Here is a 72,089-nt window from a genome sequence, read left to right as displayed (position 1 = left end):
TGTGTACCTTAGGTGCATTATCCAGTTGGGACTGGGCCACCTTATCAGACCCTGTAACTCCGGGCATAGGTGTACCCAGGGCCTACCAGGGGCTGAAGCATGTATTATGCCACCCCTGGATGGCCATCTAAATCTGACACAACTGGCTGCACGACAGCTGAGGCAAGGTGGTGTAATCACCCTTTGCTTTAGATATAGTATACCTATATCTAACCCTAAAAATGGACACACAGATTCCTATCAGTCACTCCTATGGTAGGCCTTGACAATCCTGAAGGCAGAGTGCTTGGAATCGTGTGAAATGGTGCTCTGGCATGAGCTGAGCCTGTTTGCAGCTTGCGGAACCAAGTCCTAATAGCTGTTCCATGATAACGCATACCATATACTCTTAAGTGCATTATAATCCTCGCGGTTAAATGCTATCTCTGGTATTGCTTTATCAAAACATGTCGAGTAAGGTGTCATACGAATTGGAATACTAACCCCTCGCCAATTCTGGTGACGGGGTTAGCATTCCACCCTTCTAGAGGGACACGACATGTATGTAACTGTGAACCCCGGTTAAAGTTAAACGAAGCCTCAGCTCCACAAAATGGATGCTGCCACCACAGACACGAGTCTGACCTCCTGCTACTGGGAGTCCTTCCAGCGAGGAGAGCTTGGACAAAGGGTTTCCTGTCAGGGGCGGTGCTAGCACCATCCCAGACAGGGTTTTGTGTTTCCTGGGTAGGCAGGGCTTTACAGGAAGGTGACTGCAGAGTGGCACCCCGGTGCTCACTACGCATCTGCCTGCTAGAACCAGTTCCAGGGGCACACCAGCCCCTGGCCTGGGGAAAGTCCGGCATGGGAGAGGGGTGTAACCACCCCCCTTCCTGGTCCCACCCCTAGGGCAGGACCTAGTCGCGTACCCACCCCTTTCTTTAGGATAAAGGCAGGAGCGGGGACCCTTCCAAATTAGATCATCTTTGAATCAAGAAACTACTTTCTACGAAAGGAACTCTCGACTTCTTCTCAAGATTTCTCCCTTGTGGCTAAGGAGTAGTCACCCTGCATCCGCAGGCACCATCTAAGAACTCTGCGGTTTGCTGCACGTCCTTCCTCAGTAATCCGACCGACCAGCACGACGAGACCCGGCTTCCCTGGCACCGCTGACCTCTACCTACCTCTACAGCTAAGCTGAGAACCGTAGGTGCGACAAGACCTCGAGGGACCGGCCATCATCAGAACTGCACGACTTCTATCCAGCACGACCGCCGAGGGATCCTCTGGTGAGTGCTTTGGGGTCCGAGAAGCCCCGACCCTGAGCAGCTCCAGCACCGAAGTCCAGCCTCCCAGCATCTCCACGATCTGCGTGGGGCCCTTCTGCTTTTTGCTGCTCACCGTGTTGTTTGGCTACTAGCCCGCTGGCTTGTGGCCTTCTTAACGATGCCCGACGACATCACTGCTGCTGGTCTGGTTGCTCCAGACTGGCCCTTGCTCCCTTCCAAAAGAGGAGCACCCCGGACCCTCCTGGTCCACTCCAGACGCCATTTTGAGTCCACCGCGTGGACTTGAATTTGCCAAGACTTGTTGCCCCAATCCTGGGTCCAGCGACGCCGACAGCATCATCCATCGTGGGACAGCTCGCACCTCCATCCTGGTCGCCGACAACGCCTCCTGGTCCGTGAGACTGCAGAGCCTAGCGTCGCCCACTCACCTAGTCGAGGTGACTACCATCCGGTGCCCTCCTGGTGTCACCTGACTACTGGCTAGTAGTCACGAACTTGGTCTCTTCTGCTTTCAGGTGTCATCCATCTTCGATCCAGGCTGGGACCACTCGAACTATCTCCACTGGTCGCCTGCCAGCCACTTCTTTTCTTCAGGCTCCTGGTTCGTCTACGAGGATTCCCGACGTCTTTTGAGACATATGCAGCTGCAGCCCCTGGGCTAGGTAACTTCGGCATTTCGGTGCCCCAGCATAGCCTCACTATCCAAGGGTCAGGATCCACTGTCGTTTTCGATCTACCTTATCAGGTTCGCCCGAGAACACTAACTTTGTCTTTACTAGCTCCCCATAGACTTTGTCCCGCATCCCGCGTGAGAGTGCACACTCTGCACCCGAGTCCCCTAGGCCTCCTACTAGTAATCTGAAGGTTCAGTAACGTAGTCCTAGCGATTCCAAAGCCTATTAGTACAGTATTTACCTGCTAGTAATTTCGCATTCCACTTCCATAGTATATGGTTTTTCGTGCCCCTCGGGCATTTGTGTAAATTGTGCAACTTGAAGTATTTTTATAAGAGTTTTGTTGTGTGCTTAGTACCCTGTCCTCATAAAGAGTACAGGGCTGTTGTGATTCTAATAAATACACTGTTTATTTTCATAACACTTGTGTGGTGTCCTTTCACTTGGTGTTCAAGGGGTATATGTGATGGTATAACAGCTGGCTTAACACGCCCTCTAGAGTTTAGCCCGAAGACTGCTCGTATCCACGCTACTAGGATAGCTTGTCTAAGGTTTACTTACAACCAATCACCATAAGGGTCGTTTGGACTGATGCATAGTGATCACTAGAATAGTGAGCACTGCATATCAGGCCAACTTCTCACATTGGTGAGCAGCGGTTGGGATTTGAGCTTGCTGTTGTTTTACCACACGTATCCTAAGAATATCTTGTGAAAGATCACATAAGTACTTCAGGTACATATAACTTAGCTTAGAATACTCTGAGTTCTACTGAACCAGCTGTTGTAGCTCCTCAAGGCTTAGCACACCTTGGCTACAACTCTTAGCAAGGGATCAGTAGGCAAACATATAGTGTAGGTAGGTGCATCACTTACACCACACTAGAATCAGCATGTCAGACAAAGGAGGAAACTTTGAGTCTCCAGTTGTGTCAGTGGACCCTCCACAGGTCACTTCCAGATATGCTGCTCTTAGCTTCCAGGAGATGAGACAAGTGTGTACCTCCAGGAAACTAAGACAGGGGTCTAACCCCACAATCCCATTTCTGATTGGTCTCTTAGAGACTTATGATGCTAGGAGGGCTGGTAACACAGAACCTTCTCATCCAGATGGGAACATGCCTCCCCTAGAGGGAACCACAGGTGACCCTGACCTTATCCATCTCTCTGCAGAAGGTGAAGAGGAGGATGAGGATCTAGAGCCATCTGAGAATGAGGCAGACAAAGGTCCAGAAGTAGTTAGTCAGCTAACTAGGGACAACTTAAGCAGGCATGAGAATGGTACTAGGAGACCCCTGGGGCCCCTCTCAGGCCAGCTTAACATTGGGAATGGACGAGTTAGGTCTCTATCAAGAGGCTCTAACAGATCCATTCGAACCAATGGCTCTCAGGCCTCTTCTCACAGAGGGATGACATCCCCTCAGAGGAGAGTATATGAAGCCAGAGTAATGGAAGTCAATCTGAGGATTGAAAAGGAAGAACTTGCCCTGGCCAAAGAAAGACTTGCCTTTGCTAGAGAGCAAGAATTGAGTGGGACAAATCCCACTGCTGGCAGCATTCCCCCAAGGGAAAACAGGAGTTTAGACACTAGACACCTGAGTAAGATAGTGGCCCCCTTTAAACAAGGGGATGATATCCACAAATGGATTACTGCTTTGGAGAGGGCCTGCACTGTACAGTGTGTCCCCCAGAGTCAGTGGGCAGCTATCTTTTGGCTCTCCTTTGAAGGTAAAGGTAGAGATAAGCTCCTCACTACTAGAGTTGAGGATGCTAACAATTACCAGGTCCTGAAGAATACACTGATTGATGGGTTTGGCCTAACCACTGAGCAGTACAGGTTGCTGTTCAGGGATGCCCAGAAAACTCAGTCTCAGGATTGGTCTGATTTTGTAGATTGTGCCACTAAGGCTTTGGAGGGCTGGTTGCTGGGCAGTAAGGTTACTGATTACACAGGATTGTATAATTTAATCATGAGAGAACAGATTTTAAACAATTGTCAGAACCAGTTGTTGCATCAGCATCTTGTTGACTCAGATCTGACCTCTCCCCAAGAATTGGGAAAGAAGGCAGACAGATGGGTCAGAACAAGAGTTAAGCAAAACCAGGGTCAGAACCAGGGTGGTCAGAAGAAAGCAGACCAGAAGGGTAAAGATTCTAAGGGTGAACAAAATGACCAGAAGTCTTCGACAGGTCCCCAACAACCCAAAGAAGGGGGGTCAGGCTTCCCAGAAAAAGAAGAATCAAGAAGGCCAATCAAAAAGGTGGTGCCAATACTGTAAAAGTAAAACTCACTGGTTTAGTGAGTGCACCAAGAAAGGAGGGCAGACTCCTGCTACTGCAGCCCCTAAGGCACCTGTGCCCCCTAGTACAGCCAGCAGTAGTAGTGCACCTCCCAAGGGATTAGTTGGGTTAACCTTGGGTCCTGAGGGGTATGACAACTTAGTTGGCACACTCACTCAAGCTGTCCTTGTCTGTACAGGGGATATGGATATATCCCCTGATGTCAGTCCCAATACTTTGGGCAAATACAGGCAGACACCTTTAATAAATGGGAGAATGGCTCAGGCCTATAGGGACACTTGTGCCAGTGTCACAATGGTGACACCTAACTTTGTGGACCCTGGACAGATCATGCCAGGTACAGATTTCCTGGTGACCAATGCAAGCAATGTCACTACCAGTCATAGTATGGCAATTGTTGCTTTCTCCTGGGGAGGGGTAAATGGCCAAAAGAAGGTTGTAGTTAGCTCAGACCTCCCAGTGGATTGTTTGTTGGGCAATGATTTGGAGTCATCACAATGGTCAGAAGTGGAGCAGAGGACTCACATGGAGATGTTAGGCTTGCCAGCACATGTGCTTGCTGTGACTAGGTCACAGGCCAGAAGATGCCCCACTGAGCAGGTGCTGGATCCTGGAACAATGGACCAGCCACCTTCCAAGAAGAAGAGCAGTAGGGTTAAGGCATTGCCTTCCCCCCTTGCCCCAGGTTGAGGATCAAGTCTCAGAGGAGGCTGGCCTACAGGAATTGAGGGAAACTGAGCCTAAAGAATTTGAACTTGATCAAGTTGAATTTCTGGGCTCAGGGGGACCCTCAAGAGAAGACCTGGGGAAGGAACAGTTAGACTGCCCTTCCCTTGAACCCCTCAGACAGCAGGCTGCTGCTGAGGCTGCTGGGAATGCCACAGGTACCCACAAGGTATACTGGGAGGATGGACTCCTGTACACTGAGGCAAGAGACCCCAAGCCTGGCATGACCAGGAGGCTGGTTATCCCCTTGACTCAGAGAGGGTTCCTTCTTACCTTGGCCCATGAGATTCCCTTAGCAGGTCACTTAGGCCAGACAAAGACTTGGGACAGGCTTGTCTCACACTTTCACTGGCCTCACATGAATGAGGATACCAAGGAGTTTTGTCGCTCCTGTGTCACTTGCCAAGCCAGTGGTAAGTCAGGTGGCACAACCAAGGCCCCCCTTATACCAATGCCTGTGGTGGGGGTGCCCTTTGAAAGAGTGGGGATTGACATTGTTGGTCCAATGGAACCCCAGACAGCATCAGGGCACAAGTTTATACTGGTGGTAGTGGATCATGCCACCAGGTATCCTGAAGCTATTCCCCTTAGGACCACTACAGCACCTGTTGTGGCAAGAGCCCTAGTTGGAGTGTTCTCCAGAGTGGGCTTCCCTAAGGAGGTTGTCTCTGACAGAGGTGCATACTTCATGTCAAGCTACTTAACTGCTATGTGGAAGGAATGTGGTGTCAACTACAAGTTCACTACACCCTATCATCCACAATGCAATGGGCTTTTTGAAAGGTTCAACAGGACCCTAAAAGGGATGATTCATGGACTACCTGAAAAGCTCAGGCGTAGATGGGATGTCCTGATACCCTGCCTTCTGTTTGCTTACAGAGAGTTCCCACAAAAGGGGGTTGGCTACAGCCCTTTTGAACTTGTGTATGGGCATCCTGTAAGAGGCCCCCTGTGTTTGGTGAAGGAAGGATGGGATAGACCTCTCAAAAAGCCTGCAACCAACATAGTGGACTATGTACTTGGTCTCCGCTCCAGGATGGCTGAGTATATGGAGAAGGCATCTGAAAACCTTAAGGCCAGCCAAGAACTCCAAAAAGCTTGGCATGACCAAAAGGCTGTCCTGACTGTGTATCAGCCTGGACAGAAGGTGTGGGTGTTGGAGCCAGTGGCCCCAGCAGCACTCAAAGACAAATGGTCTGGGCCCCACACAATTCTTGAGCAAAAGGGAGAGGTCACCTACCTGGTGGACCTTGGAACTCCCAGAAGCCACCACAGGGTGCTTCATGTAAACAGGCTCAAAGCATATGTCGACAGGAAGGACATGAGCTTGCTCATGGCCATAGATGAGGGACAGGAGGAAGAGAGTGACCCTCTCCCAGACCTGCTCACTCAGAATCCTGATGATGGATCAGTAGATGGTGTTGTCTTTTGTGGCAGCCTCTCTGAACATCAACAGAAGGATTGCAAACAAGTTCTTCAATCCTTCAGGCATATGTTCTCTCTAACACCCAGTCAGACCAATTGGTGTACCCATGAGGTTGACACTGGTGACAGCTTGCCAGTCAAGAGTAAAATCTACAGGCAGCCTGATCATGTTAGAGACTGCATCAAAACAGAAGTGCAGAAAATGTTGGAGTTGGGAGTCATTGAACCCTCAGATAGCCCTTGGGCTAGTCCAGTAGTTCTAGTGCCAAAGCCTCACACCCAGGGTGGTAAGAAAGAGATGAGGTTTGGCGTAGACTACAGAGGTCTCAATGCAGTCACTAAGACTGATGCCCACCCAGTACCAAGGGCAGATGAACTTATAGATAGATTGGCTTCTGCCAACTACTTAAGTACATTTGACCTGACAGCTGGGTATTGGCAAATCAGGTTAGCTGAGGGATGCCAAGCCCAAGACAGCATTTTCAATCAATCAATCAAAGACATTTATAGAGCGCGCTACCTACCCGTAGAGTCTCGAGGCGCTGGTGGGCATTATCAATTTGTGGTAATGCCCTTTGGTTTGAAAAATGCACCTGCCACCTTCCAAAGGTTGGTGAATCATGTTCTCACTGGGCTGGATGACTTCTGTGCAGCATATCTTGATGATATTGCTGTCTTTAGCTCCACCTGGGAGGATCACCTGGTCCACCTGAGGAAAGTGTTGGAGGCACTGCAAGCAGCAGGTCTCACTATCAAGGCCACCAAGTGCCAGATAGGGCAGATACAGGTTGTATACTTGGGCCACCTTGTAGGTGGAGGCCAAGTTCAACCACTGGAGAGCAAGCTACAGTCAATCAGGGACTGGGCTCCTCCAACCACCCAGACTCAGGTTCGAGCTTTCTTGGGCCTGACTGGTTACTACAGAAAGTTTGTCAGGAATTATGGATCAATTGTGACTCCACTTAATGAACTGACAAGTAAGAAAATGCCCAAAAAGGTTGAGTGGACAGCAGGCTGTCAAAAAGCATTTGATGACCTAAAGCAGGCCATGTGCACAGCACCTATCCTCAAGAGTCCAGACTACTCCAAACCATTCATTGTCCAAACAGATGCTTCTGAGTTGGGTGTGGGGGCTGTTCTATCTCAACTGAATTTTGATGGTCAAGACCAGCCCATTGCTTTCATAAGCAGAAGGCTGACCCCCAGAGAGAAAAATTGGTCAGCTATTGAGAGGGAGGCCTTTGCTGTGGTTTGGGCCCTGAAGAAACTGAGGCCCTACTTGTTTGGCACTCATTTCAAGATTCAGACCGACCATAAGCCCCTCTTGTGGCTAAATCAGATGAAGGGTGAAAACCCCAAACTGCTTAGGTGGTCCATTTCCCTACAGGGGATGGATTTTACAGTGGAGCATAGACCTGGCACTGATCATGGCAATGCAGATGGGCTCTCCAGGTATTTCCACTTAGAGCAAAAAGACTCACCTGGTCAAGGTTAGTTTATTGTCCCAAAGTTTGGGGGGGGGGGTCATGTAGGAGAGTAGGGTCTGCAATCCTATGATCACCCAGATTTTTTGCTTTTGTTTCACTGGTTTACGACTTTCTCTGGATGTGGGCCTGCCAATCAGACCCACAGCCTAGCTGTTCTCTCACTAAATTGACATGTGTACCTTAGGTGCATTATACAATTGGGACTGGGCCACCTTATCAGACCCTGTAACTCCGGGCATAGGTGTACCCAGGGCCTACCAGGGGCTGAAGCATGTATTATGCCACCCCTGGATGGCCATCTAAATCTGACACAACTGGCTGCACGACAGCTGAGGCAAGGTGGTGTAATCACCCTTTGCTTTAGATATAGTATACCTATATCTAACCCTAAAAATGGACACACAGATTCCTATCAGTCACTCCTATGGCAGGCCTTGACAATCCTGAAGGCAGAGTGCTTGGAATCGTGTGAAATGGTGCTCCGGCATGAGCTGAGCCTGTTTGCAGCTTGCGGAACCAAGTCCTAATACCTGTTCCATGATAACGCATACCATATACTCTTAAGTGCATTATAATCCTCGCGGTTAAATGCTATCTCTGGTATTGCTTTATCAAAACATGTCGAGTAAGGTGTCATACGAATTGGAATACTAACCCCTCGCCAATTCTGGCGACGGGGTTAGTATTCCACCCTTCTAGAGGGACACGACATGTATGTAACTGTGAACCCCGGTTAAAGTTAAACGAAGCCTCAGCTCCACAAAATGGATGCTGCCACCACAGACACGAGTCTGACCTCCTGCTGCTGGGAGTCCTTCCAGTGAGGAGAGCTTGGATAAAGGGTTTCCTGTCAGGGGCGGTGCTAGCACCATCCCAGACAGGGTTTTGTGTATCCTGGGTAGGCAGGGCTTTACAGGAAGGTGACTGCAGAGTGGCACCCCGGTGCTCACTACGCATCTGCCGGCTAGAACCAGTTCCAGGGGCACACCATCCCCTGGCCTGGGGAAAGTCCGGCATGGGAGAGGGGTGTAACCAGCCCCCTTCCTGGTCCTACCCCTAGGGCAGGACCTAGTCGCGTACCCCCCCTTTCTTTAGGATAAAGGCAGGAGCGGGGACCCTTCCAAATTAGATCATCTTTGAATCAAGAAACTACTTTCTACGAAAGGAACTCTCTACTTCTTCTCAAGATTTCTCCCTTGTGGCTAAGGAGTAGTCACCCTGCATCCGCAGGCACCATCTAAGAACTCTGCGGTTTGCTGCACGTCCTTCCTCATGAATCCGACCGACCAGCACGACGAGACCCGGCTTCCCTAGCACCTCTGACCTCTACCTACCTCTACAGCTAAGCTGAGAACCGTAGGTGCGACGAGACCTCGAGGGACCGGCCATCATCAGAACTGCACGACTTCTATCCAGCACGACCGCCAAGGGATCCTCTGGTGAGTGCTTTGGGGTCCGAGAAGCCCCGACCCTGAGCAGCTCCAGCACCGAAGTCCAGCCTCCCAGCATCTCCACGATCTGCGTGGGGCCCTTCTGCTTTTTGCTGCTCACCGCGTTGTTTGGCTACTAGCCCGCTGGCTTGTGGCCTTCTTAACGACGCCCGACGACATCACTGCTGCTGGTCTGGTTGCTCCAGACTGGCCCTTGCTCCCTTCCAAAAGAGGAGCACCCCGGACCCTCCTGGTCCACTCCAGACGTCATTTTGAGTCCACCGCGTGGGCTTGAATTTGCCAAGACTTGTTGCCCCAATCCTGGGTCCAGCGACGTCGACAGCATCATCCATCGTGGGACAGCTCGCACCTCCATCCTGGTCGCCGACAACACCTCCTGGTCCGTGAGACTGCAGAGCCCAGCGTCGCCCACTCACCTAGTCGAGGTGACTACCATCCGGTGCCCTCCTGGTGCCACCTGACTACTGACTAGTAGTCACGAACTTGGTCTCCTCTGCTTTCAGGTGTCATCCATCTTCGATCCAGGCTTGGACCACTCGAACTATCTCCACTGGTTGCCTGCCAGCCACTTCTTTTCTTCAGGCTCCTGGTTCGTCTACGAGGATTCCCGACGTCTTTTGAGACATATGCAGCTGCAGACCCTGGGCTAGGTAACTTCGGCATTTCGGTGCCCCAGCATAGCCTCACTATCCAAGGGTCAGGATCCACTGTCGTTTTCGATCTACCTTATCGGTTCGCCCGAGAACACTAACTTTGTCTTTACTAGCTCCCCATAGACTTTGTCCCGCATCCCGCGTGAGAGTACACACTCTGCACCCGAGTTCCCTAGGCCTCCTACTAGTAATCTGAAGGTTCAGTAACGTAGTCCTAGCTATTCCAAAGCCTATTAGTACAGTATTTACCTGCTAGTAATTTCGCATTCCACTTCCATAGTATATGGTTTTTCGTGCCCCTCGGGCATTTGTGTAAATTGTGCAACTTGAAGTATTTTTATAAGAGTTTTGTTGTGTGCTTAGTACCCTGTCCTCATAAAGAGTACAGGGCTGTTGTGATTCTAATAAATACACTGTTTATTTTCATAACACTTGTGTGGTGTCCTTTCACTTGGTGTTCAAGGGGTATATGTGATGGTATAACAGCTGACTTAACACGCCCTCTAGAGTTTAGCCCGAAGACTGCTCGTATCCACGCTACTAGGATAGCTGGTCTAAGGTTGACTTACAACCAATCACCATAAGGGTCGTTTGGACTGATGCATAGTGATCACTAGAATAGTGAGCACTGCATATCAGGCCAACTTCTCACCTTGGTGAACAGCGGTTGGGATTTGAGCTTGCTGTTGTTTTACCACACGTATCCTAAGAATATCTTGTGAAAGATCACATAAGTACTTCAGGTACATATAACTTAGCTTAGAATACTCTGAGTTCTACTGAACCAGCTGTTGTAGCTCCTCAAGGCTTAGCACACCTTGGCTACAACTCTTAGCAAGGGATCAGTAGGCAAACATATAGTGTAGGTAGGTGCATCACTTACACCACACTAGAATCAGCATGTCAGACAAAGGAGGAAACTCTGAGTCTCCCCTTGTGTCAGTGGACCCTCCACAGGTCACTTCCAGATATGCTGCTCTTAGCTTCCAGGAGATGAGACAAGTGTGTACCTCCAGGAAACTAAGACAGGGGTCTAACCCCACAATCCCATTTCTGATTGGTCTCTTAGAGACTTATGATGCTAGGAGGGCTGGTAACACAGAACCTTCTCATCCAGATGGTAACATGCCTCCCCTAGAGGGAACCACAGGTGACCCTGACCTTATCCATCTCTCTGCAGAAGGTGAAGAGGAGGATGAGGATCTAGAGCCATCTGAGGATGAGGCAGACAAAGGTACAGAAGTAGTTAGTCAGCTAACTAGGGACAACTTAAGCAGGCATGAGAATGGTACTAGGAGAACCCTGGGGCCCCTCTCAGGCCAGCTTAACATTGGGTATGGACGAGTTAGGTCTCTATCAAGAGGCTCTAACAGATCCATTCGAACCAATGGCTCTCAGGCCTCTTCTCACAGAGGGATGACATCCCCTCAGAGGAGAGTATATGAAGCCAAAGTAAGGGAAGTCAATCTGAGGATTGAAAGGGAAGAACTTGCCCTGGCCAAAGAAAGACTTGCCTTTGCTAGAGAGCAAGAATTGAGTGAGACAAATCCCACTGGTGGCAGCATTCCCCCAAGGGAAAACAGGAGTTTAGACACTAGACACCTGAGTAAGATAGTGGCCCCTTTAAACAAGGGGATGATATCCACAAATGGATTACTGCTTTGGAGAGGGCCTGCACTGTACAGTGTGTCCCCCAGAGTCAGTGGGCAGCTATCTTGTGGCTCTCCTTTGAAGGTAAAGGTAGAGATAAGCTCCTCACTACTAGAGTTGAGGATGCTAACAATTACCAGGTCCCCTCGGGCATTTGTGTAAATTGTGCAACTTGAAGTATTTTTATAAGAGTTTTGTTGCGTGCTTAGTACCCTGTCCTCATAAAGAGTACAGGGCTGTTGTGATTCTAATAAATACACTGTTTATTTTCATAACATCAAGCTATTAGGATCTTCCCAGAATTGTGACAGTCCAATTCTATTTATCCATATAAGCACGTGTTTTAACCATGCATTAGAATTATGCAGATCCAGTCCCATTATTTCTTGGAGACCGTCTCTGTAGTCAACAAGCTCTGGTGTACATCAGAGTCTTACCCAGAATGATAAAGGGCGTAAAATTGCATAGTGGTCTGTACACCTCATGTTTAGATCTAGCATTAACGGTATTAATGGAGTTCGCTTAGGTAGCTTCAAGAGGCTTCTATAAAAATTATTTTCACTATAAACAGCTCGCATACCATCAGTCCGCAAAAATAATCCCGCATGTACTATTAGTCCGCAAATTAAAAGAACGAAAACTTTTAGAACGAATATGCCTTTAGCACGCACGCCTTTACAACGTAAAGGCATGCATGTTAAAGGTATACTCATTGTAAAAGTCGTACCCCCAGCATGACCCTACACTACACAAACACTACAACACTACCCTAACCCCTATTACACATTTCCCCAGCACGACCCTACACTAAACAACCACCACAACTCTACACTACACTAACACAACACTACACTACACAATCACTACCCCAGCACGACCCCCACCCTTAAAAATTAACCCAAACCCCCTTACCTCTCTCGTCATTGTTTATAACGCAAATGAATTTACCATACATGCCTTTACAACGTATTTCGTTGTAAAGGCATGCGTGATAAAAGCACATGCGTTGTAAAAAAATGCGGGATGATGGTATGCGGGATGAATGACATTGCGGATTAATAGTATGCGGCCTGAAAGTCCGCGGGAAAAAAAATGCTGGATAAAGGTTGATTACCATTTTCTTCCATCCATAAATTCATACGTGTTAAAATATGCCTAGAGTACACTTTTTGTAAAATATCCATTAAACTGATCGGGCGATAGTTAGATGGATCATACCTATCGCCCTTTTTAAAGATTAAAACGATTTCCGCACCCTTCCAACTGTCTGGAAAATCTGCACCAACTGCCAATATGTTACACAAGTGATTAATATAGGGCACCCATACATTGATCTCATGTTTGTATAGGTCACCTGGAACGTTATCTAACCTGGTGCCTTGCCATTTTTTACTGCATTAATAGCTAGCTCAGTTTCCCCCATAGCAAACTCTAGCGGGCAATTGCAGACGGTTTGCCAAGGTAAATCCTTTTCCCGTACCCCCGTGACCTCTGGAGCTTTATATAAATTTAAAAAATGTTTGACCCAAGTCTGTTGGTCAAGGAACACATCCTTGGCCACTCTCCCTGTGTGGTTACCATTAGCCACCAGTCTCCAGAACCCTACTTAATCCATGTTTTTCGCTGCCGTTAACAGGTACGACCAACTTTCCACATCCCAATTCAATCTTCAAAAAGGTATTTTGTTAACATGCTGAAGCATTTCACTTTAATATATGAGATTGTTTGTGTGTAGCCTACACCCTGAGCTCAAATACTGAAAGGTGATCTGATATGTTACACCCCAAAAAAGGAGGCTTTGAAAAATAAAATATTTGCCTACGATCACACAATTTGATCCATTGAGGAAACCAGGACTGGGCCCAGTTTCGGTTTTACACTAGGGAATTTACACACTATATGACTTCCGCTTTCTCTCGTTTTTTAGCATCAAAGGTTAATGCTTTGTTTTTCATTCTTGATGCATGACGGTAGAGTGGGGGGGTGGCTGGCAGAAGCCACATTAAAGCTCGGCTCGTTTTAGACTTGAGGGTCCTAGAGGGCCTCGAGCTGAGCCAAAGCCAGCCTTCTGGCTCAAGCCTGGCTTGAGCCTTAACTGCCTCTCCCATCTCTCGATGGGTGCCATCGATATAAGTGATGATGCTGAGCCAGTGTGCGCGGATGATGTTGAAAAACGGTCATTTAGATGTTGAATAGCACAGGGCTGAGCGAGGAGCCTTGAGGGACATCCCAGTTCGGGTTGGAGGCAGTAGACCAACCAGGGGCTAAGTTTACTTTTTGGATGCATCCTGACAGGAAGGAGCTGATTCATCGGCGTGCTGGCCCAGAGATTCCGGCGAAGATGCGGTGGGAGACGGTGTTGAATGCAGCCAAAGGGTCAAATGGGATCAGTGCCACTGTGCTCTCCTTCTCCATCATTAGGTGGACATGGACACACTGTTACTTGGAAGTAGGGTGACTATGGACACTGTCCCTAGGCCTGAACTGTTCGCCTACAAATCATTTTAGGTGTGTTCGTCTAATTAGGGTTAATGGAAGCAACAGAAAACTACTACACCCAGAATGCATCAGGCCATCACAGAAAAGTCCATGTCTGGCAGCAGTCCTTCATAGCCTGGGGAAGATGGTTACCTTCATTGAAAGTCATCCTTATTGTGCTTGTATTTTAGGAAGGTGGTGGGTTTTTCTGCGCCTCGAGACCGATAAACCCAGCTCAGCTGAAGGAGGGAGGCGTAGTCCTGGCGGGGCGTGTACTCGCTCGTCTCCAGCTGCAGAAGGCGGGTAGAGAAATGGGGAAGTGCAACAAGCCGCTGCCTTCCACCCCCAGAGGGCCGGGCCAGGGGCCGGGCCTACGATAGACACATCACCCTGGTGAAAGGCTGAGCGCCTCAGTGGAGCAGATGATGCGGGCCGCTCCAGGATGGCACAACGCCGGCACCCAAGACTGAGAGCCCTGGACCTTCTCTTCGTCTGCCTCCTGAGCGCAGGACGAGGTAAGACGCCGGGCGCGTGCTGTTCAGTATATCCGGAACAATAACTCTGCACAGAAAGAACATAGCACAGCGGGCTAATGCACCTGCTACATAGATACTGGTGTTCATTTTTGGTCTGTGCTAAGTGGCACCCAGTAATTGTTTACTGTAAGCTGTCCTGTGAGGCTGGCACTGTATTACTGTAAACTGTCCTGTGAGACTGGCACTGTATTACTGTAAGCTGTCCTGTGAGACTGGCACTGTATTACTGTAAGCTGTCCTGTGAGGCTGGCACTGTGTTACTGTAGACTATCCTGTGAGGCTGACACTATTACTGTAGGCTATCCTGTGGGGCTGACATTGTAGTACTGTGGGCTATCCTGTGGGGCTGACACTATTACTGTGGGATATCACTGTAGGATATCTTGTGAGGCTGACACCGTATTACTGTAGGCTATCCTGTGGGCTGATACTGTAGTACTGTAGGCTATCCCGTGGGGCTGACACCGTAGTACTGTAGGCTATCCTGTGAGGCTGACACTGTATTACTGTGGGATATTCTATGGGGCTGACACTGTATTACTGTATGCTATCCTGTGGGGCTGACCCTGTAATACTGTAGGATGGGTGTGCGTCTGACACCTTATTACTGTAGGCTATCCTGGGGGGCTGACACTATATTACTGTAGGATGTCCTGTGAGGCTGACACTGCAGGATGTCCTGTGGGGCTGACACTGTATTACTGTAGGATGTCCTGTGAGGCTGGCACTGTATTACCACAGGTCATCCTGTGAGGCTGGCACTGTATTACTGTAGGATATTGGTGGAGAAGTGTGGCTCAGGGGTTAGAGGCGGCAGACCCGGAATCTGAGATCGGTCCTGGACCAGGGTTCAATTCCCCGCTCCGGCGGGTCTTGGGCTAAAAATTCCACGGACTCGATAATTCTCGTCCCGGTGCCTCCTCGACTCACGGGTTCACACTCTGCGACTCTGGGCAATAGCTTGCTTAATCTCCACAACGGCCCCTCGCGGCGGGATGCCTGACTTTCACCCTGTGGACACCCTGTCAGGGCTTCTCACAGGGGAATACCAGGACGGGTTCCCTAGGCAAGCGCCAGGATGCCCTTTGTGGTGACAGGTTGCGCTATATAAGTATACCTACATTTACATTTACATATTCTGTGAGGCTGGAACTGTATTTCTGTAGGATGTCCTGTGAGGCTGGCACTGTATTACTGTAGGATATTCTGTGAGGCTGGAACTGTATTTCTGTAGGATATTCTGTGAGGCTGGAACTGTATTTCTGTAGGATGTCCCGTGAGGCTGGTACTGCATTACACTAGGACTAGGTCATCCTGTGAGACTGATAATGTATCACATAGAGCCATCCTAAAAAAGTGACTCTGTGGGTCGCCCTGTGAAGCCTGCCCTGTATTGCTGCAGGTCACCCTGTAATGGCGATACTCCTGCTGCATGGCTATCCTATGATGGGGACAGTGCTGTACTACGATACTGAGGGCGAACGCTGTTTCTTAGTGAAATGTTTTCTGGTCTGGAGAAATCTCTTACAGGCAGAAGGGCCGCCCGCTCTGTTAGGACCTATACAGGGTTTGCCTCGGTCTAGAGTAAGCTTTGCTCAATTAAAAGGGATGACATTGGAGGGTCTCCTTTTAGGCCTGGTCTAGTAAGATCTTTACTACAGGGCCGGCTTTAGGGCAGTGTGACTGGTGCGACAGCACTGGGTGCTGACCTGTAAAAGGGGGGGCTGCCCTCAGGGGAGAACGCTGTGTTTATCAATAACTTACGATTTAAAAGCAGCTGATGCAGAGTTCCTTGGGCTCCAGCTTTCAGGCTGCACTGCACATGTCAAGAAAAATCTTGTGATTAAAGTTCCTGCTTGAGAGAGAGAGAGAGATCTAGTTTTGTCTCGTGCCAGTTTTGACTTTCCATAAAGCAGCACAGAGGTTTAATATTCCTGCTGCAAAGAACAGATCTGTATTTAAAGAAGATAGCTGAGTGGATTAGTAAAGCAAGCCTTTACCAGCGCTTTAAATCAAATGAAATGTATGTGAGAGATGGGCTATGGAGAGATGAGGGCACTGTTTTTGGGCGGTAGTCAGGGAATCTGAGGAGGAGGTCATATGGGTGAGAGTGGGGTGGTCCCAAGAAAGGTGGTCGCACCTGGCGCCACCAGCGCTAAAGCCGGTCCTGCTTTAATTGATTTGCCATCCCATGTCTTCACAATATTTCATACATAAAATACATGCATCGATACATAGAAAGGTTTCGGGCCGGGCCTCTTCATCCATTGGTCTGTTCAACTGTCATTCACATTTGCTTCTGTCCACCACTACCTACACCATGTTGCAATGTGTCAGCCCACTTCGGTTTCAGAGTGACAGCAGTTTTTCTCATCACGTGCTATTTGTCTTTAAAAAAAAAGTGGACTTCATTCAGTTCCAGGGCTGGTGGGCCAATCTCTCTCTTCAGTTTTAGTTTTATTGACTTCTTTTTTTTTTTACTATTAAACTTTCATTTCCACTGCATCTGCTTGCAACAAAAAAAAAAATACCTTGCTCCTTTGGAGACTGGACCTCCAGGCTTTGCCGATGCTTTTTGTAAATTGCTTTAGTTCCCAAACATCTGCCCCTACTGCTCAAAGTCAGTCTATCATGTGTGCATTAAAATACCATGTATATGTACTTCCTGTTCTTTCTTTCATGTCTTTGTCCTCTGTCCTCTAGGCCTTTATCTATTCCAAAATGTCCACTAGTGCATTGAATCAGTCCTTAATACCAGTTTTCGATGATTGAGACGGACAAATCAAGATAGAAGCTGGAGTTCGTGCTGGCTTAAAGACCAAGCACAACAAGCACTGGCAAATCCAATTGATCTGTAGCTGTTTGCCCGTCCTTAGTTTTGTTTAATGGTTGTTGGTTTGTCATGGTTTTAGAAAAATTATTTTTGAGTAGTTGCTAAGTCCTTGCCAATATAAAAAATAAACATTGGCTAAAGCGTAACTATTTTTCACCTTTCAAGCATACTTTGCCACTGAAGTCCCAGGTGCTAGAGGGAACTACTTTGTATGTAGAGGTGCTCCTGTGAAAGAGCATAATATGTCATTCACAGTTAGCCAATGGCTAAAGTGGACTGACCCACTGCTGTAAGTTCTAATGGGTGGAAGAAAAATGGGAACACAACAGCAGATCAATGAATGATGAGGGCTGGCTGAAAGCACCTATCAGTAAGATTATTATATAAATCATTTAAAAAAAAAGGCAAAAGGTTGCATCTAACACCAGACCTAAAAGCGCATGTTATTGACATATATGCATTTTGTTTATCATATAAACCATGGTTAAAGCATACAATTCATCTCAAATCCACGTATTAAATGTGTTAGCTGTTGGTCAAAAATATTCCTTTATTAGGTTTTGCCTCGCCAAAAAGATGCGCTCTGCGCATCTTTTTCGGCGCAGGCGAAAACCTGATGAGAACTGTAGTGTGCTTTGGGTCGGCCCTCGTCATTCATTGGCTGGCTCCGTAAATGGAGCCTTGCCATTGGACGAGGGGCCTGTCCGTCAATGCGGGACCAGACACGGGGGCGTTCCCGACATTCTTTGGCTTTTGCCGACGTCACGCGACGCCGGGAACGCCCACGAGTCTGGTCCGGCATTGCCGGCACCTGCCTTCCTGTTAGCAATAAACACGGGTCATATCAATTACAAGACACTTAGGGTTGAGGGCAAAGGTGTGCTTTACAAACACTCACTACGCTGCTATGTTATTCGCTGTTCTAGCTATTGAAATTAAATCGTGTTTGTCACAAACGACTTTACAGTAACAACGCAGGGATTATTTGCCCACAACCCTCCTAATCATGGTTTCAGATTGGTTTTCCGCAGTAGACTGTATAGATACATTTGAGCCCAGTTTTAATGGACCGGTAAAGTTTTCAATGCTCTCGCTGCACACTTTAAAGTGGATTTAAACGTGCGGTGAGCAGGCTCAGGGCTCGGCTTGTACTTTCCCCTGCAGCAGCAGACACACCCTGGTCGGAAACTGTTAGAGGAACCCATGCAAAAGTTCACTCTAGCGCGCGCACACATACCCCGAAGAACCAGCGAGCAAGCTTCAGCGTGTGAAAGGCTCCAGGAAAAATGCACCGCAGCCTGTGCGAGGTGCGGGTTCAGTTGCAAGAACGGGCCCCTTCTGTAACCCATGTGAAGGTAAAAAGAGAGACTTGTGCCCGCGCTGGTCTAAAACTGGAATTGTCTCTCTGTCAGCAACTCCCTCCATCCAAGAAATCCGTGCGATTCGAATCCCGACACCCTGACCGCACCTTTCATCCTTCCAGGGCAGATAAGAGTGTGAATGGGCTTGGTACTCGCAACTGTTTGTCAAGATCCAAACTAAGTTGAGTCTATTGTTGAACCTTATAAAAGCTGTTAATATATAACGAGAGTGCGACGGTGCTGCAGAAAACCAGGCAGAGACAGGCAAAGGCCAGCCTCGGGGCCCATAAAAAGACCTGCTGCAGTGTGAGCCTTTCTTTCGCGAGTCCAGACAGTTTGAGCGTGGAGAGTGAAGAAGAAATGCCAACAGCAGCACACGCTGCATTCACAGAGCTGGATGACTGGAGTTAGATGCACTTCTCCGGTTCTCGCAGGACCGCACGTACGCAAAAACACACACGCGTGCTATCGCAGCATTTACAAGGCGTTTACTATCCATAAGCGGGGCTTCCATACACAGTCACGTGCATGGGCCACTTCAGCTGTGACAGGCCAGGGGCCCAGCCTTCCTGGGCTCAAACAGATGTCTGCTCTGAGCCGGATTAGCCAAAAGGGAAATCGGAGATTTCCAGACAGGCCTGAGCTTCTGAAAGGCCAGAAGGGCTGAGGTTAAATCAGTCGATTGCCACTCGCACTTGGCTTGCAGAGACTTTAATCCAGCCATACAGAGGTTTCAGGGGGAGGGGCTTGTGCAGAAATATGTTCAAACATGCCGGCCAGCCTTCCCTTAAGGGGGCCGCAGCCGTGATATGTACACATGAAGAAGTGGCAGGTGTTTCGGACCCTCGGATAGAGGGGCTGGCTCTCACGAGGGAGTCTCAGACCCTCGGCTAGAGGGGCTGGCTCTCACGAGGGTGTCTCAGACCCTCGGATAAAGGGGCTGGCTCTCACGAGGGAGTCTCAGACTCACGGATAGAGGGGCTGGCTCTCACGAGGGAGTCTCAGACCCACGGATAGAGGGGCTGGCTCTCACGACCCGCCCAAGCATGCTTGTCCACCGCACTGGAAACTGAAGGTTTGGCCGCCAATATACTAAGAAATGAACCTCCACACAGCCTTGAACAGTCGGTCTCCCTGCACTGCGTGGCCGGGCAGAGGTCAAAGGACTCTATCGGGGGCAGCTGCGTGGCCCTCCAAACTTCATACTCAAGCGCCTCAATCTAGCGCCAGAGGCGCTATGCACGAACTCACCGCTGATGGTCGCTCACACAGCTCCCCATGAGCGCGACTTCTCGCAGAGCCCTCTTGAGCCGGACGATCATGCTTCGGGGGTCCTCGGCGCCATGGATCCGGCGCAGCCTCTTGGAGGGCGGCGGGGAGCAGGCCTGAACTGTGCTCCCTGAGCTCACCTGCGCCAAAGTGTTTACCTTCGGGGATGGGGCTGGGGGTGTGCCAGGTGGCCTCGGGGAAGTGGAGCAGGCAGGCGGCCCAGCCCGTTTAACTCCTTCTGCGCCGGGGTTCCTGTTTTTCTTCCCTGACTGCAAGGCACACCCCGCCCCGGTGTACCCTCCGCAGGCGCGCTCCGCCAGCCGCTCTTATCAATGGACATCCATTCACCTTTGGTGCGCCTCGCAGTCTCAGCTCCAACTGCTTCTCCATAACTTCAACTTGGTTAATGCCGTCACATGAATTAAAATAATCCTAAACAAAACACATGTAGGTATATATATATATATATAAAATAGCTCTGCTATTGGGTCTGTAACCTCGATTCAGATCTCCGACCCCCGTATCCCCCCTCCGTCCTTTTCAACAGCTTTAGACACACACTTATGCTCGACTTGCCAAGTCCCATCTTTCTCTGTCGTAATACGTAAAATCCCAAAGCGCTCCCGTTCGTGATGACATCAAAATCCAGGTGATAGCCCCCTCGTCCCAAAGCACTTTCGCTTTGCCCTCGTTTTCTCTGTGTCTCGCCCTTCTGTACAACAGAACTGTGATAACACATCACCCCTCTCTCCTCGTGTCACTGCCCCCCCCCCCTGCCATCAGCACCCTCCACAGTGACAGTTTCACATCGCCCACTCCCAAGTGCCAACAACGACCACAGAAATTCTGGATACGATTGGCAGCCACAGATGTGGGCGTGGTTTAGGTCGCTCTGAAGCACCCTAAGTGATTTCCACTTGTATTTCCTGTTTTACATCTTTCGTCAACAATATAAAATAGCTTTGGATGACTTTTCAATTGTCTTTCACAAGTCTTTAGGTAATCGTATAATTGCTTCTCTCTCTCCCTGGGGCGACTTTATAATGCCTCAGAAACACACAACAAAAAAGTATTTTGATAAATATGAAAGGTATGTTTGGAAGACCGTCACCAAGCGCGAGCGAGCTCTCCTCTTCACGGCTCCTGGTCCAAGGTCACTCCATGGTCTCTCCACCGTTGTCCTTCTTCTCCTCTTTGAAGCACACTCTTCTCTTTTCTACCGCCATGCCCTTATCTGACCAGTGCGCTCTTCACCCTTGCTCCGTTCTGAACCCCCTTGAACCCCATCCTGCTGCTGTCTGTTCACAGGCCACCCTGTTGACTCACCCCTCATCTTCTTCTGTTCTCAGGTAGTTCTCTTGTCTCCCCGGGTTTTTCATTTCCTTGTTCTCAGTTATTCTTGTCCCACTGTTCAGCTCTTTGTTTATGTTCTCAGGCCATGTCTTTTCCTCACCACTCTTCCATGATCAGGGCCACTGGAATTATGTGATTTGGCGGGTGCAGCGTTTTCTGCATAATTATGCATTTGCCCTATACGTGTATCAACTGCCGGCTGCATAATATCAAAAGCACGACACGTTACTAAACAAGATGCGGTGCCGCTCGTTGGAAGGCCCTTCGCAAAGGTTGACTGGTGACCTTTCTGGTGCTTTTTAGGTTTTGCCTGGCGAAAAGATGCGCTCTGCGCATCTTTCTCGCGCAGGCGAAAACCTAATGAGAACTGTAGTGTGGGTTTGGGTCGGCCCACGTCATTCATTGGCTGGCTCCATAAATGGAGCCTAGCCATTGGACGAGGGGCCTGTCCGTCAATGCCGGAAGAGACTCGGGGGCGTTCCCGAGATTCTTTGGCTTTTGCCGACGTCACGCGACGCCGGGAACGCCCCCGAATCTGGTCCGGCATTGCCGGCACCTGCCTTCCTGCTCTGCGTGTTTGTTCCCGCCCCCCCCTTCAGCTCTCCGCGCAACTGCCTTCCTGCTCTGCGTGTTTGTTCCCGCCCCTGCCCCCCCCGCCCCCCTCCCCCCTCCCGCTCTCCGTGTGTTCGTTCCCACCCTCCCCTCCCGCTCTCCGTGTGTTTGTTCCCACCCTCCCCTCCCGCTCTCCGTGTGTTTGTTCCCACCCTCCCCTCCCCTCCCCTCCCGCTCTCCGTGTGACCCACTGTTGACACTATGGAAAGAATGGAGGAAGTATCAAAGAAAGACAGGTGGAGCATAAGAACCGCGCTAGGGGATGCTCATCCATGAAAAAGGAGACTGCTGTTCTTTCCATGCCCTCAGAAAGTTCTCTTTAGGCCACAGCCCCCTAGATTTGAAATGGCTTGCTACCTACCATTTTCAGAACAAAGAAAGGGGTGTGGCAGTTATTTTGATGAGGAGAAAAGATAATGGGCCAGAAGGTGTGTGTGTGGGGGGGGCTCTGTGTGGGTGTGTGTGGGGGGCTTTGTGTGGCTGTGTGTGGGGGGGCTCTGTGTGGGTGTGTGTGTGGGGGGGTTTGTGTGTGTTGGGGGGGCTCTCTGTGGGTGTTGGTGTGTGTCATTTGCGAGAGATAAAGCTAGTGGCATTGTAAATGACAATGCCATTTATTTATGTTAAAAAAAAACATAAATAAAAATAATGTCAAGAGCAATGCCAATCGCTCTAACTTTAACAAAGGCAAAACCATTGCATTGTAAATGCTTGTGGTACTTTGCTATTTGCTCTACAGTGATTGAGACATTCAAAGTAAGTAAGAGAAGGTGTTAAAATGTGTGTTTCCCATTGGTTCAAATTGATATTTTGCTCAATACTAGCAGGAAATAATAGCAACAGTCAATGATAAATGATAGATTTCATAACATCTCCCTTTTTTTACAGACATGGCTATCTGAGCTCATCTTGCTAAAATAGAGTTAACATTTGCAGTTGTTATCCAACTAGTATTTTTTTCATAAAACCAGTGTAGTGGACTTTGCTATTCGCTGTTGCCCCAAAATGTCCCTGAACCTACCTCACACCTCTTGTCAACAGAGACAAGTAGGCTGACTTAGTTATAATGTTCGCTTCCCCAATGCAAAGGACTGTTGGAGCAAATAGGCTTAGGTGCAGTGACGTGCACTTCTCCAGCTCGGATGCATGTATTTGAACCTCAGCCAACACCTCTCCTAGAGATCATGCAAGAGCAAACATCTTCCCAACCATATATTCTAGAAGAATGTCCAGCAACCCCCAGCAAATAGGAGCTATTTGTGGCCTCATCAAAAGTATGAAGCACTGTACAATTCTGTACCAATAATCATATTATCTGGGTGGAGTAATGCAAGAGTCCCATAGCCAGGGATAGGCAGGACTAACAATGTCTCAGTCCGCAGAATAACTCAGCGAGATTCTGTAAGCGGCGGAATTTTTGTACATCGCAATGCTGGAGCTGATTTTGAGCGATGGGGGCTTTTTCCGCGGTGTTGAATCAGCGTGAATGGCACCACATGGCATGCCAGAGGGTACTGCTTCTTTGCTGCCGCTCGAGTAGATTTTCCACTCCAGCTTCCGCGTTCTCATCGTGAGAAGCTGCTTTCTCAATGTGAACGGTAGCGACCTGCCATGACCGCCCGCATTGAAAAATCTCGCCAGGAGCGGTGACCTACCAGAAGGCCACTTCTTCCGTGTCCCAGGGCCTGTGCAATTCACTGGCCACAAGTTCATGATGTTTCTTTTCACTAAAGGCCCCTTGGTGGGCGAGTGTTCTGTAGACCTTTTCCTATTTCTGTGCACGTTCCCCTTCTCTAGGCCCTATCGAGACAAAAATGATCAACTATTCGAATTTGGCCATCAATGGTCATAAATTAACATTACTCTTTTTTATTATATAATTTGTTATTATGTCTGGTTCTTTGTTGGTCCTTCAAGCAGACCTGCGTTGATACTTTTTGACTTAGTCAAAGTAAGCAGGAGACATTAAACATTTATCAAGGAGTGAAAGCCAAAGGAAAATACTTGATCATTTGTATGTCTTCTTAGGGCCCAGGGACAAGGCAAACCCTACTAAGGGGATACCACGGAGGGGAGGGGATTATGTTCTCAGCCAGATGAAAATTCTTGTGAAAGTTCTGTTTTTGATTGAAGCTCCCCAAATGAGGTGGCAAGTTTCACAATGTAAGTTCAGTGGAGACGCAAAGATTGCTTTGAAATTTCAGATTGTGTTCCTGTAAAAGGAGAAGTCCTACTAAAAGTGATCTCCAATTACTTCCTCCTTGGGCACAAATAAAGTCCCTGGACAGAAAGGGGGTAGTATTCTGAACGTCAAATCTTGCCATTGGGGTGGCTCCCGGGGGATCTCCCGCTACCCTCAGTTCCTTGGAGAAGGGGAGGGGCCGGGGACCTTGCCAGAAAATCAGCCCAGATGTAAAACCAGCAAAAAGTACTCTGTGTGTGCGTGTAAGTGGAGTTTTGGAGCAAGATATCCTGGATAGCTGATAGATAGATAGGATGTAAAGATAGCTGAGGGGGCTCAGCACCCTGCTGTGATGTGTATGACAGGGCCGTCTTAGAGTGAATTATTTTCAAAGTTAAAAACGTTCTGGTTCAGTAACTGTAAAAATACTTATTAAGCAGCAGGAAACGTCGTAACTTATTATGTGTGTTTTGTAACTGATACAGGTGGGCGAGACACTGAGAGCTCGAGCCTGGCTTTGGTTCAGCTCGAGGTACTTTTGGAACCTGGAGCCCCAAACAAGATGAGCTGTCAAGCATCATGTGCCTGCTACCCTCCCTTTACTCTGGATGTGGCGTTATGGTCAGAGCTGCAGCCTTTCAATTAGGGAACCAAGTTCGAGTCTTGGCGTTTGCTCAATTTCCTGTGATTTTTGGCCAAATCACTTTATCTTCATCTGCCTTTCAAAATGAATCAAACCTTGTCATGTAAAGCGCTCCAACGCCTTCTGATCGAGCTCGCGCTAAATAAAAAGTGCAGAAAAATGCAAAAAGTCAGCCCTGAAAGCCCAGAGAAATCGTGGCCTCCCTGCTTAAACTATGTGATCCTAGGCAGATATTTTTTTTACCATAACTCCTTTTTTTCATTATCCCATATGAAAGCCCTTTCGGATATTTTAGTTCAAAATATCAGATGTACAAAAATCATTTTTTATGCTTAAAAACTATCACTTTTAATAAGTACTTCTCAGTGCAATGCTATAATGTGATGCAATAATGTGAAAGCTGCCACATGCTAAAGCAATACATTTTTTGAATTTTGAAACTACGTTATCATATTTTACATGATGTTTGTTGTATGATTTACATAGAAAATATTTTCAGGCTCGGCTCGTGCACAGGCTCTAAGAGCTGAGTCAGACCATTGGCTCGGCTCTGATTCGGCTCTTCCTGTTAATTTGTTGGCTTGCCCACCTCTAGTAAGTGCACTCCGCGGCGTAGCAAGGGTGCCAGCATCCGGGGCAAGGCAAGTATTGTGCCCCATAACCCATGGACTGTTGGCGCTTCCTGGCGCAAAAGTTTAAACGATAGAAAAATGAGTGCAAATTTTCTTTTTTTTACAATTTGCGCCCCCTAAGAATTTTGCGCCCGGGGCAACCGCCCCAGTGCCCCGCACCACGCTATGCCATTGGTGACACTTACCGTAAATAATAAGTGTCTTCATTCTGCGCTTTCATCTTTCTGTGGCTAACCATCAGTTTCAGATTGTTAAACTCCGGAGAAAACCTAAACAAAAACACTTCTGTGCGAAATCAAAAAATACTCAAAAACTGAAAGTTGTTGAGATCAAAGTTTGCAACTTTCAGAAGACAGTCACATAAGTTGAAATGATGATTTGACGAGATGAAGTTAAAAATAGCTCTGTTGTTCCGGATATTATAGAGAGAAACAGCCAACGGAAGTCAAAGAAAATCTTCCAAAGCAAACTTCAACAAAGTGTTTACATTTTCCATGTTTGCGATATTAAGAAGTAGCCTGTCACACAGCGAAATTGTAAATGTCATTTTGAAACTAGAATCCGTCCGTACATCAATAGGTTTCTTTCCATGCGACGTTAAACATAGACTGAAAAACATGTTTTGCCAGACTATTTACGTTTTTTAAAATCTCCCTTCTAAATTTCTTACCAGTTTTACATTCGTAGAGCACACCGAATCCTACTTCCCTCCAAAGGAGCCCTTATGACGAATGCAAAAATCGGATGCAAATCACGCACCCGCTAAATAATAAATTGTGATTGCGCTTGACTCCAAGATTACAAATTGAATAACTTTATGACCGATTGTGGTGTAACATCTGGTAATGGGGAATAATGCACCTATTGCGCATTTTATTTCCCATTCCACCATGCACAAACAGGACACGTACGCTGTTTGCCCCCGAACCATCACCTACCGCAGATCGCTGGAGCAAACCTTCGTAATTTTGCCATTTAATTCACAAATGGATAATTATCTAACCCATCGTGGCCGTGGACTGGCCCCCGTACTACTGTTAGCAATTAGCATAACTGGGCGAAATCATTTGATAGTGAATTTAGGTTCAAGTTAGACATCTTTTGTATGTATATATGACTTTTTGACAAAGACTGTGTTGTCGAAACGCGTCAAAGTCAATAAGTACAAATGTTTCCACGAATCGTAAATCCTGAGTGCGACGTTTTCTTGTGCTGGAGTAGCGCGAGGCGATTGCAACATGTGTGTATATATATATATATATATATATATATATATATATATATATATATATATATATATATATATATATATATATATTTATTATTATTATTTTTTGGGGAAGCAGATGTTTTGGTCCATTGTTGGTGTTGCCAAAGGTTTTTCAGTCTTTGTTTTCACAACTTGTAATAAAGTGTTTATGTGCTCAACTGCTGTTAAAATCCCTACCACCCTTTCCACACTCCCCTGTTGGATTCACCTTACCTCATTCTGACACTGGAAGAAGTAACTTTACGTGGACTTTTCATATTTAGCTCTCTTAAAAATCAATGTTCCCACGTCTATTGATTGAGGGCTGAAATTACCATCATTTTGACCCAGAATACTAATAAGGAAACACATGACATCCATTATTTCATAGGTGTATGCAAGCTTCGTTTAATATTAATCTGGGCCTGGGTTTCAATTTTGCAAAACCAAACTTAAATCAATATTCTTTTTTGGGGGGAAGAAAAGCTGCCTGTTATAAACATACCCTACCAGGGAATCTGCTCATATCCCTTACCCACTAAGACCATTGAACTGATTTAAAGGTTCTCAAAACTCCACCCTTGCTACCTTGTGTGACAATTATTTTAGTGGACCCTCGACAAGTCACTGCATTGGTGGTTTCTGATGTATAATCTCTTATGGAGAAAGGTTAAAGGCTGAAAAGAACCCTACACCCACCACTGGCATATCAGAGATGCCAGGTGTCCCTGTGCACACCAGGAAGATGAGACCCCTGGCAGGGTAGTAAAATATATAAAAGATCAGGGTTCAGTGGGAGCGTCAGGCCTCTGGGCACCACTGCCACTGAGCTTGCTGCAGCATTTATAGCTACATCCCCTTCATCAAGTCTTTCATCATGGCTGCTAAGATTGCTCAGTGGGTTGAGTGCACACTTTAGATATGTACCTAACAGGTTCGAAGCTCACCAGTCATTCCTTCTTACACAGTTTGTCAATGAGCAAAGCCAGGGTTGGACTGGTACAAAATATAGGCCCGGGCACCAAAATAAAAGTAGCTCCCATTAGGGAAGCAGATAGCTAAAAAAAAAAGTGGTAATATCAGGGAAATGTACAGGAAAAACCAGCCCATCTAGCTACAAAACCGGCCCACAACTGCTACAAAACCTACACACACATTGATCTGTCAGACCGGACCATCAGGCGCTGCCTGATTGCCCTATAGGCCAGTCCGACCCATATCAGCACCAAGGGTAGGTGACGAACAGTGGCGATGCAGAACACGCAGCAAAATTCCTTTTATTTATTTATTTATATGTTTACTTACCTCTAATCAGCCGTAATCTGTAGTTTACTACCCCCCACCCTGCCCATCCCACGCCCCACTTCAGTGCCCGGCAGCACTCCCACCACGGGCCGCTACTGGTGATGAAGAGACCATTGGCTGCTATGAGCTGTGGCATTTTACTTTATTTAAATTCCTTCGGCACTCATAACGAGCTGAGCTCGTCATGAGGCACAATGGAGCTGGAGCTGTGCTCATGACGAGCTGAGCTCGTCATAACTGCCGCGGAACGCCCACGTGGGGATAATTCCCCTCCTGTGTGGGGCGTTCCATTGAGTGGGTGGAGTCGCGACGAGCCCAGCTCATCATAAGCACAGCTCCACTGTGCTGCATGAAAAGCTGAGCTCGTCACAAGCACTGCGGCGCCGCGTGCGGCCCCCCTACCCCCGCGCTGTGGGGGAATTTGCCCCACGGCGAAGGGGTTAAAGCCTCAATGTCTGTATTCCATCCATGCTGCCTGTGTGAACCCCTATCCAAACACCTCACCGCTAACTGTGTTCCTTTGGAAACTGTATTGTCCTAATCCCTGTCTGTTTCTGTTCTCTGACTCTGCAGGAGAAGGCTTGCCCAAGCCCAAGTGGGTGAAATTTAAGCTGGACTTCTTTCCACACATCCTCGCGTGGGAGCCAGGGCACAGTGAGATGGCAGGAGACTTCTACAAGGTCGAGTTTAGAAAGTGAGTACCTGAGCAGGGAACATGAGTACTCTGGGGGCTGGGAAGGAGAAGAATTCTACCCACTACTTCATTTGAAAAGCAATAAGTAACAAGGCTCCCGTCAGGAGGCCACTACAGCTTGTACCATCCATTACCCCTGCTGCCGCTGCCAAAGACAGTTCCTACACAACTACTAAACATCACATTCCTACAAGTGTGACAATTCAGACTATTCTAAGCCTCCAAAGCTATAAGAATGGCTTAGGGGAAGGTATTAGTTGTTTTAACATGTATTTAGTAGTCAACTTTTGTGCTCAACTAAATTAGACAAACAGTGCCACCATTCGGCAGACTTTCATAAGTGGCGGTGTTGACAATTAAGTAATGGTGCTGAGCACTAGAAACCACCGGCTCAAATTAAACACTTATTCTACTTCAACACTCAATTAAATGAATCCCACTAAATAGGGCCAGCAGTGGGAACATTCCCTCCCCGTTCCCCCTCCCCCATCATTTCCCCAGCAGATTTTACATTTGACACGGAAGGGGTAGTTTCATCATTTTTTTAGGCGTGATGTGTAATGGGGTCTGCATCATGCATTAGGTTTGACGTGGAATGGTGCTAGCGCCATTCACGGCAAACTCATTGTGTTCGTGTTTGCTCCAATGGCCTTTGGTTAAGCTGCCTTAAGTCTTGAGTTGTGGCTTCTTTGGCTTGGGAAGCTTCAACCATTAGGTTGAGGCATTGTCAATCACTACTTGGATCAGCCCAAAGGGGTATTTCAATTTCACCTTCTTTCTATTGGCTGTTTGGGTGTCTCATTTTGCCTCCTTTGTAGCGCACGAGGGGAAACATCACTTACAACGCATTCATTACAACGCACTACCATTACAACGCAACCATTACAACGCAAACCATTACAATGCATTGCGCTGGGGGGGGCGCTCTAGGATAGGGAATATATTTATTTACTATCCAACACCTTCCCTACTATCCACGGGGACTGGAGTTGGAATAGTAAATTAAATAATTCACTATACAGCGCTTAAAAGCACTATGCGTTGTAATGGTATGCGATGTAAAAACCGCGTTGTAACAGCAGGCGTTGTAATAGCCTGCGTTGTAACGTCACCAATCCGCGCACGAGGGACTATTTGGCATATGAATAGTTCTGACATCACACACAATTCTCTATCTGATCCATACATTATATAGAATACAATCATTATTAATGTGTTTTCGAACACAGCAGGCGTTTTTTTTGTGTTAGAGTTCGAATTCAATCACCAAACCTAATAGTTCTATCAATACCTGTTTCTTTTCCTAAACTATGATCAGGCTGTACAAGTTATCGGGACTTGTGCCTTGTGGACTTTATTGACTAACTGTCGTGATGGTTACAATGTTTGGTTGTGTTTTGAGGGACAGGGAAAGCGTAGCCTTGAAGAAATACCCTTGTGAAAAATCATACAACATTGAAATATGCCAATAAAAATAAACACTTTAACAGAGTTCATCGGGCGAATTTGAAGATCCAATCTTGAATTTAATTATGTTTTCTCAAATGAGTTGCTTTAAAATTTGGTTGACTGCCAAATCAGGGACATAAATCTCAGTTGCCTACCAGGTGCATGAATACATTTCTTATACAGTGTAAGCACAGGCATGTACAGTACAAGGCCCGCAGCAGCCAATCAGAAGTGAGATTTAATTGAACCTTTAGCACAGTATGCCACGTAATGGTTTACAGGTCTGGGCTGGTAGGTAATTGTTAGACGGGGACCCAGAGGGTCGGCCGAGGACAAGGGGAGATGCCTCCAGTGAGGGCCGTCTCCAGCGATCGTACTGACGAGTAACTTCCCCCCCACAGATGGACACCACACAAGGATGAGGTCAACACTCTTTATATGATTCTTGAAGCAAGGTTATCAGCGATACAGTGAGGTCGGGACACGAGGGTCCTCTCAATTCTAGTCTCTGAAGGGGAAAGGGTAGCGGGTCAGTCTTGGTACCGGCCTGGTACGGGGGATGGCAAGATGGGTAGCTCACAATCCTCGAGCTCGGAGTTCTGGAAGGTCGGGCCGTGGCAGCGCCGGCAGGCTAGGCTGACAAGTCTCGTTTGAGAAGGGCCGCTGCAGCGCCAGCAGGCAAGGCGATGGTTCACTCAAGGATGGGCCGCGGCAGCGCCAGCAGGTCCCGACGAAGGTGTAGGTTGCAGAGGGCCGCGGCAGCGCCAGCAGGCAGGAACGATGATTCACAAGGCAGGGCTGTGGCAGCGCCAGCAGTCCGTCAAGGATGAGTTCTTCAAGGTGTCTCTCGACTCCAGGATACAACTGCCTTCCTGCTCTGGAGCTGCCCCAGTTATAGGTCTGGCCTCCTTTGATGTCCGGACCCTCGCTCTTGGAGGTCGGGAGGTCCGGGATGAGGGAGTCCAGACACCCAGCAGGGGGGTGGAGCCAGCGCCCGGGGAGGCTGGGGGCGATCGGCACCTGGCGGGGGAGAGCCATCGACACTCCTTTCTCCCATTGACCTGCCAAGTGGTCTCTTCACCTCCTGGGTGGATGGTGGTGCCTCGATGTCGGGGCCTGGCCAGGCCCAGGGTTGGGGTCGAGCTGAGGCCACGCGGCCTCGTGGTGCAGTGTCCAAGATGGCGGCTGGGCCAGGGCAATGCTGCTGATGGCGGCCCGGGCCGGCCGATGTCGGGGTGTTCGGGAGCAGGCGTCCCGTTGAGGACGAGTTGCGGGTTGCTTCTGTGGGTTGCCGGGGTGGTTCTTCTGGTGACACCGGGAGAGCCGGTGTTCGGTCCTTATTATGCAGGGAGGGAGCGGCCCCCTTCACGAGGCCTGTCCAACATGCGTCCCCCCCCGCTGAAGGCAGGGAGAGTCACCCATCTTCTTGGGTACTCTCTTCGCCGAGGCGGAAAAAGCGTGACAGGCCGTCCGCGTTGGCGTGGTCCTGGCCAGGGCGATGCTCCACAGTGAAGTCCATCCCCTGCAAGGAGATGGACCATCGCAACAGTTTTGGGTTCTCCCCCGCATCTGCATCAGCCATTGCAGGGGCCTATGGTCTGTTTGTACCCTGAAATGGGTACAGAAGAGGTAGGGCCGGAGTTTCTTGAGGGCCCATACCACTGCGAAGGCTTCCCGCTCGATGGTGCTCCAACGCTGCTCTCGGGCCAGCAGGCGTCGGCTGATGAAGGCCACTGGTTGATCGACTCCCTCTGCATTTAGTTGAGAGAGTACTGCCCCAACACCATGATCTGAGGCGTCCGTCTGGACGATGAATTCCCGGCTGTAGTCGGGGGCCTGGAGCACGGGGGCGGTGCACATGGCGGCCTTCAACTTCTCGAAGGCCGCTTGACAGTTCGGAGTCCAGTTGACGGTTTTGGGGTTTTTCTTGGATGTGAGTTCTGTGAGGGGCCCCACATTGCTGCCATAATCCTTTACAAACCGCCGGTAGTATCCGGTGAGCCCTAGGAAGGCTCGGACCTCGGTTTGGGTGACCGAAGGTTGCCAGGACTGGATGGCAGCGATCTTGAGCTGAAGGGAGGCCACCAGACCGCTCCCCACTTGGTGTCCGAGATAGGTCACGGACCCCTGGCCAACCTGACATTTGCTGGCTTTGATGGTGAGGCCAGCCTGCTGGAGGGCGTGCAGGACTTCTCGGAGATGGTGAGGTGGTCTGCCCAGTGACGACTGTACACAGCGATATCGTCCAGGTAGGCGGCGCTGAATTCTTCGAGGCCCGCCAATACCTGGTTCACGAGTCGCTGGAAGGTAGCTGGAGCGTATTTCATGCCGAATGGCATCACTTTAAAGTGGTAGTGGCCATCCGGGGTAGAGAAGGCGGATCGTTCTTGGGCCCTGGGGGTGAGGCCGATCTGCCAGTAGCCTGCTGTTAGATCGAAGATGCTCAGATAGCGGGCAGCCCCCATGCGGTCAACCAGCTCATCCGCCCGGGGGATGGGGTGAGCGTCGGTTCGGGTAAAGGCGTTCAGGCCCCGATAGTCTACACAGAACCGGAGCTCGGGGGCGACGCCCGGGGCAGCAGCCTTGGGGACCAGTACGACTGGGCTGGCCCAGGGGCTGTCAGATGGCTCTATCACTCCTAGGGCCAGCATTTTAGAGACTTCGTCCTGGATGCAGGTGCGCACCCGGTCTGGCACTCGGTACGCCCTGTGTCGAATAGGTGGACTATCCCCAGTGTCCACGTCGTGAAGGCACCAGGGGGTGACCCCTGGGGTGAGGGAGAACAGGTTCGCAAATTGTAGTAGGAGAGCCCGACAGTCTTGGCGTTGTTCCGGGGACAAGGCCTCAGAGAGTCTGACTCCTTCCACTGAGCCATCTTTTTCACGGGTCCTCAGTAGGTCAGGGAGGGGCTCGGAGTCTTCTTCCGTCCCACTATCTGTTGCCATTAGTAGGCTGAGCTCCGAGCGTACGAAGTGGGGTTTGAGTCTGTTGGTGTGGAGGACTCGGAGTGGGTTCCGGGGGGTCTCCATGTCTATTAGGTAGGTGACAGGGCCCTTGCGCTCTATCACCTTGAAGGGGCCTGTCCATTTGTCCTGCAGGGCACAAGGTTCGACTGGAGACATCACCCATACTTGCTGGTCTGGTTCGAACTCGATGGAGGAGGCATTTTGATCTTACCATTTCTTCATGTCTTCCTGACTGGCCTCAAGGTTGGCTTTGGCGAGTTCCCTGAATCGCCGGGTCTGGTTGCGGAGGGTCAGGAGATACTTATAGACGTCTGGAGGGGTCTTCTGGGGGGCCATCTCCCATCCTTCCTTGACCAGGCTGAGGGGGCCCCGGACGGGGTGTCCGTACAGGAGCTCGAAGGGGCTGAAGCCGAGGGATTTCTGGGGAACTTCTCGATAGGCGAAGAGGAGGCACGGGAGCAGCACGTCCCATTGGCGGCGTAGGGGTTCTTCCAGGCCCATGATCATCCCCTTGAGAGTGCGGTTAAACCGCTCGACCAGTCCGTTTCCTTGCGGGTGATAAGGGGTCGTGAACCGGTAGGTGACCCCGCACTGCTGCCAGAGAGACCTCATGTACTTTGAGATAAAGTTTGTGCCCCTGTCGCTGACGACCTCCCGGGGGAAGCCCACTCGAGAGAAGATTCCCATTAGGGCTCGGCCTACCACGGGGGCTGTCACGGTCCGAAGAGGAATGGCCTCCGGATACCGGGTGGCGTGGTCCACCAGGACTAGGATGAACCGGTGCCCCTGGGCCGTTCGGGGGGTCTAAGAGCCCCACAATGTCTATTCCCACCCGTTCGAACCGGGTGGTGACGATGGGAAAGGGTTGCAAGGGTGCTTTGATCTTTCGGCCGCTCTTCCCGCTGGCCTGGCAGGTGGGGCAGGCCCGGCAGTGGTTGGAGACATCATTTCGCATTTTTGGCCAGTAAAAGTGTGTTACCAGGCGGTTGTATGTTTTGTCTTGTCCCAAGTGTCCAGCAAGGGGGACATCGTGCGCTAAGTTCAAAAGGAAGTCTCTGAAGCGGAGGGGCACCACCAGCACCCGACTGGCCCCCAGCTCAGCAATTCTTTGTTCGCTGTAGAGCAGGTCATTGTCCCAATAAATCCAGTGGGCCCCTGCGGTGCCTCCTGCGCTCTGGGCGAGGGCTTGCTGCCGGAGTCCCTCGAGGGAGGGACAGGTCTTCTGTTCTTGTCGGAATTGTTCCTGGGTGGGACCACCCTCTTGACGCCACTGGGCCAGTTCGGGAAGGTCCTGGAGTTGAACGGGCCCTTTGTCGTTTTGTTCTGGGGGATTGGTGCTTAGGGCGTCTCCCTCCGGGACGCTCGGGGGAGGAGGTTCGGGCCACTCGGGTTCTTCGGGACTGGAGATGGCGCGGGCGGCCATGGACCGGGTCGTTACGCAGGCCCACTCAGGGAGGCCTAACATCCCCAGGTGCTCCCTTCTTTCAACGGCTGCCCAGGGGGAACTTTCGAGGTCGTTTCCCAGGAGGCAGTCCACTGGGGCATCATCGCGGACAGTCACCTTCAGCATACCGGACACTCCTCCCCACTCGAAGGGGACGCAGGCCGTCCGACACAGGCTCTCTGAGTTGTCGGCTGATCGGATGGGGCAAAGGACGTTTGGCAAGATCTGCTCCGGGGTGACCAGGTGACAGCGGACTGCCATCACACTGGCCCCGGTGTCGCGTAGGGCTTCAGCCTTGCGCCCATTTATGTTTACCCACTGGCTGTATTTTCTCGTATTGGCGGGTAGGGGAGCCCGCGGAATCATGTCTCTTTCCCCTAGGCAGACCAGGGTCATGGCTGCTGGTTCCCACTCGGGCTGTTCCTGTTCGTATTCTTCATAATCCTCGGGGGCCTGCTCTTCTCCCAGGGCGGCGGCAGCGACCTGGCGGGGTATAGGATTCTGGTTCTTCGGGCAATTAGGGTCGTTGGCATAGTGGCCGGTCCGCTGGCACCGGTGGCAAGTAACGTTGGCTCGGAACCCTGGACGCATCGGGGGGTTTCCCCTGCCGGCCGGGGGCGGGGTGTTGCTGGCGGGAGCCGCCGGGACGGCGTCTCTGCCCCGACCCTGGCCTCCTCCTCCTCGGGGGCGATGGGGAACTTGGTTGGTTCTGTTTGGCTCGCTGGGCCCGCTTCGAGCAACTCGAGTGCTTTCCCATCGGTCAGCTTCGGCGGCGAGTTGCCGAGGTTCAGTCAGTTTACTGTCGAGGAGGTGCTGCCTGAGCTCGACGAAGCAATTGTTGGAGAGGTGCTCCCACACAATGAGGTTAAAGAGTTGTTCGTAGGTGGTTACCTGGCTGCCCTTGATCCACCCCTCGAATGCTCTGCTGAAAAAGTTCACGTACTCCACCTAAGTTGTACCCGGGATCCGTTTGCAGTCGCGGAACCGCTGGCGGTACATCTCGGGCGTGAGTCCGTATCGAGTGAGGAGGGCGGCCTTCATGTGGTCGTAGGAGGTCATCTGATGGTCCGGGAGTTGTAGCAGGGCGTCGCGCCCTTCGTTGACGAACCTCCCCCATAACCCGGCTCCCCAGTCACTTTGAGCAATCCGGTGGGAGGTCATGGCTATCTCGTAGGCTTTGAACCATTGCTGAATATCGTCGTTCCGAAAATATTCTCGGACGACATCCTTGGGGATGTGGACTTTAGGGTCTGCAGTGCCAGGAGTGTTCGGGCGCTCGGGCACCCCGAGATCTTTATTCTGTTTCCGAAGCTCTATTTCTGCTAGATTGCGCTCATGTTCGTAGGCCAGTTTTTTCTCTTCTAACTCCCTCTGTCTTTGCTTCTCTTCCCGCTCCTCTCGGAGCCGCAAGTGTTCCAATGTTATCTTTTGTTCCGCCAATTTCAGTTCTCCGTCCAACCGAAGTCGTGCCAGCTCTAATTCATGGAGTCTGCTTTTCTCTCGTTCTCGGATCTCCTCCGGGGAGAGACCCGATCTCCTTCCTTCTGTCGGAGTGGTGCTTTTTTCTGGCACCTCGAGGTTTTGGTTTTGGGGTACGGTCGTACCCGTCTCTGCCCAAGATTCTAGGGCTTTTTTGAAGTCTTCTTTCGTGCTCAGTCCTGTGGTAGCAATGCCTAGTTCTATGCAAAATTGTTTTAGCTCTCTGTGGTTGTACTCTTCTAGTTTCTCCATCTGGAATTTTTCTGTGGATCCGCTCTCTTTTGTTGTCATTGTGGTTGAGTCGTGGGGTGAGTTACTCTCTGTACGATTACGCGTTGGTTCGGATCGCGCCGCTGGCCACCAATGTTAGACGGGGACCCGGAGGGTCGGCCGAGGACAAGGGGAGAGGCCTCCAGTGAGGGCCGTCTCCAGCGATCATACAGACGAGTAACTTCCCCCCCACAGATGGACACCACACAAGGATGAGGTCAACACTCTTTATATGATTCTTGAAGCAAGGTTATCAGCGATACAGTGAGGTCGGGACACGAGGGTCCTCTCAATTCTAGTCTCTGAAGGGGAAACGGTAGCTGGACAGTCTTGGTACCGGCCTGGTACGGGGGGTGGCAGGATGGGTAGCTCACAATCCTCGAGCTCGGAGTTCTGGAAGGTCGGGCCGCGGCAGCGCCGGCAGGCAAGGCGATGGTTCACTCAAGGATGGGCCGCGGCAGCGCCAGCAGGTCCCGAGGAAGGTGTAGGTTGCAGAGGGCCGTGGCAGCGCCAGCAGGCAGGAGCGATGGTTCACAAGGATGGGCCGCGGCAGCGCCAGCAGCTCCCGACGAAGGTGTAGGTTGCAGACGGCCGCGGCAGCGCCAGCAGGCAGGAGCGATGGTTCACAAGGGTGGGCCGCTGCAGCGCCAGCAGGTCCCGACGAAGGTGTAGGTTGCAGAGGGCCGCGGCAGCGCCAGCAGGCAGGAACGATGATTCACAAGGCAGGGCTGTGGCAGCGCCAGCAGTCCGTCAAGGATGAGTTCTTCAAGGTGTCTCTCGACTCCAGGATACAACTGCCTTCCTGCTCTGGAGCTGCCCCAGTTATAGGTCTGGCCTCCTTTGATGTCCGGACCCTCGCTCTTGGAGGTCAGGAGGTCCGGGATGAGGGAGTCCAGACACCCAGCAGGGGGGTGGAGCCAGCGCCCGGGGAGGCTGGGGGCGATCGGCACCTGGCGGGGGAGAGCCATCGACACTCCTTTCTCCCATTGACCTGCCAAGTGGTCTCTTCACCTCCTGGGTGGATGGTGGTGCCTCGATGTCGGGGCCTGGCCAGGCCCAGGGTTGGGGTCGAGCTGAGGCCACGCGGCTTCGTGGTGCAGTGTCCAAGATGGCGGCTGGGCCGGGGCAATGCTGCTGATGGCGGCCCGGGCCGGCCGATGTCGGGGTGTTCGGGAGCAGGCGTCCCGTTGGGGACGAGTTGCGGGTTGCTTCTGTGGGTTGCCGGGGTGGTTCTTCTGGTGACACCGGGAGAGCCGGTGTTCGGTCCTTATTATGCAGGGAGGGAGCGGCCCCCTTCACGAGGCCTGTCCAACAGTAATGTTTGTAATCACTGTGGTAAATCCATACCGGAATAATATAATCTTAATTTATTCAATTTAAGGCCAACCACTCACTTTTTATGTTTATTAAGTATTATCCTCAGAAAAGAGCTGCCCTCACCTATGTCAATAGGGTAGTTTTAAAGGACGAGTGCTGCTGTTGTGCACAGCGCATAATACTGACATCCTGAAAATGCCCTAGCTACAGAACTGCCCCTTCCTGTCGAGCCTGCATTCCAGTATCTTGGATCAGCCTGTTCAGTTGTCTGCTCTCTCACGTCCATAATGCACTGCTTCCCGACAGAGATTCCAGTTACAGCTGTTTCCGAATAGGAGGGGTTAAATATGAGACCCTCCCCTTCCGGTGCCTAAATGTTGTGCTTCTACTAAAAACAAGCATTGGCAAAGCCAATAGGTCTCGCAATGACTTTACTTTTTTTGTATTATTATTTACTGATCTGAGTTGGATTGGAAAATTAAAAGCATTAAGATTCTGGAATGCCAAAAAAAGCAAACCGAAGCCAAGCAAACCAGTTTTAAGAACAGAGGAACACACTTGTGAGCTCTTGTGCCCAGGAGCAACCACCGGCAGTACTGCTGGAAGCACCTCATCCCTCCTCACCCCCACCACTCGGCTGTGGGGGCGAATAGAAACAAACCTCCATTACCTGTCTAGTGCAGAGCCCACACCTCTTTCCCAGACAGTAACAGCTGTGCGGGTCACGAGTGAACACAGGAGGGGGGCCGGAAAAAAAAGACAACACGAACAACAGGGGAGGTGGGCAGGAACAAAGGGAATCGGGATAACAGGGGCAACAGGGAAGGGGGTGAGAGCAAAGGGAATATGGACAACGGGAAGGGGTGGGAAAAAAGACAACACGGAAAACGGGGATGGGGCGGTAGCAAAGGGAATACTTACAATGGAAAGGGGGCAAGAGCAAATTGAATAAGGACAACAGGAGGAGGGCGGGAGAAAAGTAAAAGACAGCAGGAAATTACTAAAGTAGCCGACTTACTAAACAAGCATTTACAATGCAACGGTCTTGCCTTTGCAAATGTTAGAGCTATTGGCATTGTAAATGACAAAATTTTTATTTATGTGTTGGTTTTGAAAACAGATAAATAAATGTCATTGTCATTTACAATGCCAATAGCTTAATCTGTCGCAAATGCAAGACCTATTGAATTTGCACCCACACACACACACAGAGCCACACACACACAGAGCCACACACAAGAGCCCCCCACACACACAGAGCCACACACACACACAAACATAGCCACACACACACAGAGCCACACACACAGAGCCACACACACAGAGCCACACACACAGAGCCACACACACACAGAGCCACACACATACATAGAGCCACACACACACACACAGAGCCACACACACACACAGAGCCACACACACACACAGAGCCACACACACACAGAGCCACACACACAGAGCCACACACAGAGCCACACACACACACAGCCACACACACACACAACGTTAGAAGACTATTTAGGCGTGTTATCAAAAATAACGAAGGGGTGCTATCCGGAAGCAACATGCGTAGTGAGCTAGTGAGGTTCACACATGCCTGCAGTGCCCTCCGGGAAAGCTCTTAGTTGATTTTCCAGAAGCCTCGTAGCATGCTTGGCACTGCTGGGGGAATGCTGTCCTGTAATAAAATGCAGGATCACAAAAGGGCGGCCCCTTTGCGTGTGAGGGCCCCCTGTGTTACCAACAGCGAGGGCACACATAAGTTGCAATGAGGTGGCGCTTCCCGGGCAGTCTGTCGGTGTGATGAGGGCGATGTTTTGAACCCTCCTGTTATAAGCCACTGCTGTGTTATGAAGGGAGGAAAACGTTGGTTTTTCACATATGGCTGTAAATATATGGACCTCGTAAGGATTGCGGCCTATATCTGCCCATTCGTGACAGCCTGAGTTTAATGGTACTCTTTGCGGTAAGGTCCCAACACACTGAGCTGTCTTTAGCAGGGTGACCTATAGCGCCTTGCCCTTCACACAAGGGCACTGGGGTAGGTGCCAAGGGTTCGCCACTGCAGCGCATCATGAAGAAGGCACGTCTTCCGGCCTGGCAGAGTGTGGCAGCTCTTAAATTGCATCAGACGCTTGTTAGCAAAAATAACGAAGGGGTGCTATGTCCTATCCGGAAGCGACATGTGTAGTGAGCTAGTGAGGTTCACGCATGCCTGCAGTGCCCTCCGTGAAAGCTCTTAGTTGATTTTCAATAAGCCTTGTAGCATGTTTGGCACTGCTGAGGAAATGCTGTCCTATAATAAAATGCAGGATCACAAAAGGGCCCCTTTGCGTTTGAGGGTCCCCTGTGTTCCCAACAGTGAGGGCACACATAAGTTGCAATGAGGTGGTGCTTCCCGGGCAGTCTGTCGGTGTGATGAGGGCGATGTTTTGAACCCTCCTGTTATAAGCCACTGCTGTGTTATGAAGGGAGGAAAACGTAGGTGTTTCACATATGGCTGTGAATATATCGACCTCGTAAGGATTGCGGCCTATATCTGCCCATTCGTGACAGCCTGAGTTTAATGGTACTCTTTGCGGTAGGGTCCCAACACACTGAGCTGTGTTTAGCAGGGTGACCTATAGCGCCTTGCCCATCACACAAGGGCACTGGGGTAGGTGCCAAGACTTGAAGGTTCGCCACTGCAGCGCATCATGAAGAAGGCACGTCCTTCCGGCCTGGCAGAGTCTGGCAGCTCTTAAATTGCATCAGATGCTTGTTAGCAACCAGCAAAACACACTCTATGGCACAGCATGCTACCCTTCTGCTTAGGTTTCAGGCACGTAAAAACCTGCAATACAAGAAGCTGTCGCCATAACACCCCGCCACAAAGGAAGCAGAGTAAACTGAAACAGTAGGCAAACAGCGAAGTAGCCCGAAGGAAAACTGCTGCTTTAATGTTCAGAAATGCAAAACAGTGCTCGAGGCAACTGGCAAACAAGGCAGAGAGAGGGAATATCTGCTCGATGTTAGTGGCTGCCTCCAGTCTCTTCTTCCCTCCTCCCTCCTTAATTTGCTCACCCCTCTGAGAAGGGTATGTGCCTTTCTCTCCATCTTTTTACCCCGTCTCTCCTTTCATGGCACCTCCATTGCCCGCGTGTTCTCTTCCACCTCTCTCTTTGAACCGCTGCCTCTAGCATCTGGATCCATAAAAAAGATAAGAAACATTTTACTTCAGCAGTAAGTCAAGGAACCCAATCTGAAAAGGACGGGGCTTAAAGAGAAAGAAGAATGTCACTAGGACCTCTGATCCAATGGCTGGTCACCGTTTAGGAGGCCAGCCAATGGAGAAGAGGGTCGCGGCTTAACCTCGCTAGGGATATTCTCTCTATCTCGTTGAGTCTCGCCAACAAGACTGTGCAAGCGCAGCCATCGCAGGCTGAGATCTAAGAAGCAGAGGCAAAAGAAAAAGTAGTGCAGATACCAAAACATATGGCCCATATCAAAAGGATCAATGCAGCAGCGTCAATGATGAGGGCGCAAAGGAGTGGGTGAGTGGATGAAAAAGAGCGTATGGATACGTGAGTCAATATGATTGGGAGGGTCAATAAATTGTAATATTGAGGAAAATTTGATGGAAATCCTATCAGTCGCAGCCCCGTGCATCTTTTCTGGTTCTGAAAGATGAGTGATTTAAGGCATACACTACAGGAATCTATGTTTGATGCCATGGTTACGGGTTCAAATCCAGATGTGTATACATCCTGCGATCCTTTGAAGATTACTAAAATAAAAACTGTTGAGTTGACTAAAAATGTATAACTTTTCTTCAGCTCCAACATATCTATATGTTCATGTAAGCTCACCAAATACATAATATAAAGAAAATACCCTCAGTCTTTTTGATAAAGGATTTCTCTAACTTTGAGCTATGGAATTAATATATTTTATTTTATTTAAAGAGTTTTATATAGTGCTGGCTAGACCCGAAGGTATCAGAGCGCTTTACATGAAAATCAACAATGTAACAGAAAAAGATCAACAATTACACAATACATAAAAAACTAGGCAATAAATTAGGAGAGGAGAAAAAGGAGAGAGAAAAGTAGTGGAGGGGGCAGGGGAGGTGAGAAAGGGAGGATAAGGAAGGAGACAACAAGGAGAAATGAACGGAAGTCTGTCTCAAGACTGACTGGGTAGGTGACGACCAAGGAGGAAATCCATGGCCCATCTCCTCCTCTCTCAATACATTGAGAGAGGAGAGAAGGAGAGACAAAAATAGAGAGAAGGATGCAGGAAGAGACGACAGGAGAGACGAAAGGAAGTCTGTCTAAAGACCGACTGAGTAGGTGACGTCCAAGGAGGGCATCCCTGGCATGTCTCCCCTATAGCTAAACCAGGTAGCTCCATCAAACATCAGACAAAATAGCTAGATCTCAATTGACAAGGGAGAAAATTCACAGATAAACAGGGTGGGGACTAAGGGCCAGGACAGGTGAGGGCAAAGTTCAGTAGCAGGAGAGTGGAGAAGAGTAGAGCGGAGAGGGGTAGGGGGTAGCGGGAGGAGGGAGATAAGGTCAGGAGAGATGCAGGAGGGTTTGTTGCGGCCGTCATTTTAGGCAAGTACAGGCATTATTTCAGGAGCGATCACAGTGTGGGGTGAATACATCGCAGCTGGGGAGTTAAAGCAGGTAAAGACTTTGCCTGTCGCATTCTTTGGTGGCATAAGTGCACACTGACAGTCTTGCTACTTCGAGGAAGAGAGGTGGTGTCTCAGCCCACCGGTTGGATCTGGCTTTGACATTCCCACATTGCCCAAAGACATAGAAATGGCTGCTGAACAGGAACAATCCCTGTGATGCTCCAACCAGTAAGTAACACTCAGCTAGCATGCAGCCGGTTGCTTCCACAGAGTCAGGCCAGGTCCTATCGGTTGGGTGGAGGAACCAGGAGCATGCAGTCGGGTAGCGCCGCCACACAGCCGGGCCATTAACACAGGCCGCTAAAAGTTACCACAGGGGCGAAAGGGTCTCCACAGCCTCAGAAACCCCATTCTGGGGGAGGGGGGGGGGGAGGAGGAGTATGTTCCAGCAGTCTCTCCCCCCTCAGGCAACACAGTGACACCCAGCGCAGAAGGAGATGTGTGCAGCGCTTGGGGGGCCAGCGCCGGTCCCGTTGACTCACGTTTATCCCAGCAGGGGGGAGCGCCGCATCCACCCGCAGCTGCAAAGCGAGCCCCCAAGCAGCCCTTCCGCAAAAAACACAAGACTCAAAAGGGGCCAATCCACTAAATCGAGGGCCTTCAGATGACGATGTCACTCGGGCGGTCTCTCTCCCTCACTCATCCAGCGCGAGCGGGGAGGCCGAGACAGTCAGGTTCGCGCACACCACACACGCAGGCCGCAGTCGGTAGGCGCAGCCCACAGCCCGGGCCCGCTCCCACCTCCGCAGTTGCAGGCCAAGACCTGCACCGCCCCCCACCTACCGGGGCCCAAGGCGGGCGACGATGAGGCTCCTCAGCTGCAGATGGGCTCCCGACTCCTCTCAGGGTTCGAATTCCCACCACCGGTCCTCAGGTAGCCGGAGCAGGAGCCAGTCGCATAGGCCTTTTGGAGCAATAGATACTGAGAAGAAGTTCCCTTGAATGAGATATTCAATAAAACAACTTAATTAACAAATCAATTAGGACAATAAAGTTAAGAAAATTGTACACAATTTATTAATATTACAAAATATATTAAGAAACACAAGTGGGCAAAAGCGCCACTGTACACAAATAAAAACAAATAAATTGGATGAAAAATTGTTAAAACGGTTTTTTGACATACATGGAGATCAAAATCGACCAGCAATATTGATACCAGGAAGGGGGAACAGACAACAGTACGACATCCAATTGTTACAGTACTAGGTGTACATTCAAACTCAATGTGATACCCATGTGCTGTGCACAGTTTTTATATTGTATCAACACAGGTATCCGAGTCTAGGAATTGTACTTGAAAGTGCGTCAACGCGTTTCGGTGGTTGCAATAGTTTTGGACCACCTTTATCAAGACTCTATCTTTTGTCTGTCGTGTATCTGGGGTCAAGAACGATCACCCTATTCGGCCGAAGAGAACTGCCTGCTTCTCTGGTTTCAGTCCGGTTACTGGAGACCACTGAAGGGTCCACTGAAGGGTCTTTTTCTGTTTAAAAGAAGTGGAAACCAGGGGCGCTTTCGTCTTGTCCTCCCGGCGGGAAACATTTTTTTGTTTCCTTATTCAGCCGAAGAGAACTGCCTGCTTCTCTGGTTTCAGTCCGGAGCCAGTCGCATAGGCCTTTTGGAGCAATAGGCCAGGTCAATCTGTCACCGGAGGCTCACCGGGGAGGTAGGTGCCAGCAGCCACCAGCAACGCATATAGCAGGGGGGTAGAGGATACAGCGCAGGACACTCTCGTCGCCTCAGAGCCCCAGCTGGAGCTCAGCTCACACTTGCTGCATCCTCGGCCGCCATCATTGGCCTTGAGGCAGTCGGAATAGCTCTCGCCAAATTGTCCCAATGCAGAGCCTCTCCAGTCGCACCAATAGCCACTAAATGTAGCAAGGATGACCCTCCATGCAGGGCGGCAGTTTCGATGCTTGGATGCCCCAGTATGCAGAAGATTCTGGACGGATAGGAGATCGGCCGGGCTGAGCTGAATGATTTCTGAAACTGCAAGTCATAACGTTGGTTGATGTTCAATTTTAAAATGTGTACAGCATACCACTTTTATAGCAGAGCACTGATGTCCCTCTGCAACAAAAACACACACTGTCACACAATGACACACATACAGGTTCAAGCTTTCACACAGAGTCACACAATTTTAGGCAGAAACACCTATTAATTATGCAGATGTACAGACATGCAGACCTAGGTACACAAAAACACATATAGATAATGACAGAAGAAGACAAACAAAATCATAAGCGCACAAACACATACATCAGATAAGGTTTCAAATTAGTTTATTCTCATTTTACAAACCCGAACATGAAAGATTCCTGGTATAATGACTGGGAAGGACAAAAGAGTGCTCTAAGCATGACTAAATATAACTTACCAGGAATGGTAGTTTTCTTCACTTGTGTGCCATGAGTAAATGTGTTTAAATATATTAAGCACTTTTCAGTAGAATTAGCTTTTTATAACTTGCTTGAGAACCAAGCACTGTTGTGCGGTATATGAGGAGGGCGGCTATTACTAGTGTGAGACAGTCTGGGGTGGGCAGTGTGAGGAGACGTTGAGGGGACTAAGTGAGAAGCAAATGTTGGTGGGTAGAACGTAGTGGCGAGATACCGTGGGCCGGGTGAGAAGCAGACAGGGGTGGGTAGTGTGACATGCTTTAATGTGACGAGACGCTGAATAGGGTGAAGAGGCAACAGTTTGAGGTGAGTAGTTTTAAGAGACAGTCTGACTGGGCCACAGGGCAAATCAGGCTGATAGATGAGTTTAGGCCGTTATGACTCTTTCTGGTCCCGTTTGATAGTCTAGTAGTTATTTTTCTTAATATTACTAGAAACATTACCTGCAGCCAACATCCATGCATCCGGGCTCCCATGTCTTCAGAGCACCTATACATCATGTCTTTAGAAACGTGAAAAGCAGTCAGAGGTGAACGATGGTGAGAGATACTGATGGTTGTTTGAGCACCATAGCTGGACAGAGTGAGGAGCAGGTACCAGTATGAAGGACTCTAAACCTCAGGGCCCTCTGTCCAAACTCTCACCAAGTTTACACTCAGCCGCAGGATCTGAGCTGCGGACACTCACCATCGCCCCCTCACAGGAATTAACTCTTCCACAGGTGAGGAGCGCTGGGTTCGGCCGTTACTGGAGCCTGGGAAAAGGGGTGTGAAAAAAAGCACAATCCGGGCAGTAGGAGGCACGGGGTCGCGGCACCTGCGCTTTACTCTAACATGGTTAAAGGTAAAGCGCGGGTGCTGCAATTGTTGAAAAAGTAAACAAATAGATTTTTTTCTATTTCTTTCCTTTTTCAACAATCGCGGCACCGTTGCTTTACCTCTAACTATGTTAAAGTAAAGCGCAGGTGCCACAATTGTAGCAAAAGTAAACAAATAGAAAAGCATCTCTTTTTTACTTTTTCAACAATCGCGGCACCCGTGCTTTAGCTTAACATGGCTAAAGCTAAAGCGCGTGTCGCGAAAGTGAAAAACAAGTATAATAAAAGTAAATAAATTCCTTGTTTCTGAGTGAATTAATTAAAACTGCAGAGGGGAAGTGGTGTCCAAGCAAACAAAAACCCATTGAAGCGTGAAAGAGTAATTGCTGATCTGCGTGCGCGCTTGGGAGAGCGAGAGGAAAGCCAGATGGTGCCTCTGCTTGTGCCTGTGCGCGTAACCGCATGCTCTTTGCCATCCAAAAACCTGTGGTCAGCTTTTTAAAGCCCACTCACTAAATATCTCGCCAGAGCAGGGCAATGCTCTGGCTCAGGCGAGACCTAATACCCTGCTTCTTTTTTTTACTGATCGACACGTGCGGTGAGGTTGGGATCGCCCTCTAGACATGGCGTCCGTAATGTGCCTTGATTTGCGACTGAGACTTTAGTGGGTGCGGTGTGGTTGTGTTTGTGTCTCTCTAGATTACTGAGCATAACTCTAGAGCTACGCATTATATATAGAATAGAATTTATGCACTTGTACTTAACACCTAAGGTATAGGTGGTGAAAATAACTAATTTAAGGTCTCCTTGTTTTAACAAAAGAATAATTTTAAATTATCCATGAATTTAGAGGGATTGAGTTTGAGCGAGATGTGCATTGTCCTTAAAATGTGTAGAAATGAATCCCAAAATGGTGGCCCAAGGGTAAAGTGTAACTTGCAGGTCAGTCCATGGCACTTACTCAGTTCCCAGTGCCACAAATGTATCCTATACATCGGCCCCACATGATGGCCGCCTTCTTCCGGCCTGTCCTTTGGGTACTGTGGACCAATCGGATTGCCGAGATCCACAATTTTGTACTTTCTGCCACCTGCAGGTACGGTGATGGTGATAGCTGGAAGTCTGTAGCGCATTGCACTCAGGTCTCTGGTCGCACCTGTGACTTGACAGTGGAGACCTTGGCCCTCAGCAAGGGCTACTTCGCTAGAGTCCAAGCCGTGTCGGGAAACCAGACTTCGAACTGGACCAGAACCAACCGCTTCATCCCTCAGCAAGGTAAGAGACCATGACCTTTGCATCTCGTAGCCTAAATATACTGGTAACGCTGCTTGTTTGGTACTGTGTTGAACATCACTTATAGGGTAATGCTGTTGTTTTAAAACATTAGAGTGCAGTATTCAAGGAATGTTGATGCACCTTGGGTGCATTATTGTGAAGTTTTACTATGATGTTGTGTACCTGGCACACTACTACTAATGTAACACTGCCTTACTATTGTGATATCATTACTATTATATTGCTATTGCAACACTATTTTTTATTTTTATTGTAATGCTCCTATGCTAATATTATTGGATTACTGCTGTAATGCTATTACTATTGTAATGTTATCCTTCTGGGGCACCGAAGTACAGAATTCTTTCGGTAATGCTGGGATTTTGTTGCACCACATAGTAGTGCTGAAGCAGTGAAGCTGTTGACGAGTCATGCTGTACAGGATTGTTGCTATGGTGACGGAATGGAACAGCTGCACTGTAGTGCAGTGATACTATGCTCATAATGTGCATCTAGAATAGCATTTGTTATCACGCATGCAAAAACTATGCATGGCTTAACAACACTGTCAATGCCAAGAATGTGTCATTACCATGAGTTCTATTGCAACGCTAGTCATTACACCGACTTGCTTTAGGGAAGCGCAGGACTTTGGAATAGTTGAAATTACGATTCCAACTCCAGTCGGTGTATCAGTATGGAAGGTGTTGGACTTAAAATCCAACACCAGTCCAACAACGCGTCCCCTAAAGCAAGTCGTTGTAATGACTTGCATTGTCATTGAACTCGTGGTAACGGCACAGTTGTGGTATTGACTGCGTTGTAAAGGCACTACGATGTAAGGCCTGTGTTGTAATAGATGTTTCCTATGATAAATACTTTGTACCTGTCGCAATATTGTGCAGCAATGTTGTGTTTATGGCAGAATATAGTGCAGCATTCATGTGATAATGCTGTGATTTTGTCAGCGGCGTCACTAGGGGGGTGCGGGGGGTGCGGACCGCACCGGGTGTCACCCCATCATGGGGTGACACCAATCTGATTATGCACGCTGGATCGCCGGCGTCGCTGTGTAATACAAACACAGCTGTGCTCTGCAGCCTCACCTCTGCTCTGCTGCTTTATGTGGTGTTGGGGTACGAGTCTACTTTCCACTTTACTTTAGTGCAAGCGCACGGTGCGCACCTGCTTATAATAGAAATTAAAACACTGCAGGCAGTGCACGTCGCCACGCACGCATGCACCACCTACTATAGTGGTGATTTGATGAATGCTGGTGCGATGCGCGGCGGTGTACAGTTTATGGGTCCCAGGGCCGTCAATCTTTAGCGCTACCAATGACGGCCCTGGGACAGCCCCCGCGCGCTGTGTTCCTTTGACACGTCACTGTGTTCGCGCACCAGCACCACGTATGTGGAGATAGTCTCTGCAAGGCCTGGAGTGAGTGCGCTGCTAGGATAAGTGTCACCTCTGTCGGTGTTTGATATTGTGAGCACCGTCGTCTCCCTTTCATCCGGTAATGGGTTCGGAGGCCGAGGTAAGAGAAAGAACATTTAGAAAAGTGCACACACAATCACATCGCAATCGCATGGAATAGATAGCTTCATCTTCTCCTATTTCATGGAAACCTGCCAGAAGCTGTGAAGACCTGTCTCCTTTTACTTGAAAACCGAAAGTACTCCTTTTCGGCTGTAAAGTTCAGGCTGTTTTGCAGGGCCGGAGAAGCGACTGATCCTCCAAATGCGAGGCAGAGGCTTGTTTTTCTGGGCTCTTAGTCCTGTCGAGCTGAGTGAGTAAATACACTCTGGCTCGCTCTCCTGTTTCCTAGAAGCCAGGGGAGGAAATACAGATCGTGCTGCGTGATGTTGGTGGGGGACATGATCAAACTCGAACAAACACGCAGGACAATCTCGCCTCTGTTCGCTTGCACTACAATACTAGGAAATGCCCCCATGCTGCCATTGCATCCATTTCATCGACAGAGATGATGCGCTGGGCCTGCCCTCGCCCAGCCGTCCCTCCTCCGCCCTGGTGTGGGTCTCGAGTGCCGCTTCTGAAAGTCTAGATGCAGGGCGCAGAAGTGTCCAGGCTGAGGAGAGTTCTTTCCGCACCTCAGGCACTGGTATGCCATTGCCGGCTGTTCCGAGAGGGTACACACGTTTGCAGAAATAAAACACCTTGCTGCGGTGAATCCTTCTTTCATTTCTATCTTCCAGGGATTGTGCTGTGATTGCGGTCGATACTGTTTTGTGACTTAAGGATGGCTTTAAATGCTGCAGCGAGGATTGCTTTGGGTGTCTACCTGTGTACTACAGTTAAATTACTTATGATCCATTGCATGTGTACTCGCAGTCGCAAACATTTTCCCATGGAGCAAACTATGTAGTGTATGTGGCAGAGGGCCGCATTGAAACCAGCATGGTGTCAGTTGAGGGGGCAGGTGTAGGTAAGGTGGGTGTAGGGGAGGTGAAACATACATCTAGTGGTTGAATTGCACTATGTAAAACCAGAACATTTGGATCAATCCTGGCTTCACCACCTGATCAAACTGTGTGATCCTAGGCAATGGTTTTATTTCATTTTTCCTCCTTTTACTTCATTATCACATATAAGAGGATCTCCAAATACAAGACTTTAGGATTTGCGCTGTACAAAACCTGTGTTTAATTTAATAACCTATAATGTTGTTTCTGTGTAATAGCAACGCAAGCTGCCTAAAGGATGCACATAACAACTGACTTGCCTCTTAGTTCTCTACTGGCATTGTTGTCAGGGTGGGTGGAAGCGTGAATGTTTCTATATTCATGTTTGAAAACTATCACTTTTAAAAATTACTTCTCAATGAACTGATATAACCGTATGTACTAAGATGAAATGGCATAGCAAGTTAACAAAATACACTTTTTGAATTTACTGATCTTAATTTGCTGCAAGATTCAACCAACATTAAAAGAAATGATTGCCTATTTACTTAACGTATTTTTAAGGTTAGTGGAGTCGAGTAAACAGCATCCCATTGCTTCTTTGAAACAGGGAGCCACATGTAAAGGTCAGGAGGGCCTCATGTGGCCCCGGGGCCGTACTTTGAGATCTTTCATCTTTACAGGCTTCCACTCTTTGAGGTTATTCTTGATAAAAACAGCTGTGCATTGAAGTGTTATCGCAGCTTCCAACCCCACTGCCAGGGCTCCCTCTCTGTTTACACCCCCAGTGTTTGTCCATTTACAGAGGGATTAGAGCACAGTTAAGTATGGCTTTTGGACAAACAATAGTGGCGTAAACACAGCTCTGGTTTTGGTACTACCCATGCATGCAGCTAGTTCAATGCCGGACTAATTTCAAAGCATGTGGGCCCTTGAGGTACAAGTTTCTGCATGTTTGTGTATCACTCTTGGCAAAAAGAATGGCGTCAGCAGTACAGCAAGGGTAATCCATGAGAGCGAGCCCTCTGTCCCAAAACGAGGACCCCACAAAGATCTGTACGCGGCCGCTTTGACCATTTGTGTTGGTTTGCCCTGGGTGGTTTGGTATAGCATCAGTGCACAAGTCCCTTTGAGTGCTGATTATGCTAGTAGGTTAAGTCAATATTCAACATTGTAAGATTTCCAGAACTCTTTAGAAATGGGTCTGTTTTTGTCAACCTGTGTGCTGCAGTTATGCACTTGAGGCATAGCCTTATAAATCAGTGGACGAAAATGAAGGCCTTGAACTGGAAGGGACTGCTGGCATAGTTCCTTCGCCAAAACACATAACATTTCAGAGCCAACTGGATTAGGTCTTTTTTGTGTGTGTGTGTGTGGGGGGGGGGGGGGGGGGGGGGGGGAGAGGCAGAGCAGATTTTTTGTAAGGACGAAAGGCTTCCTATCTTGGATCTCACTGGACGTGCTCCTTGTTGTTTTTGAAGCCCGCTGGGGTATTGGTACAGCGCCCCCTCACCAGTCTAAGGGAGACAGGCAGCTAGCTGGTGGCAGCTATGACTAGTGAATGGAACAGGGGGGCTTATTTACAAGCCCCTTGCGCGACCAGTGCGTCACTTTTAATATGGAAAAAAGTGGCGGACTGGCGGCGCAAGGGGCTTGTAAATAAAAAAAGCCCCATGGTTTTTACTGGTTTCCTTGGTATCTTCAGGAGAGGAGTCAATTGACATCCACTCTGTAAAATATGCTAGACTCTCCCTTAACTAGTACTTTATGCACTCCAAATGCATTTGTGAATAGGCCTCGTAACGTCTGTCTTGCTAGTCCTCTTTCTGTGCTAATCTGGTGTTGACAAACCTTTGCCCAAGGGATACAATGACTTCTCTCCAAGTGTGCATGTGCCGGTTATATGTCCATGCAGGTGGGCAAGTCGTAGGCATCTTGCGTAGGCCTACATGGTCTCTGTCTCGCTCTACTATCTTGAGTAGACACTATGCGGCTGTTAAGTCATTACCAAATATGGGACCTAAATTTACAAACGTTACTAAGGAAGTCCCGTTATTTGCCATTTGTGTTCACTGGCGGACTCGGAGCGGAGGAGCTCCATGCGGTAAGTCGTGAGGGGGTGACACCATGAGTTACCCGCACCGGGTGACACCAACCCTAGTGACGCCACTGGATTTTGTAACACTATATTGTGGTGGTACTTTGATATTTCTGTGTTTCTGGCGCCCTCTGACGTGCAGTGTTACAAGGGTATTGTCTGTCGTGAATTTGGAGCACTGCAGTGCAGTTATTCGAACACCATCTTTGGTTTCCCTTCGAAGTCTCACGTGTGATTTTCCTGATTGTATTCGCAGTCCGGCTCCCTCCTCCTGACGTGGACCTAAAAGTGGAGGGAAACACCATCCACGTGGCACTGCGCCTCCCTGCCCTGCAGTGGCAGAACATCACCCTGCGTTATGAGGACATATTCAAGTACAACCGGGCCTACCGCGTGCACATCAACAGAACTTCGGATAACTTGCTGGTAAGGCCTGTTCAGGCGGTGCATTGTGGTGGTTACTGCGCTGTGCTTGACAATGGAGGGGGGGGGGGGGCCAGGGTCGCCCTAATACATTAAAAGGATCCTACCACGAAGATGCTGCATGCTCCCAGGAGGATGCTGTTAATTAGGACCACTGGAATTTTGTGATTCTGAGTTTGTAGTGTTTTCTGCATAATTATGAATAATCCATTACCTGCTGCAGATTTGAACAAAAAAAACGCTTCTAGCTGAAATGGATCAAAAGTTAGTAAAAACCTGTTAACACTTGCCATGAAGTGGGACTCTCTTCAGATAGGTTGACCTTTCAGTTCTTTATTTCTGTATTTGGATGTTAAACTGGTACTAGTGAGGTGAAATATTTTCCAAGATAATGTCAACATTTGTACAAATGACAAAATAATGAAATAATACTGTCATAAAATGTGAGCATTCCGCAGTATAATTTGCCTTTTCTTGCCACAATATTTAGTTAACTCTGCAGCATAATGTGGTCCTCCTCTGCCGCATAATTCTACTGGCCCTGTTGACAATGTACTGATGCGTCTAAGAAAACTTGCGGCTTTGGGTCAGAGACTGCGAGACAAACCAGCAAACCTTGCCAACCGATATAGGGTCTTTGGCGATAGATCCAACCTTTTCTGATTTCTCCAGAGCCGTGGCAGCTGGTAGAGGACCGGTGCGGGGGAAGGTGGTGCTACAAAATAAATAACAATGAAAATGTACCTGGTGGTGGTTGTCGCCAGTCACCGCCTCTCCTCGCAGGAACCAGGAACAGGAACCACCCAGGCTTCCAGACTCCCCTGGCCAATCACGCCACTGCTGATAGTAGCGTCATGATTGGTCTCAGCGCTGTGGTTCGGCGCTCAGAGAGGGATTGGGAGCCTGGGTATTTTCTCTAACCAGGCTGTAAGACAGCCTGGATGGAGAACAAGCAAAGTGCGCATTAATGTGCCGGCCAAACGGTCTGCGCACTTTAGGTGCGGCAACTGGACTACTACAAATAAAATGATAATAACTTCTGGTATTATCATTTCTTTTCCGTTGCACTACTTTAAATCAGTGGGGCGACACTCCTCCGCCTTAGTGGAAGAGCCGCCACTGCTCCAGAGATGAAAACATTTCTGAGTCCCAACTTTCAGAACGTTTTGCAAAGGCCTTATAATTGCTACTCAGATTTTGCAAAAATTACCTCTTGTCTTGCTGTATTACTTCCAGGCAGATGCAGCTAGCTTTCGCTGTTGTCTCTTAGTGTCTTTGACACTTCCCCCTCAGTAAAGAAGTCGCAGAGCGGGCAGGTTTCTTTGAGAGACATCCCTGATGTTCTTAGGTTTGAGGGTCATCCTAGCTTTCATCTGTACAGTAAGGTGGGATAGTGTCAGTCATATATGCAACATATGATACAGAAAGGACAGTGGAGGGGTGGCAGTGTTACACACACATCAGACTCACTTCTACAGGCCAATAGGGTTGGGACACACCCAGTCGCATCCTGGACTTCCCTTAGTAATGCTGATAAGACTGAAGCAGAGACAGTCTTATATCTGACTCCACTCTAAAAGGTGTTTGAGTCTGCAAAAAAGATAGGCACAGTGGTGAAATATGTTTTAAAGTTGGTACGGCTATGGAAGGAGCAACCACATTTCAGCAGTCTGATATGTGACAGAGGGTGTTCCAGAGTTCATATTTATTTACAGAGTCCAGACATCTGATTTTTCTGAAGACCAGACCAACCCTACATTAGTTGGAAGGAAGGCATAGACTCCTAGCCTGTGAAGTAGCAGGGTGCCATGGATCCCAACGTGAGGAAGGAAAATTAGTCCACCTACCTTCTTACTGGATAGTAAATGGCAGCCGTAAATTGTATGGAAGGCCTTTCATTGCTGGGTGTGGAGCTCTGCACTTTCTGCTATAATATCAACAGCTTGTTTTTTATATAGCGCTTCATATCACATTTGTCATTTCTATGCACTGTAAATAACAGAAGTCACTATTACTCAGTTTATTGTTCTTCGTTTCCCAACCTCAGGGCTGACTTTGCGTTGGCGGTATCCAACTTGGGATTATCAGATAGCTGCATTTATCAGTGGTGAAGCTAGGTCAAACACCCCCCTCCTGTTCTAATGATAGTTCTGCCTGTGAGCCATATTGCTGCTTGGAATGCAAGCATCGAGACTCCTTGTAGCCTACTTCTGGTCCACATTGAGGATTTGCGTCACGGTCTGCACTATTTCATGCCTGCACTGATGCAGCGGCACACAACACTCTTCCTTTTTGTCTTACAGCTTACGCAGAACGAGGAGTCGACAGAGTTTGATGTGTCCAACCTGGCCTGGGGAGAGCAGTACTGCATCACCGTTTCCCCCGAGATCAGGTCCAGGCCCAACCTGGGCATCACCACGGAGGCGCACTGTGCGTCTGTGCCCGCTGAGGGTAAGACGCCTTCCTTCCTAGAGCCTAGAGATACATGTACAATGGCTTCCACTGAAATGACATTTGGCTAGAGTTATTTGTTTATAAATGTTGAGCATATACAGTATCTATAATACAAATTAGAGGAACATCACATTATGGTCCTTCACCATCCACCATGCCATGGCCTTTACTGGATAGTACACCGGGACGGTGTACCATACTATTACCCCTATCCAGGGCTTTCACTGACCTCTCGTTGGCACCTGCACTGTTTTCTCCTATACCTGGTTGCCATTCATGCCCAGCCTGCATTGACCTCTAATGGCACCTGCACTGTTATATATATACCCCTGGCTCACACCCCTTGCCCAGGCCTTCACTGGCCTCACCTTGGCACCTGCACTGTTTTCACCTGTACCTGGCAGCCAGTTTTGCCCAGCCAGCATTGCCCCCTGACCCCCCACCGTGGCACCTGCATTGTGTTATATACCTGTCTCACACCCCTCCTCTGGGCTTACCTTGGCCCACTGCTGGTTTCTCTGATACATGGATTTCATTTAGGGCTGTACCTTGGTGCAGAAGGTGCGGTGGCACTGTAGCCAAGAGCCTGGAAGGACACACTCAACCTTGATTGCTGCTATATTTCACAGTTCAGTGCCCCAAGGCCCAATTTCTTTCCTTTCCCTAGGGTCCATGACACACTGGCTGCGCCATTGCAGCCATCCCTTGCCCAGGCCTGAACTGACCTTACCTTGGCGCGTGTGTTGTGTTATTTACTTGGCCAGGCGTATTTGGCACCTGTTCAACACACTGGGCAGCTCCAATAGGTGCAGTTGTCCCACTACACAATTGAGTTACTCTTTATAGTTGTAATCACCCTCCATTCCTAATACTATGCAGATGTTTTTCTCACTTTGTAATCATTGAGACTGACTGTGCAGGGCAGGTTGGTATTTACCCCAAAACATATGGTAATGTTTTACTACTTTAAAGACAGCTACCACCACATCATTGTTTTACTATTAACGCCTTAACTGCAGTGGTTTTTCCGCCGCGGTGCGGGCGTTCTACTGAGTGGGCGGGGCTCCGTCGGCCAACGGCCGACGGCAGCACCCGCCAGGTAGTGCTTCCGTCGGCCAACGGCCGACGGGAGCACGGAACGGGTTAATACATGCGTTTTCCTCCTCTATGCATTCTTTTCAACTCTAGTTTTTCAGGCGACGATGTCTTTCAGGGCCTGGATTGCTCAATATGTAAAAAAAATCTAATGTGAATAAGACATACCATGAAGCTTGCTGCACACATGTTTGCTGTGGGTGTACGTGATGACGAGAAGTCTGACGCTGCCATGTTTTGTTTCTTTACAGCTCACACTGGTGTGATAGTGTTGACCGCCTTCTCCTGCATCACCGTGCTGTGCATGCTGCTGGTGTTTGGCAACATCTTTGTCTGTCTCTACATTAAGAAACCCATGAAAACACCGGAAATGCTAGTACGTCATGAGTTTTATTAAATGCATCAAAAGTTCTGAGTGTGCTTTTTTTCCTTTTGTGGTTCATTGCTGGAGGGCGAGCACAGGGTAGTGCTTAATTTGAGCCTGTGGTTTCCGATGCTGAGCACGGGCACCTAATCATCAACAACAGTACTCTTCATGAGCACCAGTTAAGGACGCATTAATTTTCGGGGAGATTAAGTGATTTGGCCAGAATCCCAAGCTGTTGAGCCGACGCGGAGACTCAAACCTGGTTCCCCAGCTCAAAAGTCGGCAGCTATGGCCGTAACAGCACATCCTCTCCCAACCTTCATGGGTAGTAGTTGGTTATGTTTTGGGCGGCGCTAACAGGAGATGGGCTGGTGCTAGCTGCCTCCTGACCAGAGCCCTGGCACTTATTTGGTTTTTCAAATTAAACACTGTCAAAGGGTGAACTAAACTAAAAGATATCATCCGCCTGGCTATCCATGGCTTCACAGTCTATATGATTCATCCATTTTCTTTGTGTTGCCAACTGCCATGCACCGTTGAGTAAGGTTTTTACGCAACAGCGAGCTTGTACTCCCGGGAAAATGCTTTAAGGGGTGGCACCTGGCTTTTACCGGGAACTAGGCATTGATGGAGGGCAGCACGTGACATATACATTTCAGAGAGAATCCTCTGAGGCTTGGTGTGAGCACTGCTTCCTCCTCAACTGCCCTGGTGACATACTCTATTGTGTGAAACCAAAGTGACTTAATGAAATTGGAGGGGGCCCCCTGCAACGTACATGGAGGAATCTCATTGCGGAGTCAGTCAGGAGCTCTCAGGCCAAGGTACTAGGCTGAGAGAGCCCACTGGACTCGGAGGCCCCCCGCATCACGGGACCTATGTTACACCACTGGTGTAACAACTACACATGGGGAAGCTTCATGGGGTCATTATTCCTCATCTACAAGCCTGGTGATGTACACTACAGGACACAGACCTCAACATGTGGATGGAGCTCCGATGCGGCCTTCCTCCTTCACTAGACACCAGTTGACTACAAGCTGCACAGTAAGAGAGCCCTACGTGTGGGAGGAGCCCTGAGAAATCCAGTCCCTCGCTCCTCCACCAGAAGCCTGATGATGTGCTCGGCCTACATTTTTAGTCACCTCGGGTGTGAAGATCTGTAAGCAAGCGTAAGAGTCCCAGTGGAGGTTCATGGGAATGGGAGAGCTTTAATGTCTCACCCTAGATGAATGGCATTAAAGGACACTTCCAAATCATGTCATCTTAAAAGTTCTTTTCAGGAGTGCTGCAAAAAATAAGATCTAAATTCCTTTCAACTGAAGCCAAATAAAAAAGCCTAAACGCTTTGAAGATATTTATTGTATAAAGGGAAACATTCCATTTGCACACGGAAGATCCACACAGTGACAAAAAAGCTGAGGTTGCCACACTAACCCTAGGATTGAAGGTGTGTACCAGCCTCATGGAGCACCCGCCCAGGAAGAGTTCAAGTGCCTGGTGGAGTTAGGAGCTGTTGTATAATTGGACACTACCAGAACCACTGCAAGAGTGCATGGAGGCACTGAGGTTCCCGTTGTTGAATGCGAAGACTACCCAAGTCTCTGGGATAGGTCATTGGACCAACCCCCGCAGGCAGCGATCTGGTAAGGAAACGTGGCTTGTGGTATGGGCGAGGGGCGAAGGACATAATGAATTGAATTGAGGGGCTGCAGATTGAAGAAGGGCGAGATAGCCCATCCAGGGTTGTCTGTTTGCGAGGATACTCCCATTCAGGGCAATATTAGGATACACCTAAGATGGGGCCTGCAACAGCACAGTGAATCAAGCATCCCTCCCCTCTCTAGACAGGAAATGACATGATGGTGATTGAACACCTTGAAAATAGAGTCTGCAAAAAACCTGTTTGTATTTGGACGAGCATTGAGAAAGGCAATCGCGGAAACACGTCTGCCCTTTGAAATAAATCATCCTGTGCTGACACTTTCTTTTGGAAGTAGGAGCGTTTATAAATATGAGAGTTCCACCCTCTCATGGAGCAGCCACCCAGGAAGAGTTCTACAAGTGACTGGTGGAGTTAGGAGCTGAGAGAGAGAGAGAGAGAGTGAGAGAGTGAGAGAGTGAGAGAGAGAGAGAGAGAGAGAGAGAGAGAGAGAGAGAGAGAGAGAGAGAGAGAGAGAGAGAGAGAGAGAGAGAGAGATGGTTATTGATGATACATCATAAAAAAAAGACGATAAATGTTAAAAATGTCTATGCTTAGACGGATCATAAACAGCAGAAATGAACAAGACTACAACTTTATTTCAATATCAAATGCTGTTTCTTGCAGTTTCCAATGTTGGGCTAATTGCTCCCATTGCAATGGGAAGAGAGCATTTCACACCCAACCTTTTAGTTTCGCACACCTGTGGCTTTCTCAAGACTTGAGAAAAGATTGTCAACGTATTAGTAGAGAAGGCTAGGATGTGGTGACGATATGATGCTCAAATTGAAGTTGAGATATCACGCACATTGTTGTAGGTCGAATAGGATTGAAAGGCCTCTATTGTGCCTGGAGCTGTATGAAGGGTCTGATGAACAGCACAGGTAGCAGTCTTCTATCAGGCTGGCCATCAAGTCACTATTCAGCTGACTTGGAAGCATCTAGTCACAGTTGATCTCTTACCCAAATGAAGTTTGCCTTTGGATTTACATAACCTGAATGAAGGCATGCCATAATAGGAAAGTTAATAAAACCAGATAACAGGAATGAATACAATTCACAGAAGCAAAAGGCCATGTCAACGCTCCCAGTGTTTGAAATGACCAGATTAGGACCACAAAATGGTGGCAGATAAAACCATTGCACGCATCGATTCTGTCATTAACTTCAGCTGTTCCAGCCCGAAAAAAAGGCTGTTCTTCTAGCCTACACCTCCTCCCCCCTCCCGGACCACATTTTTGTTTTCAGCCTGTCTGCTTTGACTTCCGGGTTGGATGTTGCTGCTGTCTGCATACTTGGCAGATGTCATATGATTGCCGTTCCCCATCTTGTAGTAGCAGAGTTTCTTGCTCGTGACCGCGGAAGCATTTCTTAATGCTTCCAGGCCATTCTGAACGCGGTCCTGGCTTAGGGCCAGACGCCTCCTTTGTTTCCCAGCTGCTGCGTTCTCGCGTTCCTAGCCAGGCTTGCGTGGGCTGCGTGGGTGCGTGATATAGGGTGACCAGACGTCCCGGTTTTCCCCGGACGGTCCCCGTTTTTGGAGAAGTGTCCCCGTGTCCCGACACTTTGCTCCAAATGAGTCAAATGTCCCCGTTTTCGAAAGGTGTCCGAGTTAAACACAAAAATGTCCCGGTTTTTCATTGCGTGTGATGAGCGCTGTAGCAGGAAGGGAAATCCTTAGAAGAGAGAAGTTTTCTCTCGGGATTTCCCTTCTTTTTCCACGCAGCGCCACCTACACTTTTGCTGACTTCCAAGAGGTGCCCGCACAGGCGTGTTGCAAGCATGTTAATCAGGGCAGAGTGGAGCTGCAGGGCCTCCAACAAGGTGTGAAACAACAGCAAGGACTAATTAAAATTCAAATGGTCTTTTAAAGACCTGCGAAACGATCGGGTGTGGCTCTGTGGGTGCCCGGAATCGGTCTCATCCGAGGCTGCCACACACGATGGGGGGAGGGCGGGGTGAAGTCCAATGGGTGTTGCATGCCTGATCAGGCCTCATGCGCACATTAGAGGAAGGGGAAATCGACAAATGTCTAGTCAAACCTGTAATTACACTGCTCAGCAATTGTCCGTTTTTAGGAGAAAAAAGTAAGTTTTAATTTACTGGAACGAGTAGGTGTTGCATTTTTTGTAAAATAGTCTTTCAAACAGCAGGCCGTTAATGAGTACACTAATATTCTCTTTTAAAACGTATACTTGCTCAGCTTAATTGACCATTATGTTAGGGATGTTCGGTGAGTTATTCTGCAGCCCCACAAATGACTTTCATCTGGTCGAACTGTTCAGTTCAGTTCAGTTCAAATAAGCTTTATTCGGCGTTTGGCCATAAAAGCATCACAATAAAATACATACAAGTAAAAAATAACTCAACCTAACATTGCCTGGTTAAAAGAAAAATGAGATAAGACCCAACTAAAAATAGTTTGGCATGTAAGCAGTTATAAATAAAAAAATAAAAACCCCAATACACAGAATCCCCCTTTTTCACCCGCTGTTATTGTGATTCAGTGCTCGAGGACCAGGATAAAAGTCATGGAGGTCCCAGATACGAATGGAGCCATCACCAAGTTTTGGCTGGATAGAACGCAAGTAGGGGGCAGTATTCCTGTCCTTAAACCTAACCAGAATCAAGTCCCTCGGAACATTTTTGGGCAGATGACCAAGCCACCCCACCCTTCTGACACTCTGTATCCCACCGTCTAGCAGGGAAGGTAATGGTCTATTGTTTTGGAGCCAATAAATGGCTTTGTTCAGAAGGTCCCGATGCAGTTCACGTTTTCCTGGTCTGAGAGCAGGGACCCCAGAGAGAATGGTGACATATGGGGCTGCTACGGGGGGTAAATCGATGCAGTGTCATTCTATCTAGTGCGATCACAGGAGCTCTTTGTGGGACATGCTCGTAAATACGGGTGATATTGTGATCACTTTGAGTCGGTGGTGTAACAGGGGAGTCACATGTTTGTAAAATCCTGGGAGCATTGTCCGTAGGCCTTTTGTGGGTATTAGTGGGGGAGGACTGGGTCGAACTGAATAAAGTGATGATTTGAAGCACTTTAAAAAAAAGTGTTGCAAACCGATGCTCCTTATAAACTTTTGAGTATCTTCCTTTGGACATTTACCAAAATCGTATTTTACGAATTCAACCTAATCATGGTTACCACCTGAGGAATTTATCTGCACATTAATATAATGCATGATGGATTCACCAGTGAGGACACTCTTGAGCCGAGGCATACACCTGTATGGAGAACATCCTGCAAGTTGATGAGTGCACATTCTGTGACACCGAGACAAACTGGCTTTCTTTCTTACATATCCTGTATACGGAACACCCACGAATTCCCTATGTGACATGCAGTGTAAACCTCTTGAATTAATGAATTAATGTTCTCGAGTAGCCCACATTGTGAACTGAGGCACAGAAAAGGAAATTAAGTTACATTTGTCAGCGCCAGTCTTCTGCTTCCAAAGTATGCGGGAGGAATTAGATTGCATCTTGTATAATTTCCATCACGCTTATTTTCAAACGCTGTGCCTGCTCACATCCTGCCCTTTTCTTGAAAAGTACGTAAGAGCAAGTCATGTGTAACCATACATGCCAACATTTCAGAAGAGCAAAGAGGGAGATTAAAAAAAAAAATCGGGAGAATGGGGCCTTGAATCGGGTTACTGGCATGTATGGGCTTTTGAAGTGTGCTGCTTCAGGATTTGACATTTGAAACACAAATACACGTTTTCTCATACCTTTCAGAACCAAGGAGCGCAATGCCAGGCAGAGAGAGTGTGATGCAAGTGTTGTGCATTGGCCTGGCAGGTTGCTGGCAGTGCATGCTTCCCCCCCCCACCCCCCACCCCACCCCCGTGGCTAAACCAGCTTCCCTTGCACACACACAGCCCTCCCCCCCCCCCATACTTCACACGTCTTTAAAAGACCATTCCCTCGTTAATGACGCTTTGTTGTTTTTCACCCCTTCTAGAGCCCCTGCGTCGCCACTCTGACTATTGCTGGAAGAATTGGCACTTTACACAATGCCAAGCCCTGTCAGCTGAAACCCCGAGGAATCGGGTTTTTTTCTTGCAGGAATCGGGAGGCGGGAGACTAGCCTTGAAATCGGTAGTCTCACGCCTGAATCGGGAGGGTTGGCATGTCTGTGTGTAGGATTCCACAATCCAGTCAAGTGAGGACAGCCAGGATCACAACAAAGGTCTTCTTAATCCTACAGGTGACATATCCACTAAACCCCATCACCTGAGGTGCATTCGTGAAAACTACGCTGATACGCCCCTCAGGCTGCAACACACCACATACACACACCAGCGAAAGAGCACAGGCAGTGATAGGGCAAAATCCTGTCTGGTAGAGAGCAGGTATAATGCACGCAGCACCAATGAAAGCATCACACACATGCACACTTGCCTGGCAGCATGTGCTGTCGCAGTGCGCTTTTCTCTTATACAGCACAGGCTCAGCACAGACAGTGGCACTGCAAGCTTCCTTCACAGATGTATGTACACTCAGGGTCCTGCTCAAGCAGCCTGTGACAGTGTGAGCTTCCTTCACAACCTACAGGTTCTGCATAGCTAGTGCCCACTCGGTCTGTGGAGGGAGCTGTCATTATAGTCCCTTTTCTACGTCTCATTCATGGTCTCCCTAAACTCCATCATGCTACCTCTGTATTAAAGAATTTGCATTGGTTGCCCATTAGGGAGCGGGCCCTCTTCAAACTTGGCTGTACTGCGTTTCAGGCCCGAGCTGGAACTGCCCCAGCATTCATAAACTCGTCAATTTCCAGCTATACACCAGTCAGAGAGCTCCGCTCCTCCTCCCAGTCCCTTCTTTCCGTTTCTCGTTTCAGGAAGAAGAGGATGGGGGGGGGGGGAATTTGCGGTCCTAGGTCCTACTTTCTGGAACTCCCTCCCCCTCAATATACGATCCATCCCACTTTACCCTGACTTTCGCAAGGCCTTAAAAACCCATCTTTTTCTGCAAGCATTCACAGCCTAGCTTTCTCACAGCTACCACCCAGGTTCTAAAGTCCGCCAGCGCCAAGAAACCGCTAGGTAAATGCGCGCTTTATAAGTGTTTTTAAATTCAAATTATGACCGCTGTCAAATCGTCCTACTTTTATGTCGATGGTTACTGCATACCGTAGTCCTACTTCTATGTCTATGACCTGTCCCCGTTTTTTGTTTTGAGAATCTGGTCACCCTAGCGTGATATCATTACCACAGTCAGCCGGGTTGGACTTCATTAGCATTCCACGAGCCTCCTTCTGCATATGCAGTACTCTTCACTTAACTAAAGCCCTAGGGGTGCCTGGAATCCTGTGATCATGCGTCTCACACTATCTTACAGTTTTCCATGTACCAAAGGGAAGAGGGTGGAGACTTAAGAGCGCTTCAGATCAGCCAGTCTATCCTGTGTCAGCAAGTGTACCGGAATGATCTAACCGAGTATTGTCCGGGGGTGCACGTAATGACTGTTCGCACCAATGGTTCAGGGTATATTGTGAAATTGGGGCACCTTCTGAGGGAGCACTGGCTAAGGAAGACTGTTGGTGCTGAATTCATGTCAAGCATGAATTCAGCTCGGGCCTAGTGCTTGCCTGCCTCCAGCTGCAAGCACACCGAACAAGCCACTGACTGCCTCAGCCCTGCTGTTTTCCAAAGGCAAGCCTGCTTGTGACTGACTGCCCTGCTCCAAGTGTTTTTCAAAGGCAAGCCTGCAGAGGCTGACTGCCCTGCTCCAAGTGTCTTTCAAAGGCAAGCCTGCTTGTGACTGACTGCCCTGCTCCAAGTCTTTTTTCAAAGGCAAGCCTGCATGTGACTGACTGACAATGCTCCCAGTGTTTTTCCAAGGCAAGCCTGCTTGTGACTGACTGCCCTGCTACAAGTGTTTTTTAAAGGCAAGCCTGCTTGTGACTGCCTGCCCTGCTCCAAGTGTTTTTCAAAGGCAAGCCTGGATGTGACTGACTGCCCTGCTCCAACTGTTTTTCAAAGGCAAGCCTGCATGTGACTGACTGCTATGCCCCAAGTGTTTATCAAAGGCAAGCTTGCGTGTGCCTGACTGACAATTCTCCCAGTGTTTTTCAGAGGCAAGCCTGCTTGTGACTGACTGCCCTGCTCCAAGTGTTTATGAAAGGCAAGCAGGATGTGATTGACTGCCCCCGCTCCCAGTGTTTTTCAAAAGCAGGCCTGCATGTGACTGACTGACAAGACTCCCAGTGTTTTTCAACGGCAAGCCTGCTTGTGACTGACTGCCCATGTTCTCAGTGATTTTCAAAGGCAAACCTGCGTGTGACTGACTGCCCCTGCTCCCAGTGTTTTTCAAAGGCAAGCCTTCTTGTGACTGACTGCCCTGCTCCAAGTGTTTTTCAAAGGCAAGCCTGCTTGTGACTGACTGCCATGCCCCAAGTGTTTATCAAAGGCAAGCCTGCTTGTGACTGCCTGCCATGCCCCAAGTGTTTATCAAAGGCAAGCCTGCATGTGACTGACTGACAATGCTCCCAGTGTTTTTCAAAGGCAAGCCTTCTTGTGACTGACTGCCCTGCTCCAAGTGTTGTTCAAAGGCAAGCCTGCTTGTGACTGCCTGCCCTGCTCCAAGTGTTTATCAAAGGCAGGCCTGAATGTGACTGACTGACAATGCTCCCAGTGTTTTTCAAAAAGGCAAGCCTTCTTGTGACTGACTGCCCTTCTCCAAGTGTTTATCAAAGGCAAGCCTGCATGTGACTGACTGCCCTGCTCCAAGTGTCTTTCAAAGGCAAGCCTGCTTGTGACTGACTGCCCTGCTCCAAGTCTTTTTTCAAAGGCAAGCCTGCATGTGACTGACTGACAATGATCCCAGTGTTTTTCCAAGGCAAGCCTGCTTGTGACTGACTGCCCTGCTACAAGTGTTTTTTAAAGGCAAGCCTGCTTGTGACTGCCTGCCCTGCTCCAAGTGTTTTTCAAAGGCAAACCTGGATGTGACTGACTGCCCTGCTCCAAGTGTTTCTCAAAGGCAAGCCTGCTTGTGACTGCCTGCCCTGCTCCAAGTGTTTACCAAAGGCAAGCCTGCATGGGACTGACTGACAGTGCTCCAAGTGTTTTTCAAAGTCAAGCCTGCATGTGACTGACTCTACTCTGGCTCTATAGGGACTCAGCGACACCCTGGAGACTTTTTAATTGCAAGCCTGGCGATATGGAATGATTTTAATTAGCATCCTTTTAGAGTCCCGTCCAGTAAAGTAACAAAATTCACTTTTAGCCCAAACAACATCCGAGTTCTTGCAATCAGAATAGTGTGAGAAGGAGAAAAAACAAGTGCTGTTCTACTGCCCTGGGGGGTTTATGATGAACCCCACCACTTGATCAGTCTACTTGGCGCAAGCTCCATATCACAATGTCAACAACAACAACAAAAGCTCCCTTATTGAATACACTGATCATATTGTTTGACTAAAAATGCCAATGTTCAATTTGTTGCAAATAACCAGTGTCATGAATGTTCTCACACTACTCACACTCTACCATGCGCTAAAATTTAACTAATTCCTTTCTATTTCAGAAATCGCCCATAAAAGCCAGCTCTCTTTGGATGGAGAAATGGCAGCCCCCCGCATGGATTGAGGACGTGGTGGTGAGCTTGGATGAGGAGTCGATAAAGAAGTTGTCCATGCTCCAGAAGAGCTCCCCAGTTCGGTTGAGCACAGACAGTGGCTTCTGTGGTGACAAGATCTCGTTGGAGAGTGAGAGCCGGTCCCCGACTCCATCGCTGGGCTGCCCAGATCAGTCTCCTGTAGTGCCTCGACCTTTAAAAGCCAGTTGGACTGGCACAGACAGTGGCATCTGCATGAGCGGGACCACCTCCAAGTCAAGCGAACTTGCTTGCACGGAAAGCCAAGGCTATCGTAAGCAGCGTAACGAGAACGAATGTGGCTTGGATCTAGTGAATGCGGCGAGCCATGTATACTTGAAACAATCAAAGCTCAAGGATGACCCCAGTCAAAATGAGGTTATGTCTGAGGAACCCGATGTCCAGGGCATCTCAGGCCTTTCAGACACTTTCCAAAGAACTATGCAGCTAGAAGCTGAGCTCTGCAAGACTGACCTCCCTCCACTGGCTGAAGTCAATGGATACTTAAAGCAATCAGCAAAGCAATGCATTAGCTTTAGCTATTTGAGAGAAACTTTGGGACAAACTCACATTTCTTTATTGGGCGAGATGGGACAAGCAAGTTCCTTGGTCTGCTCGGAACTTAAAGGTCCAGGGTTAGTTCACACGGTGTTGAGTGATCTTGTCACAGAGGAAGACTTTGGCAAAGACCTTATAGCAGAAAAACACATTCCTGGCAGGTTTTTTACTGACATTGACGTGGTTTTCCCCCTGGCCTCGAGTCTGAGGACACAAGATGGATTCCATCTGGAGTTCAATACTCTTTCACTGGTAGATGTTGACATCAAAGACAGATAGACCTAGGAAAGGAAGATGCACGACTACGCTACCAGCCTGGAGATCTTAGGAAGGCGGCCATTTTGTGGGTTGGCCTGCAGACCTCTGGTTTGTGACTGTGGTTTCACTTGTGACTTTTCCGGTGTTTTACTTTTGAGATTGACATTTTCCTGCCTGTTGTATGCAGATATTTCTGTTTAAGGAGTTCAGTAACTGACAATCTCATTCTGTATATAAAAACAAGTTAATATTATTAATTCTGAATAGTTACTGTGAACTCATCTAAACCTGGGGGTGATGTCATAGATCAAAGAGATGATACTCAGAATGTTGAGAACAGTGATATATTGTCAGCTTTTGCACTCAATGACCAGTGATATTTATTTAACTTTATTTTATTTGTGTTATTTATTCGTAAATATGTGTATGGTTGCCCCCGTGGGGTCAATGCTGTAACATTGCTAGAAGGACGGATAGCGAGGTTTAATTTCTATTCGTCAGGGGTTAGGTGGTTCTTATATTCCTTCCTAAACTGCAATGTTGGGTGAAGTCTTGAAGTCATTGGAGGCTGCTGCTTACAAGACAGTACTGCAGTACCACTTCTGCCATTACTACTGCTCCTACTTCTCATAATAACTGTATGCACTCCAGAGTTTGGCACTGTAAGGGAGAAAGGAGGGAAGGACCCCTGCTCGGCACATCGCCCCATTTTACCGAAGCGAGACTCCTCCAGATGCGCTCCCTGTAGTTGTCTCAGGTGGAGTGGCCTATAGGATTCTTCGTTTAAGGTTTTTGGTGACTTCAGAATTCCAAGTTAGAGTGAGGCCCTTGGGAGGGAACGAACCAGAGGTTGACCACAGTGCACTAGTATTGGGTGTGTAAGATATGAACTGCACATGCTCCAGTGATAGGCACTTGGTTTTAGGAGATGTGGCCATTATATCCTCGTCGGCCCTGAATGCACTCCTCCATATGCAGCACCATACTTATTAAGATATAATATGGCAGGTCTCTCTCCTAGCATTGGCACTCTTTCAGGCTGCTTAGCGCCAAGCACACTCCTTTGCACCATAGTGGAAAGGTGTGTGTGAGATGTCTTGGATTTTGTACTGAAACTGTACCCTTTCAGGTCAAAATATGATGTGTAGACCTACTTTAAATCTTTTCACACATACGCTGTACAGTTCAGCAATGTATGAAAAATTAGGAAAAATAAAAACAGCTCTCCTTGTTAATGCTTGCCTTGAGGAGGCGTTACTTTTTGCCGCAAAGCCATGTCCACTATTTTTAGTTGATAGGATTTTCCAACAAAAACCATCGGCGGTAAGGTGACAGTGACCATAGAATACCCCTTTAATACCCATGGAACACCCTCTTGGAGCAAGGTAATGCAAAGAAGTGCAAAACACTATTTGCATTACTGTTAGGGCTCCCTTCCAGCACAAACACAAGTTTTGCTTTGGAAAATAAATACTTTATCAACACTTTGCACTGGCTTCCTTCACTTTCTGTGACTTTGCAGCAGCACAAATTGCTGATAAGCCAGCCCCAGAGTGTTATCTGGTGTAGGATGCATATTCCAAGAACCTCGCCTTACCTTTGGGGAAGACTAAACTAAATTTGCACTAGTGATGGGATAATGCCTTCCTTCCAGCCATCACTGATCAGGTGTTGTTCGTTTAAGAGGACCCTGAGTGCTGAACTTGGGGGAACACATTGTTCATGTATATAGCGGACCACCAATGAATGTTGTCAAAATACTCTGAGTACTGATTTGTTGTTTGTACCTTTTTTAATATGCGTAAAAATACAATATATTTATTTTTGTAAATGTAATTTATGCTATTTATTATTAATAAACTATGTTTTTTTAAATGAGCCAGATATGCAGTTGTATTGAGTAACTGTAACTGTTACACAAGTTCAATTCCGGTCTGCACTTTGCTCCAAGTTGTACTCTGATCTGCAACACCTCCTCTACTAGAGAACACACACAGGGCACAGGCCTACAAGTGCACATTTAGCCATACCCACAACATCCTCTACAACAGAGGTTTTAAACTAGAGGCAAGGCGGCCCTCCTGGGGAGGCATACATTCATCTCATGGGGGTGAGCGAGGGTCTGGCTAAGGGCACAATGTTTTATGCCCTCAGCAAACAGTTGAAAATCATGATTTTGGGGGAAGAAACCAAAATGGCAGGGAGCCACTCTATATTGGGCCATCAGTAAAGCCTTTTGTTACTCATGTCCTGGCTAGAAGTAAGTTTGAAAGTGGGGAAGTATGAAAGGCGCCAAATAACCCTCAAAGTGTCTCCCCCATTTCTGATAATAGATCACTTTATGAAAACTTTTACACAGGGTCGAACTGGAAGAGAAAATAGGTTCAGGCACCAAAATTAAAGTGTCCCCTGTTAGGGAATCGGATAGCTAAAATACTTAGCTCACATTTGGAAATCGGGGCAGGTTGGAACTTGTAACAACATGCTGTAACTATGATTGCAATGTATGGGAGACTGCATGCATTTGTACTTGCTGCAGGTAAAATTTGTAGTAATTTCAAGGAAATCAGCAGGAAATAAATGGCCCACTAGACCTGTGTTTCTCAAACTGGGGTCCTCGGACCCCCAGGGGTCCGTGACACACTCCCTGGGGGTCCGTAGGCAACCGTTTTAAAAGCACAGAAACGTTTCTTGTATAATTAACAGCTTTCCAGCAACAATAAAAGTGTCAAGATCATGCCAGTGATTAATGTACCTGCTGGAGCGTGAGGAGAGTTTTGTTCGGTGGCAGCTTTGACTTAACTAATGTAGCACAGAGGGTTAATGTGCCTACTGCAAAGAACGTGTAACATGCATTTTAAAACGCAGTATTTTATGTGCATAGGTTCGTGGTTACTGCTTTTGTCACAGAGATTCTTTCGTTACTATGAACTTCACAAGTGACAATTGTAATGTAGCAGAGGGACCTACAAACTGTCATCAAAGAGCTGCTTGCAAACTGCATGGTACCAGTTAGTAACTTATGTTTTTCCCCAGTTATTCATTATCCTGATGCTGCTAAAAAGGTTTATTTGGGTGGAAATACATTTTTAATGTAAAAATCAGTGCTAGCCACCGTGTTATGTTCTGAATCCTGAGTTTGTGCTTTTTCAGACCAAGCACTCGTTAAACATTTTATATACACACTGATTTACATGTATGATTTGATGTCTCTATATGCGTGTGATGTAAAGTGCTCTGGCATCCTACAATGGTATGAGAGATGCTATAAAACAAATGAAATGCATGTGACAGAGGGGCTATTACTTCAATAAAAAATACTAAGGGCCAGATGTATGATCCGTTTTTATATGTGCGAACGGGTTCGCGAACCCGTTTGTGCATGCAAAAACCTATTGGGCCATGTACATTGCCTATTTTGTGAGTCGCAATTTGTTTGCGACTCGCTAAATATGTTTTGCAACTTGCTATTTGGAAGGGGCATTTCCTTCCAAATAGCGAGTCTCAAAACCATGTACAAATGTTTTGCAGTCGCAAAACATTCGCAATTACCACCTACTTCAAGTAGACGGTAATGCATTTGCCTCAGGGCACCCCTTCCCATTTGCAAATGCGTGCAAAATTATTTTTTAAGGGCAGGCAGTGGTCCCACGGACCTTTGCCTGCCCTTAGAAAATGAAACGAAAATGTTTAATTTCCTTTTTTTTTAAATGCATGGTAAATGGGATGCATTTTCTTTTTAAAACTGCTTTATTTAAAAGCAGTCCCAGACATGGTGGCCTGCAGAGCCCAGCAGGCCACCATACCTGGGTGGGCTGGAATTTCCAATGAGCTCGCAAATTGCGAGACCGCTCATTATTATTAATGAACCTCGCAATTTGCGACCCCATTGGGAATCCCAAACAGTGTTAAACACACTGTTGTACATTTCATTTAGCATCTCGCAATTTGCCACTTGCCATGTGTCGCCAATTGCGAGGCGCTAAATGAAATGGTCGTACATCTGGCCCCAAAATCCTTAGTACTTTGAGTATTTGTTTTGTATGCACAAATGTGTATTTTTTTCGAATTACTGTTTTAATATTTTAAATTTAACTCATACAAATTGCTTGGGGGTCCCCGGCTTCTAGTGGTGACTCAATGGAGGTCCTCAGGAGTCAAAAGTTTGGGAACCACTGCACTAGACCATAAAACAGGCCCACCAGCAGCCAAAAAATAGGCCACGCACAATGAGCTGTAAGAGCAGTCCACCGGGCACTGCCAGATTGCCCCATAGGCCAATTCAACCCTTCTTTTACACTTTCACGGAGGGCAGGCTGCTAATAGGATGCTGGTAACCATGCATTTTAAAAAAAAAGGAGAGATAACTGAAAGGAACTGCAGTGTTTGAATTGATAAATATGCTCCGTTCTGCTAATTTTGTAGTGTAATTATGCAATAATTATGTAAAACGTTTGCAGACCACTGTTCTGCTGCTTCAGAGATCTCACACGCAGCTCATCCGGTGCAGTTCTATCCTGACTGGCAAGACTTTCTGCAGCTGCAGAGATCCCATACATACCAGTGCACCTCTGTCATGACCTAAAATTCCCTTTGCTACTCCAGAGAACTCACACTGAGCTCTGTCAGTGCATGTCTATTGTGACATGCAAGACCCTCTATAACCTCCAGGCACCCACACTCTGATTTACCAAAGAACCTCAGTGCTCCTTCCTGATCTAAAGGACCTTCAGCAACTCCAGTGATCTCTCACTCCGCTTAACCAGTGTCCCTCTAACTTGACCTGCAACGGTTTCTGCTACTCCAGCGTTTCTATGCTCCGCCCTAGCAGTTCAACTCTACCCAGTCCTGCAACATCTTCTGCTACCTCAGGAACCCACATTCAACTCTTCCAGTGCATCTCGGGCCTCACCTGTAACAGCTTCTGCTTCTCCAAGAACCCCACACTCAGCTCTGCCAATGCACCTCTATCCTGGCCTGCAGCCACAATATGCGGCTCCAGACATCCCACACTGGCCTCATCCAGTACTTTCAAATCCTGCTGCACAGATATCATTGGTTTTCAGGAGTCAGCCTACATCTCCACCAGTTGACCTCAGTCCTCAAGAACACCACCATATGTAGTTTAATTCTCCACTTCCCCCTGCTACAGCTCTGCAAATACATCTCACTCTAGACCTGGCTTGCCTGCTGCTATCTGAATACTGAGACTGACATGACAGGGATTCCATCACTGAAGCACACATGTTTCTCATAGTTGCCAACATTTAAGAATAATTCCAGGGACACTTTGCAGCACAGCTATCAAATACCTACTTTTTTTTTCTTTTTCTTTTTTTTTGTCCTCATTTGCCATACCCTCAATATGGAGGATACCAACCACCTAGTGAGTCCTTCACTTAGGGTCCAATCCAAAGTGTTTTTTCGTGCCCTCCTTCCTATACCAGGACTCGAGTATTTTTTTTTTTTTGGTGGGAGATAAAATCCAGAAACTTGAGGAATTTAAGCTGACTCCATCTAGGTATGTTTCAACCTGTAGGACCAATATCGTGTTGAGGCTAGACCCAGTCCAAGGAGTATTTAACGGCATAATCATAGGACCCGGGGGAAAAAAAAAAAACAGGATTCTATCTCCACTCGGACAGCAACTCCCAAAATGCCAGATTGCGTTTACTACATGATCTATTAAGGTCTGCTTTAGATGTTTCGTATAATGATGTGAGCCATGCAGAATGTGAGGGTGCTGCTTTCTCTGTCCAATGCATGCAGGTTTGCCTTCTTGCCAGCAAAATGGCATAAAAGAAGAATTGACCTTGCTTTACCTGTAATGTTGTCTTCCAGCCCAAATATAATAAGTGGTAGTGTTATTAAGAATTATGTATTCAGGATGGAGTTTAGAGTGGCCTTCACTTCTTCCCAAAACCGACTTATATCGGGGCATTCCATAAACATGTGGACATCGGATGCTCCCGTAAGATTACATTTGTTACATTTTTTGTCAGGGAGGAATTTAGAAAGTTTAAGTGGCGTGATGTATGCACGGTGTACTGAGAAAAGATGATTTCTTCTTAGCCATGATGATTTCACAATCTTGTGTAAGAGGGCAAAAGAATTTAGCCACATCTCCTCACAATGAAGGCCAGTAGCTGACCCCCATAATTGATCTGGGTGGGTAAAGTCTCCATCAATTTCTTCAAGAATCTGCCAATACCACAA

The 72,089-nt window shown here is 48.4% G+C and overlaps 1 protein-coding gene across 1 annotated transcript; it reads left to right on the top strand.

Annotated features, from left to right (window-relative positions):
- Positions 1 to 14,459: 14,459 nt before the first annotated feature.
- IL10RA (interleukin 10 receptor subunit alpha) lies at positions 14,460 to 67,757 on the top strand. Its single transcript, XM_086957022.1, has 7 exons — positions 14,460 to 14,627; positions 28,658 to 28,778; positions 46,706 to 46,884; positions 51,662 to 51,831; positions 54,132 to 54,279; positions 55,629 to 55,753; positions 64,989 to 67,757. The coding sequence occupies exons 1-7, from the start codon at positions 14,555 to 14,557 to the stop codon at positions 65,892 to 65,894; spliced, it is 1,722 nt and encodes a 573-aa protein (XP_086813148.1). The 5' UTR covers positions 14,460 to 14,554; the 3' UTR covers positions 65,895 to 67,757.
- The last annotated feature ends 4,332 nt before the right edge of the window (positions 67,758 to 72,089 follow it).

The sequence above is a fragment of the Lissotriton vulgaris genome, chromosome 2_1 (genome assembly GCF_964263255.1).
Source record: "Lissotriton vulgaris chromosome 2_1, aLisVul1.2, whole genome shotgun sequence".
Classification (NCBI taxonomy): domain Eukaryota; kingdom Metazoa; phylum Chordata; class Amphibia; order Caudata; family Salamandridae; genus Lissotriton; species Lissotriton vulgaris.
This window is presented reverse-complemented; position numbering and strand designations above follow the sequence as displayed.

What these genes read in the sequence shown, in the direction of transcription:
- IL10RA (XM_086957022.1), top strand. Translation starts at nt 14,555, where the DNA reads ATGGCACAACGCCGGCACCCAAGACTGAGAGCCCTGGACCTTCTCTTC. An exon ending in CCGCTTCATCCCTCAGCAAG is followed by an intron (nt 46,885 to 51,661) that starts GTAAGAGACCAT and finishes TTGTATTCGCAG; the next exon opens with TCCGGCTCCCTCCTCCTGAC. An exon ending in TGCGTCTGTGCCCGCTGAGG is followed by an intron (nt 54,280 to 55,628) that starts GTAAGACGCCTT and finishes GTTTCTTTACAG; the next exon opens with CTCACACTGGTGTGATAGTG.